At 42.6% G+C, this 72,089-nt stretch overlaps 1 long non-coding RNA gene across 1 annotated transcript; it reads right to left on the bottom strand.

Annotated features, from left to right (window-relative positions):
* Positions 1 to 17,787: 17,787 nt before the first annotated feature.
* Positions 17,788 to 51,888, bottom strand: LOC120996928. Its single transcript, XR_005777983.1, has 2 exons — positions 51,463 to 51,888; positions 17,788 to 17,873 (listed from the first exon to the last, which is right to left on the bottom strand). It is a non-coding gene; the product is annotated as an uncharacterized LOC120996928 (long non-coding RNA).
* Between the last annotated feature and the right edge of the window lie 20,201 nt (positions 51,889 to 72,089).

Genomic DNA, 72,089 nt, shown 5'->3' on the forward strand with positions numbered 1-72,089 from the left:
TTACCAGTGTCATGAAGTACAATATGTGACGAAAAAACTGTCTCAGAATGGCCTGGATAAGTCAAAGTGTTTTAAAGTTATCACCACATAAAGTGACACATGTCAGATTTGCAAAAATGGCCTGGGCAGGAAGGTGAAAACAGGCCCAGGGTTGAAAGGGTTAAACGAGTTATTATAAAAAATAATATAGCACTGAAAATCTCATGGGTAGCAATATATAACTGAGCTAAGCAAGTTTTATGGAAAAAATATATATATATTTCCTCATTTCCCTGGTTCTTTTCTGGCCCTTTGTTTACATGCAATAAAAACAATCTCTGCCCCTCCCCCTGCACTGCTAAGGAAGTGGATACAAGTGCTGCCCTGAGTGACATATCTGCCTGCTGGGAGACTCAGCAGCATGTTGTATGTATAGAACTACAAGTCCAAGCTGTATAATGACACTGCTAAGGTAGTGGATACAAGAGCTGCCTTAAGTGCTGGGAGAATCAACAGCAACTTGTAAGTGTAGAACTACAAGTCCCACTTGTATAATGACACTGCTAATACACACAGGATCTTCCCCCTACCTTTTTGTGCAATGCTCTCTCTAGTCTGTCAGATCCCGTGCCCAGAATTGTCACTGCTGCCGCGCCTGCGCCGTTCACTTCTGTCTTCAGCGCAGTGAGTGAATGATGCGATCCTGGTGCCGGATTCCTCACTGCGCCTGCGCCGACTACGTCACAGTGAGGAAGCCGGCATCAGGAGAGCGGCCTTCACTCACTGCGCCTGCGCCGAAGACAGAAGTGAATGGCGCAGGCGCAAGATTTCGCCAACGATGCAGGGAACAGTGGCATCAATCAAGAGGAGCTGGGCGGGCAGAACACTGGACCTGGGCGGGATAAAGCGTGAGTGGACGGAGCCTCTAGGTGCTGATTTTACGCCCACATAGCACCTAGAGGCTCATTAGCATATAATAAAAGTGCTTTTTTAACAAAAACGGCTGCAGGGACTAATGTTAGAAACATACTGTTATGTCGTGCTGACATTAGCGCATCGCTAATGTCAGTCAGCTACATAATAGTATTTCTGGTGGTAGAAACCCTTTAAAACAGAAAAGTGATACCTCATAAAATATTTATTACTTACCATTCCCTATATGTCCACTTTATGTTGGCATCATTTTGTAAATGTCATTTTATTTTTTTGGGACGTTTAGAAGAAATTCTTAAAATTCTTAAGAAAATTTCCAAAAAACACTTTTTAAGGACCAGTTCAGGTCTGAAGTCAGTTTGTGGGGCTTACATAGTAGAAACACCCCATAAATGGCCCCATTTTAGAAACTACACCCCTCAAGTTACTCAAAACTGATTTTACAAACTTTGTTAATCCTTTAGGTATTCCACAAGAATTAAAGAAAAATGGAGATGAAATTTCAAAATTTCACTTTTTTTGGCAGATTTTCCATTTTAATCCATTTTTTTTACACATCGAGGGTTAACAGTCAAACAAAACGGAATATTTATTACCTTGATTTTGCGGTTTACAGAAACACCCCACATATGGTGGTAAATTGCTGTACGGGCGCATGGCAGGGCGCAGAAAAAAAGGAGCGCTGTATGGTTTTTCGAAGGCAGATTTTGCTGGACTGGTTTTTAGACACCATGTTCTATTTTAAGCCCCCCAGATGCACCCTACAGTAGAAACAAACCAAAAGTGACCCCATTTTGGAAACTACGGGATAAGGTGACAGTTTTATTGGTACTATTTCAGGGTACATAGGATTTTTAATCGCTGTATATTGTGTTTTTTGTGAGGCAAGGTAACCAAAGAATGGATGTTTTGGCACCGTTTTTATTTTTTTGTTTTTTACAACGTTCATCTGACAGATTAGATCATGTGCTATTTTTATAGAGCAGGTTTTTATGGATGCGATGATATCAAATATGTCTACTTGTTTGTTTCACTTTTACATAATAAAGCATTTTTGAAAAAATATTATGTTTTTGTGTCTCTATTTTCTGAACGCCATATTTTTTTAATTTATCTGCCGACCGTCTTGTGCAGGTGCTCGTTTTTTTGCAGAAAGAGTAGACGTTTTTATTGGTACCATTTTTGGGTACATATGATTTTTTGATAATTCATTATTACACTTTTTGGGGCAAATTGGTAATTTTAGCACAGTTTTTATTTATTTATTTTTATGGCCGTCACCTGAGGGGTTAGGTCATGTGATATATTTATAGAGCAGGTTGTTACGAATGTGGCAATACCTAATATGTATACTTTTTCTTATTTATTTAAGTTTTACACAACAATAGCATTTTTGAAACAAAAAAATAATGTTTTAGTGTCTCCATAGTCTGAGAGCCATAGCTTTTTTAAATTTTTAGACGATTAGGTAGGGTCTCATTGTTTGCGGTATGAGGTGACGGTTTGATTGGTACTATTTTGGGGGGCATACGCCTTTATGATCGGTTGCTGTTGCACTTTTTGTGATGGTAGGTGACAAAAAATTTCTTTTTTGGCACTGTTTTTATTTTTTAAAATTTACGGTGTTCACCTGAGGGGTTAGGTCAAGTGATACTTTTATAGAGATGGTTGTTACGGATGCAGTGATACCAAACATGTTTAGGGTATTTTCTTTTCTTCATTTATATTAATTATAAGACTCCTTGCAGACATGAGCGGATTAGGTCCGGATGCGTTCAGTGAAAAATGTGTGATTTCGCAAGCAAGTTTATTCCGGTTTTTTTATGCGATCATGTTCAGTTGTTTAGTTTTTATTGTGCGGGTCTAATGCGATTTAATGCGTTTTTCACGCGCGTGATAAAAAACTGAAGGTATACAAACAACATCTCTTAGCAATCATCCGTGAAAAACGCATGGCAGTCGCACTTTTTCACGCAGCCACATTCACTTCTATGGGGTCAGTGTTGCGTGAAAAATGCAGAATATAGAACATGCTGCGATTTTCACGCAATGCACAATTGATGCGTGAAAAACAACACTCTTGTACACAGACCCATTGAACTAAATGGGTCCGGATTCAGTGCAGGCACAATGCGCTCGCTTTACGCATTGCACCAGCGATGAATATTCGCTCGTGTGAAAGGGGCCTAAATGTGCATATATGGGAAAATGTTAGATTTTTAACTTTTTTTTTTAAACACTTTTTTGACTCAGACCTACTTGGTTCTTGAAGATCCAGTGGGTCTGATGGCTCTACAATACACTGTATAGTGTACTGCAGTGTATTTTCATTCACAGTAAGCCTGACCAAGCTCCTGCCTGTCAGGCCTACATACCATGGCAAGCCTGGATGCCTGTGTAAGGCGTTCAGTTGCCATGGTAACCATCGGGACGCTTCCACAGCAGAGCAGCGGCCCGATGGGAGGGAGCTAGCACCAATATCGGCCGTTACAGTAGATTGTAATTATTATTATCTCTGTTCTGTGACATCGCTGTGTATTTAAACCTTGTACTGTGACATCATTGTGATTATTATCTCTGTATAGTGTTGTATCACTATGTGCATTATCCTATACTTCACCTTATCTCCATGATGTTCTCACTGTATATATTATCTCTGTTCTGTGACATCACTGTTTATTTAAACTTGTACTGTGACATCATTGTGATTATTATCTCTGTATAGTGGTATCACTATGTGCATTATCCTATACTTCACCTTCTCTGATATCCTTACTGTATTTATTATCTCTGTTCTGTGACATCGCTGTGTATTTAAACCTTGTACTGTGACATCATTGTGATTATTATCTCTGTACAGTGGTATCACTATTTGCATTACACCTATATTATATGCCTTATCTCTATGGCATTTTCTTTACTGTATATATTCTCTGTACTGTGACATCATTGGGCTTATTATCTCTGTACAGTGGTATCACTATTTGCATTACACCTATATTATATGCCTTATCTCTATGGCATTTCCTTACTGTATATATTCTCTGTACTGTGATATCGCTGTGCACTTTATCCCTGTACTGTGACATAGCTGTTGTAATATGACATCACTGTTTTTGCATTGTGACATATATTACCTATGTCCATGGCAAAAATGCTGGAAAAAAACCAGTGTAAAGGAGACGTTGTATTGTAAGAGTACGAGTGTACACAACAGGTATACTGGCTGAAGCGCATTCATACTACAATAATCTGTGGGTAGCCACATTTACGCTAAATTCATGGCAAATGTTGGCCAGTTCTATCCTTATTAACCATTTCATATGCTATCCCCAGTGTACCTCCAGCTTGTGCTCTGTTTTTGAGATTGGTATTTTTACAACCAGCCCACCAGCATGGCAGTGCTGGCCAGGACTTGAATATGTGCTTACTTGCTAACTCAGACAGCCTTGCTGGTTGGTGCCTGGTGACAATGTTTGATTTTCTTTAGCATACCAGTTAATTACCCGCAGTGCTCACATCATTGCTGTGCTGGTAGACTACATATCCAGAATACATTCCAATATATAACTTGTATGGAATTTTAGCAATATAGCTGTATCAGTTAAGGTAAATCAGGCCATAGCATATTTTACATTGCATTATGTGTAAGACTAAAGGAGGTGTATGAGTAATTAATGTATGGTTTTCAAATGGAAACATTTTTACACATCATATGCAATTGTTATATCTGGATGCTGGAAAAGCAGTAAAGTGCAGAGTGTAAATGGCCTACTGAGATATAACAGATCTCACAAGTGTTCCTTCAATTTACTAGACCTCTTATTCCCATAATCTTGTTTCTTAACGGGTCATTTAATCATGTAAATTAAGTTCTTCCAGTGAGGATATCCAAGTTCTCCATATGTTATTAAATCTATCCCTAGCATCAGGCCATATGGCATCCATTTTTTCATAGATCATAATCTTAATATAATGTTGTTTACTGCCTAAGTAGATAGGGTTGAAGACCTTCATTTATGTGCTGTGGATTCTCAGACACTGTGATAATTTCAAATAAAGTATGTACATCAAACATCTTGAGGTTTGTGCCTAAGGGCTCATGCACACGAGCATAAGCGATTCGTGCCCATGCTGCAGACCGCAAATAGCGGTCCGCAATATATGAGCACTGGCTGTGTGCACTCCGTGGTGAAGACCCATAGACTTGAATGGGTCCACGATCTGAAAGATATGGTCAAAGATATAACATGTTCTATCTTTTTGCGTTTCTGAGGCATGGATCAGAGGTCCAGCATCTAGTAGTGCTTTGATCCATGTATCCGTTCTGCATAAGATAGGTAAAGTTCTATCTAGCGGATTGCGGACCCATTCAAGTCAATGGCTCCACATCATGGAGTGCACATGGCCAGTGTCCGTATATTGCAGACCGGCTGTTTACAGTCCGCAATACGGGCACTGAACCCTTACACTCATGTTCATGAGCTCTAAGAGATATACCAGTACTGCCCCACTAAATACATTAGGACTCATGCACATATCTGCTTTTTCAAGGATTGCACACTGACCCAATCACTGCTATGGGGCCATCCTTACATCTGTGTTTTTCACGGATCCATGTGCCCAATCCTCAAATCTCATCACCAGTCCTATTCCTGTCCATATGCAAATAGCCCTTTCTATTGATGACAGTGTGGAAAAAATACAGAACGCACACAGAAGTGTTTCTGCAGATTGATAATCAAATACAGCGCTAAAGATTATTCAAGGTACCTGCACCCACATCATGTTGAGTTACACCTATTCCGTCATAGCCACAGAAGCTGAGGAGATCCTTCACGATAAGATCACTATTCCACATGGGGCCAAATATATACCAACTTGATAGTAATACAAAGAAAAAATGTGGGTGATTGAGTCAGCACAACCCTGTATGTGGTGCACATCACTATGGCGAAATACATATACAAACGCAAAATACAAATGTGATAGCACTCTGCAACCAGCATTCTGCCCTGCCTCTATGCTGGATGAGGCATTGGTGTACATTTTGGCCAAAGTGTAATAAGCCACTCACCACGTCAAGGTCGCCTCTATTGAGTGGTCCCTAACACTAGTTCCTACCTGTTTATGGGCCATGATAGCCACACAAAGTCCAGGGAATGCAGGTCAGCATGCACGCCAAGCACACTCTGCTTTTAACCCCGTCCGGTGCCATTACAGCTTTCATCGGATCCAGGGATGTAAGTACCAACATGCATGCTGAGCCCACCATATACTTCTCCTGGAGCCAAATGGCTACTGGTAGGTACTATATATGTATTTTGCGTTTGATAGTAATACAACCAATGTAAGTGACACCTCCTTTGCTTTTCATTGGTAGGCATGCTAATAATAGGTGCTTGCCTTCTGCTGTACTTGGTCACTCTCCACTTCTTGCATAAAACACTCTTTAGAGGGGTGAATGTCTTTCCAATAATTGGGAATTATGAAATTCATTAGTTTTAGTCCCATACCTACTGGGGTCTGTTCTGCTGCATAAGCTGTTCATATGGTATGCCCACCTCGGATTCTTTACTGCCTAGTAGAAAAGTATTACAGAACTCATCTCATTTATTAGGCCTCATGTACACGATCGTTGTTTTGGTCCGCATCCGAGCCGCTTGGATGAGGACCCATTCACTTCAATGGGGCCACAAAAGATGCGGACAGAACTCCGTGTGCTGTCCGCATCTATTGCTCCGTTCCGTGGTGCACAAAAAAAGAAATATAACCTGTCCTATTCTTGTCCGTTTTGCGGACAATAGGCAGTTATATCAATGGCTGTCCGTGCCGTTACGCATCCGTGTTTTGCGGATGCGCAATTTGCGGACCGGCCGTGTGCTTGAGGCCTTAGTCTGATATTTACAAAAAAATTTGCCTAGAACATGACTACTTAACTTCTCTAATGACTCTTGAAACCTTGCACTGAAAGGACCTCCTGGAAACAATTAGTTAAAGGGGTTATCCCATCATAATAATCACTGTTAAATCTGTTAATGATTTGACAGTGATCATTTTTGTAAATATACTTTATTAACAAATTCCCACCGATTAGGAGAAAATTCATCCCCACTTACCTTATTGTTGTGACTCGGTCTCCCCTGGTTACGACCACCGCTCTTCCGCAAAATCCCGATGGTCGCGCTTGCCCAGAAGACTTCTTCTTTTCTCCAGGCCGGGCCACTCGCTGTCCTGAACGCGCACGCTGTCGCGCATGCGCGACGGTGACTTCTTCCCGGCCAGAATAGTACAGAGCTGCAAACGCGCACGCCGGCTCTGTACTATACTGGCCAGAAATAAGTCACATTGCGCATGCGCGGCAGCGTGCGCGTTCAGTCCAGCGCGCGGCCCGGCCGGGAGAAGACTTCAATCAAGATGAAGCCCGCCCCCAGCCAGAATCCAGGAAGTGAACGCGCGGTGGCAGCAGGTAAGTATGAAACTGCTAAGTGGGATAACCCCTTTAAGCTTTTAAAATAAATTTCATGGCAGATGCTGCCCTTTGTAGTGCCACGCAGAGTCTGTAAATTACTGATGCTATTGCCCTAAATAACGTTTAATGCTATACTGCCAGGGTTTTAACGTATTGTTATACTCGCTTTTTATTTGGCACAGCAATGTCATAACACAGTTAGCCCGCTGATAACTCCACTTCTACCAGGAGGACGTTCCATGTGAGCAGCCACTGAGAACCTCTTGTTCCTGTAGAAGAGTTTGGCATTGAGGAGGAGCCCACCCTGCAGAGGCAATGGCTAACAGATTGATTCAGCTGGAACAGAAGGATGACGTGTGGTCCCTGTACACTAACACTACATACTGGTTAATACTAACCAATGAGTTTGAAAGCTCTTTAACCCCTTGAACAGCAATTTTTTTTTCCGTTTATCTTCCGTCTTTACAGAGCCATAACTTTTACATTTTTCAGTTCACATAGCCATATGAGGGCTTGTTTTTGAGGGGGAAGGTCTCCTTTCTAATGCCACCATTTCATATGGCATACAATGTAGTGGGAAGCAGGGAACAAAAATTCAAATGGGGTGGAATTAGAAAAAAAAAAACGCAATTCCTCCACATTGTCACATTTTGTCCCTTTGGTGTTGCCTATGTGGCAAAACTGACCTGTGCCCTTCATTCTCTGGGTCAATATGATAACACAGATACCACATTTAGATACTTATTTTTGCGTTAAATTAATACTGAAAAAAAAATGAAAACTTTGAAAAGCTGTCATGAGACACAAACATGAGCGTAGAATGTCAGTGCACATGCTCGAGTCTCACAGCGGCTACGAGGATGGAACACTACAGCCATGAATATATACTGTGCAAAAGCAGATCACAGGATGCGGAGACTACATTAGAACACTGAAGGGGAGTGTGCACAGCTGGCAGGAGGGGGTTTGGGAGTGGAGCCATTTGTTTAATGCCATTTAGAGGGGCCAACGCTGACAAAACAGTGCACAGATACAGGAGCAGCAACCCCCTTCGAAAAAATGCGCAGAAACACTGTGGCAAAAACTTACAGAAGATAACAGGAGCAGAGACATTAACCACCTAACTGTTTTCCCCGAGTCCAGCTCGGGCAGTGGGAAAAGTAGCTAACTGTTCTGCCCGAGCTGGGCTCGGGGAGAAAATAGAGGGGGGAGGGCTGCTTTAGATGCTGCTATCTCCTGAATGGTAGCAGCTAGAAACATGCAACTGGTCTTGTTTGAAAGCTGACATTCTAGGATTGACAGCATTAGCCCAAGCAACAGAGGAGAAATCACTGTTAGAAACCGAGTCGGGAATAATCGTGGGTAAAATCTGTTTTTACTTTCACTTTCAGCAGCATTCACAGCATCATGATTTCTATCAGTAATATCTTCCCCTGTACTGAATGTATCGCTGTCATTCTGGTATTGTCGTGAAAGCTTGGAATGCCAGATTTCAATCAATGCCCATCTCTCTAGCTGCTACCAAACCAGAGATATGAGCAGCCCCCCCCCCCCCTCCTTTTCAGTCTGGAGGAGAATGAGGGAGCAGCTGCAGAGCCGATAGGCTGCAGGAGGAGAGAAAAAAAATTGTAAAAAATATATAGAAATGTGGTATTATCATCAATGTACTGACCCACATAATAAAATTTCTTTATTTTTACCACACAGTGATCACCGTTAAAAAATTCCACAAAATTATGTGAAAATTGCAGGGTTTTTTTCTTTCCCCCTAAAAATAAAATAAAAAAGTTATTTAATACACTATATAACCCAAAATGGTTCCTAAAAAAAAGTACAACTAAATAAAACAAAATTTAGAAGAAAAAATTAAAACGTTATGACTGCTAGAACACAGAGGGGGGAAATATTATTGGTCCTTAAAGGGAACCTGTCACCTCCTAAACACATGTACACCCCCTCAGGGTAGTCCGCAGTGTGATACTAATCCTTTTCATCCTGCAGTCTGATGCTGCATAAGGTCAGAAAATGATCTTTTATCCTCCGTCCGCGCTAATTTGCATGTCAGCTTGAAGTCAAGGGGCAGCGGCCTACCTGCTTCAAGTCAAGGTAACCACGCCCCCTCTTGCCTTTCAGTGACAGCCCACAATTAGACTCTTTCCGAAGTCTCCTGACATGGGATCGCGCAGTAAAACAGATGCACGGTGATGTCAGTGCAGGTCCTGCTGAATGAACATAGAAGGTTCTTCTTAACCCTCAATGGACATTTTACTTAGCATTCAGTATTAAAGAATGCTATTATTTTCCATTATAACCATATAATAATGAAAATAATAAAATCTACAGAACACCGAACCCAAACCCGAACTTCAGTGAAGAAGTCTGGGTACCAACATTCAGTTTTTTATCACGCGCATGCAAAACGCATTAAAACGCTTTGCACTTGTGCAGAAAAAAACTGAAAAACGCAATGCTTTTGCAGACAAATTAAAGGGAGTCTGTCACCAGCATTACACTTTTTTAACCCTTCCCACAGCTCCCTAGCATGCTTACAGTTAATAAAAATGTTACCTCTGGCATCAATCCTGGACTTATAAAGATCATTTTTGAGGGTTCTATAAGATATGCAAATGAGGGCTCGCAAGTGCCCAGGGCGGCGTTACTCTCTTAGGTGCCCTGCTTGCTCAGCCTTCTCATTGTGTCCTTCCTACCCTCTGCCCGCCCATCCTTTCCCTCTGACCGCCTTTGTACTAACTTGTTATGCTGCCGATATCACAGTAACTATTGCGCATGCGCCGGCTAACGACGCGAAAATCGTCGTCGTTAGCCGGCGCATGAACAATAGTTACTGTGATGCCGTACAAGGAATGGGCATCGCAGTGCGCATGCGCCGGCCAAATGAATGAGTGTGTCGGCGCGGGATATCGGCAGCATAACAAGTTAGTACAAAGGCGGTCAGAGGGAAAGGATGGGCGGGCAGAGGGTATGAAGGGGCGGGGGGACGCAATGAGAAGGCTGAGCAAGCAGGGCACCTAAGAGAGTAACGCCGCCCTGGGCACTATGTAACTAGTCATTTTACGGCTTTCTTTATCCAATACTCTTGGAAGCTGACATTACTGTGGAATGAAACTGGATTCACGTGTGGAAATCGATAGCTTTCCGGTGCTTCACTTTGAAACAAACCTTCACACCAGGTTGTTAGTAATACATAGGAGAGGCTGCAGACATTCTCATATGGCTTTCTATTTATTAATCTATATAAGTGGTTATAAATATACAGTAGCATAATAAACATTTTCAAAATATGCATGTTTATTAAGATATTGAACAAATAGCAGTCCCTATTTCCTTTATCATAATTCAGCCAGAAGACTCTGGACAGGTCATCAGTATCTGATCAGTGGAGGTCCAACAACTGGGACCCCCACCGATCAGCTGTTTGAGAAGCTGATTGAAGTGAATGGGGCTGAGTAAGATACAAAGCACAGATGCTACACAATCTGCGGCGTTGTGCGCAGTAAGCTGTGAGGAGGCCGGTGCCTTCTCAAACAGCTGATCGGCAGGGGTCCCGGATGTTCGACCCCAACCGATCAGATACTGATGACCTATCCTGAGAATATGTCATCAGTATCAAAATCACAAAAAAAACCTTTAAAGAGTATTTGTCACTACAAAAAAATTTGCAGGCCGCATTTTATAGAGCAGGAGTGGGGGGGAAAAACGCTATAAATTATATATTTTGAATCTCTGCTTCTTCTGACTTCAGTTATATATGAGGGAGGCGTTATTAGTGATTGATAGCATTCTCTGTGTAAGTGTGTATACATACATAGCTGTCAGTCACTGATAGCTGTAGGCGTTATCAGTGATTGATAGCATTCTCTGTCTAAGTGTGCATACATAAATAGCGGTCAGACACTGATAGCTGTACACGGGGGAGGTGTTATCAGTGATTGATAGCATTCTCTGTCTAAGTGTGCATACATAAATAGAGGTCAGACACTGATAGCTGTACACGGGGGAGGTGTTATCAGTGATTGATAGCATTCTCTGTGTAAGTGTGTATACATAGATAGCTGTCAGTCACTGATAGCTGTACATGGGGGGAGGTGTTATCAGTGATTGATAGCATTCTCTGTGTAAGTGTGTATACATACATAGCTGTCAGTCACTGATAGCTGTACATGGGGGGAGGTGTTATCAGTGATTGATAGCATTCTCTGTGTAAGGCAGGGGTGGGGAACCTCCGGCCCGTGGCCATATGCCGCCCCCCTGCCAGAACATATTGTGAAAATGCTAATGACTGCTTCGCCATCTGTGGCTGGAGAGGCACATTTATTTTTTTTAAATGTCTTATCTGAGGCTAGGAAGGGTCTGATCTGAGGCTTGGGAGGGTCTGATGAGCGTCTGATCTGAGGCTGATGTAGGCTGGGGGTGTCTGATAGGAGGCTGATGGAGATGGAGGGCAGATCTGAGGCTGAGAAAGGTACAAAGGCAGGGACAGTTGCGAAGAAAGAGGCAGGGAGAGTGAAAGCTGGGTAAACCCCTCTGGAATGAGCTTGGCTGCCATTAATGCCAAATAAAGAATTAAATATGTAACATTTTGAAATTAAAAATTAGACTATGTGTGGTCAAAATGGCACCTGTACTATATGTAATATATACAGTTGTGTTCAAAATAATAGTCAGACATCACTAACCTGATCAATTACTGTTTTTGGTAGAAATGATATTTCTACATGGCAAATAATTTACTAGCAGGTGTAGTAGATTAATAGAAACCAAACATCATGACATGCATGCTGCTGATTCTCTGTAATTCAATCACTTATTGAAAGGGGAATGTTCAAAATAATAGCAGTGTGGAGTTCAATGAGTGAAATCATGCATTCTTTAAAAAAAACAGTTGGCAATTATTGCCCTTTTTTAAGGAAGGAAGGCAGCAAATGTTGTACATGCTGCTTACAGTGCATTTCTCTCTGAAATTGAGGAAAATGGGTCGTTCCAGACATTGTTCAGAAGAACAGCGTACCTTGATTAAAAAGTTGATTGAAGAGGGAAAAACATAAAGAAGTGCAGAAAATCATAGGCTGCTCAGCAAAAATGATCGCAAATGCTTTAAAATGGCAACCAAAACGTGAAAGACGTGGAAGAAAGCGAAAAACTACCATTCGAATGGATAGAAGAATAGCCAAAATGGCAAGGACTCAGCCAACAATTAGCTCCAGGAAGATCAAAGAAGGTCTAAAGTTACCTGTGAGTACTGTTACAATTAGAAGACACCTATGTGAAGCCAAGCTATCTGCAGTGAAGTCCCACTGTTGAAGTCCCACTGTTGAAAAAAAGACATGTGCTGAAGAGGTTACAATTTGCCAAAGAGCACACTGACTGGCCTAAAGAGACATTTTGTAGACTGATGAAAGTAAGATTGTTCTTTTTGGGTCTAGTGGCCAGAGACTGTTTGTCAGACGACCCCCAAACACTGAATTCAAGCCACAGTACACTGTGAAGACAGGGAAGCATGGTGGCACAAGCATCATGATATGCGGATGTTTCTCATACTATGGTGTTGGGCCTATTTATCGCATACCAGGGATCATGGATCAGTTTGAATACATCAGAATACTTGAAGAGGTCATGCTTCCTTAAGCCTCATTCACACGTCAGTGTTTCACGGATGTGTGCTGTACGTCTTCTCCGGACAGCACACATCCCCATTCATTTGAATGTGTGCATTCACACATCAGTGTTTTAGCACGGTCCGTATTCTCGGATCCCTCACACCCATTATAGTCAATGTCCGTGAAAACCACGGATGGTTCACGGATCAATAAGAAGAGATGCTTTGAAAATAATTTTTTAGCTGTTCAGTGTCAGTGAAACATGGATGCAACACGGACAGCAAAAAAAACAGACACACGGATCCTTCACTGACCACCTGGTCACGGATTTGAGCACGGACACGAACGTGTGAATGAGGTTTTATGCTGAAGAGGAAATGCCATTGAAATGGGTGTTCCAACAAGACAACGACCCCAAACACACCAGTAAACGTGCAACATCTTGGTTCCAGACCAACAAGATTGACATTATGGAGTGGGCATCCCAATCCCCGGATCTTAATCCAATAGAAAACTTGTGGGGTGACATAAAAAAAATGCAGTTTAAGGCAAAACCAAGAAATAGAGAAGAACTGTGGAATGCAGTCCAATCATCCTGGGCTTGAATACCTGTTCACAGGTGCCAGAAGTTGGTTGACTCCATGCAGCACAGATGTACAGCAGTTCTCAGAAACATTGGTTATACAACTAAATATTAGTTAAGGCCTCTTTCACACTTGCGTTGTCCGGATCCGGCTTGTACTCCATTTGCCGGAATTACACAAGAGAACTGAAAGCATTCGAAGACTGATCCGTCTTCAAAATGCGTTCAGTGTTACTATGGCAGCCAGGACGCTATTAAAGTCCTGGCTGCCATAGTAGTAGTGGGGAGCGGGGGAGCAGTATACTTACCGTCCGTGCGGCTCCCGGGGCGCTCCAGAATGACGTCAGAGCGCCCCATGCGCATGGATGACGTGTCCATGCGATCACGTCATCCATGAGCGTGGGGCGCCCTGACGTCACTCTGGAGCGCCCGGGGAGCCGCACGGACGGTAAGTATACTGCTCCCCCGCTCCCCACTACACTTTACCATGGCTGCCAGGACTTTAGCGTCTTGGCAGCCATGGTAACTATTCAGAAAAAGCTAAACGTCGGATCCGATAATGCGCCGAAACGACTTTTAGTTTAAGGCCGGATCCGGATTAATGCCTTTCAATGCTGCTGCGGTATTTTCTCCGGCCAAAAAACGTTCCGGTCCGGAACTGAAGACATCCTGAACGGATTTCTCTCCATTCAGGATGCATTAGGATAAAACTGATCAGGATTCTTCCGGCATAGAGCCCCGACGACGGAAGAAAAGAACGCAAGTGTGAAAGAGCCCTTAGTGATTTAAAGGAAAACAAAATCTTCAAACATTTTTCAATTTATATAGTGAATGTTTGAGTTTGTAAAGAAGAATACAAACACTGCTATTTTTTTTGAACAGTCTAATATTCATTTTTCTTCAATTCTTTTTTTTAGAGTAACAACACAAATTTGATACATTTTTCTCTTTATGTCTTGATTTGGAATAGAATGTGTAGTGTTCCCAATGCATTTGTGTGTATGGAAATAAAAGCTATTAGAAGGATTTTGAGCTTTAATCACTTTTTTAAACCCACTGCTATTATTTTGAACACAACTGTAATGCAGGCACCATTTTGTGCTGCAAAAATACAGCACTCTAGCTTTTATTTTTTTTTATTGAAGAATAATTTCTGAAACTTACCCCTCAGTCAATTATATGTTTGACCAAATACAGCAGTCAAATGTTTAAGTTGCGAATTTTGTATGATACATAAAACAGTATAGTAATAGAGATGAGGGGCACTCCGTATAAGGGAACAGGAGGCGGTGGTGAAGGATTAAAATTTAATTAAAAATAGCACACTAATACATCAAATGGTCATAAATACAAACGTATTATCATATCCCAATAAAATAAAATAAATCAATGAGAGCAGGGCCCTAGAATAACCAGATAATGATAAAAGTTCAGTATAGATAGACCCTGTCAGGGGAGGGGAAAACTCAGAGATATTGCTGAAAACTTGCCATTTGGCTACCTTGCCCAACTTGCCCCTGACCTTTACAGTAATTTAAAATATCAACGTTTATTACCGCGATATTAAAACGTGGTAATACTGAAAGGGTGTTCAGATTAAATGCATTTCCTACAGTGGGTGCAGCTAGGAATAGCAGGTGTGCACTACCTGTATAATCCCTATTCTGCTGCAAATAATGCTTGTTTGGCTCACAAATCAGTTCACTTCACTGACTAGGTAAATATGTAGCTAGCATCAGTGTGGCACTTAAAACCTAACCACTGCCGCCCGCCCACCCCCCAACAACATGTTTCGCTAGCTACACTGGCTTCATCAGGGGGAACGTTACAAGGAGTCATTTCTTTTTTTTTTGTTTGTTTCAAAGCCCCCTTGAAGTGAATGGTTCTGCACACGGACTTGGAAAAAAATATTTGTGTGTGCATAAGCCCTAAGTGTATATACATAGATAGTTGTCATTCACTGATCGTTGTACCCAGAGGAGATGTTAGTGATTGATAGCATTCTTCGTGCGAGTGTGTATACATAGATAGATGTCAGTCACTGATAGCTGTACACAGGAGAGGTGTTATCAGTGATTGATGGCATTCCCTGTATGTGTATACACTGTTACAAAGATAGCTGTCAGTCACTGATAGTTGTACTCAGAGGAGGTATCATCACTGATTGATAGCATTCTCTGTGTAAGGCCTCCTGCACATGACTGTAGGTGTCCCGTTACCGCATATGCGGATCCGCAATACACAGGCACCATTCAGTGTACATTCCGCATCACGGATGCGGACCCATTGACTTGAATGGGTCCACAAATCCGGAGATATGGAACACTACAGAGTGCTTCCATGGGGTTCCATTCCGCAAAAAGAGAGAACTTGCTCTATCATTTTGCGGAACGGCAGATGCCGACCCATTCAAGTTGAATGGGTCTGGATCCGTCCCGGCGGCCGCACAGAGGTGCAAATTGCGGTCCCCAATGCACAGAACAGAACTAATATGTTCGTGTGCAGGAGGCCTAAGTGAGTGTATAGAGATAGCTGTCAGTCACTGATAGTTGTACACAGAGCAGGCGTTATTAGTGATAGATAGAATTCTCTGTGTAAAACTTATATTCGATGAAGCAAATATAGTGCCGAATGTCGTTAATGTGAATTCAATTGGAGGAGCCTCGTGAGATGTAGGAAGTATGAGCAATTAAAGGACAAGAAAGGAATTGCTCATTTCTTACCAATTGTGATTATTTTTTTTCCGGCTGAAACATTATCGTTCCTTGGTCACAGATCCATTTAAAGATCTCATAGAGATGGTCCACCATTCCACGAGTAAGCATCTTTACATGTAATATACAGTGGTACCTCTGTAGCGAATTAACGAGCGAAAGTACGAACAACAGCGCTCTATGCAATAAGCATATTTTTGGTTGCTTACAAGCTGCAACATTTTTGATCTATAATCGTTATCTGCAAGACATCTAAGTGTATACATAGATAGCCGTCAGTCACTGATAGCGGTTAGTGTGGACAGACAAATATAGAAAGATCAAATATTTAATGTACTGTATAAATTACAAGCTTTATTGAATCTTTCCCCTCAAAACTATATCGATCTGCTTAGCTGCTCCTGGCTGAAGAGTGCATTGCATTTTGTGGTGGCAGGTCCTCTGCTTTGTCCACCTTGCAACCCTTTTTTTCTTTCCCTGATAGAAAATTCTAAAAGATTAAAACAAAAAAATTGCTTTATCTTGATTAAGAATATCCTACTATTTTGTGTGTACAGTATCCAGAACCATGTATCTCCATTTGTCTCCTTGTTAAAATGTGTTTGGGTGTGCTGAGCAGTGAAGCTGTTGTGAAAAGGACGTGACTGGTTCCTGGCCAGAATTGACGGGCTGGAAAACTGTCCACTGCCATAAATATTCATTGAAAGGTTTGCATATAAATTTATCAAATGCTTTTTGCCAATATGGGGCTTCAAAATAAATAAATACAAATCTTTGTCACGTTATTTTTGTGACTTACTTTGGGCTCGCCTATTTCCTGAAAAGGGGCATTGGCTCCTGCAGCTATATAAATTTACTAGAGTTGACATCAGAAAGTGGCATAAGTTAGAGCTCAAATAAAAGTCAGCCAGACATGCGCTTAATTTATTAAGAGGCCTATGTCTCCTTTGATATAGAGTAAACTTCAAAAACATGAAGTATTAAAACAAAAACATATATATCGGTGCAGACAATTAATGAGTAACAAGGTGATAAAAAACTGAAGAAGTGATGTCTAGAGGCGTTCAGTTCACTTCCAGTCGGTTGCTATCCAAGGCAGACAGCGTAAACAGCCTTCTCCCAGCTTTCTGTATTCCACAGCTGAGAGTGTAGGATGTTTACATCATCTGTCACTCAGAAGGAAAGTACATCAGCTGCTGGACATGACATCTGCCTGCAAAATGTACACCACCAGCATAAACAGACACAATATAAACGATAAATGACAAGATTTAACATCCCAACGGCCAAGTGATACGCCAAAAGTGTTTACGGAACAGTTTCCCTTCCAAATTTGCTATAGAACATCGGCACCCCCCACCATACACTTCCTCTCAAACTAAACCTCTGTTCTTGAGTAACTAAGAACACGCAGAGCACAAAAGTTTATAAGAACTTGTTGGACCAGGGGCTCCCAAAGAAAAAAAAAACTGCATTATCCTGGTCATCTAACCCACAGCAGACACTTCAATATATTTCAGAAACTCCTCTTGACATCTTCCAGCTTTTTCTTTTGACAAAACACACTCTTCACACTAAAAATAGAACAAAACAAAAAAAATCAAACAAACATTATTTGACATAAAACTACATTCAATATGATGGATGTGGGTTTCAATCTTAAAAGGGAACGTGTCATGCCCTATTGTTTAAATCACTTTTTATGTTAAGCAGATTTTTCTAGAAGTTTTGACAATTTGTTTTCATTTTTCTAGTCACTGTATTAAAAAATAAAATTATATATATATATATATATATATATATATATATATATATATATATATAATATAATAAAATCCTGTAGTTTTCACACTGGCTACGAAGCCGAATAATATGTTGGGACTTCCTGTTCAGGTAACTTTTCAGGCAGAATTATGATGACAGATAGCATCTCTGTATAGATAAGCTGTGGTATCATCTATTGTGAATGGTGGACCCAGTGTCAGCCATTCCTTCCTGAACTCTGCAGAGGTCACATAAGATCTCCAATAGAGGTCTATAGGGTCCCCTGCTGTCCATTGGGTGTATGGCTCATGTGGCTGCCCGCACAGAACAGGAAGTCATGACATTTGATTTAAAGAATAGGTCATTTTCTGATGTCACAACTTTTGTCTTTGTATTTTTTTGTTTTTCTCCCCGCATTCTAAGAGGATTACGGTGAGACCAAATTTGAATAGTTTAATTTTTTATATTTTTTTTATGGTGAAAAACAAAATAAAGTTTGCATTGCTATTTTCTGGCACCTATAATTCTTATTATATTTTTACACAGGAACTTTTAGTCCCCTTAACATGCGATCTGCTGATTGCTTGTCTGAGAATACTATTGCAGTCTGAGTCACGAGAGGTCTGGAAACTTCCACAAGGCCCCAGACTGTCATAGCAGCCAATTGAAGACCTGCAGTGTCACCACTGGTGCTCCAATTGGAAGGCAGACAGAGTCCCATCCCTCTAACCCTACTGATAACACGATCACTACTGACAGCAGCATTGGGGGGGGGGGGGGGGGGGGTAAATGACTAGCATCAGTGTAATTGTGGCTGGGTGCCAGCTGTAATATACAGCCGTCACCCACTATGTATGCAGCAAGCTCAGCATGTGTGCCTGCTCCATACATGCTGATCATGCACGCGATTTTAAGCTTAAAATTTATTGATCCCCTGGCGCTCCCTGTCGGATTGTGACTGGATCCCTGCTGCCGTCCACTTCCTGTTAATGCAGCAGGAAATGGCTGGGAATGGGGCTCAGCCTATCACCACTGCAGCGATGCCCCATCTCAGTCTGTGATTGACTAAAGGGTATTTCCAGCAATTTCCTGGTTTGTCAAGTTGTCACAAGGAAGTAGAGAGGAGCAGAAACCAGGCATTGTCAGAATGCTAGCTCCGGGGATCAGCAAGGGGAGTATAAGCTATTGTTTTTTTACCATTTCATGGCCATCTCATATATTTCCGTTAATAGGTTAAGCCTTTAAAGAAATTAGTTTAAGGAATAAATAGTAGAAAGGCATCATAACGGCATAAGCAAGTAGCAAGAAAGACACCATCATGTAAGAATTGGGACTTTTTACATCTATTGCCTTATTTTAAATTAGAAACATTTTAACAGGACCTATCAAGACTGAACGTGTTCACTCAGGGTTATGCGCCCGTTGCACAATGCCCTACTTGTGCTTCCCTTTTCTGCTATTGATTTTTTTAGGTCATTAGGCTGTAATATTGAATTTGGCAAAAATATTGCACCCTCTAAACTAAAACATTTACAGAATATGTCCCTGCATTTTACCTTACAATAAGTACAAGAGTTGCCACCATTAAATGTTACTGTAATATAATACAGCAGGAAAAACTGATTACTTTAGTCTTTTACTTTCCGTCGCAAAAATAAATAGAATTAATAATAATAATAATCTCCAGTTATGAGCTATACCTTTATCATCATTACAGTGGCACCCCCTGGTGTTTAATCTGTACATCTTTGTGCATGTCCACCTATGGAGCTGGATGGACATGGTCACATATGCTCAGTTCTATCCTTTAACTGTGACCAGCTGTATCTGTTAGAAGCTGTGACAGGTACAGGGAAAGAGCTGCAGCAGAAGGGACATGTCCCATGAGAAAGGACGCATACCTTGAGCTACCAGCTGAGGAGGATCTAGCAGAGCAACTGGAACAATGAATGGGGAGATCTCTGGACCCATGTGAGGACTGGTTTTGTTAGAGATAGTACGGTACTATACGAGCTCTGATGATACTTTTTCACATCAATCATGGGATAACCCATTTAAATCTCTTATGACAGTAAACAAGTAACTGATAACTACACTTTTAAAAGTGGTGGCCTAGCCAGTAAAAATATTTTTGAAAGGGTCAGAATGACTTTAAAAAAACTTTTTAAAAAGTAATACCTTACCTGTGCCTGCTCCACTGCTTCTCAGGTCTACTTCTTGGCCCTGCTTAACACAGGAGTCGAGAGGGACCAGGATGTAGAAGTCAGCAGTGACCGGAGAAGCAGCGGCAGATTGGCGATGAGTGAATGACAACCCTTTAAAATTATGATATTTACATATTATGGGGATGCTCTTAATTCTTATATGAACATTGTCTTACAGCTCCGAGTCTGATCTGGCTCTTCTAACTCTTGGCCTCATAGAGTTTGTATGTTCTTGCATGGGTTTACTTCTGGGTTTCTCAGAAATTTCCCATACTGTATATGTATACCTGAGACAAAACTGGAGACAAGGATGCAATATTCTGCCCCTGTATAAAGAACAGATCGAGGTCTGATAAAGTAAACCCTCAAATGGGGCATATATGCTGGCTAAGGTAATCTAAAAGTGAAGACGTAATAAATGTTACAAACAGGAAGAAAAAGAAAATTCCTGGTAATCAGATTTATAAAAAAAAAAACAAAACAAAAAAAAAAACACCACACACACACACACACAGTAATCTACAAACATCATTTTATTGATGTGGAGCACAATGCATGTGGTATCATCACACCCAGAAAATTCCCCAGATGCTTACACAGATCAGAAATATTACTTCATGGGAGAGGAATGATGCATGGAATATGCCACAGAAGTAGCTTAATATAGGACTGAAATGTAACACTATACAGAACAAGAACTGTACAGAGATGCAGGTACAGCGGCCAGAAGGGTTCTGTACTTTCCCAGCAGTGAAAGAGCGGAGCCTCCAAGGACCAGCTAGAGTTGAAGTCTGCTATTTTTTTTTATTTCTATTGTGTAGGGACAGGGATAAGAAATGTTTTTCTAATACACTTTTAGATTTTGTACATTTCTAGGAGAAAAAGAAAATGCTCTGAAGTGTCCCTTAGCAGTTTCTAAAATGACTGTTGCTAAGGAATATCCATCTTCACAGTGCAGATCTATGAAGACGCTGGGCTCACTGCTGCCTCATATACATCCATAACAATGACCAGGTGTAATACATATATGCTGTATTTTTCACTTCATAAGATGCACGTTTTCAGTGCATCTCATAAAGCAAATACTTGTGGAAGCGCTCACTAGTATGCAGTCAGCGCAAGGCGTTGGCACTTGCTGTACTCGCCACTCTTCTCTGGCCCTGCACAGCATCAGCACATAGTGCGTCACGTATAACCCGATCATACGCTGTCAGCAATCACCAAATTACATTTTTAGGGATGTATATGAGGGAGCAGTGAGCCCACTGCAAAGGAAAACAGAATAGAGAAAAAGAAACATCTGATTTTAGTTTGCGGCTAAGGGTCTCTCGTGGGTGCAGGAAGTTTTGTCGAAAGAACTTTAAGACAACTAAAAATAAGTTCTTCACTATTTATCACAGGATTATCTCTATAAGCAGTGATGGGTAACCTCTGGCACCCCAGCTGTGGTGAAACTACAACTCCCAGCATGCTCCATTTATTTTGATGGACTTCTGAGAACAGCCAAGCAAGTGTACATCTTGGGGGTTGTAGTTTTACCACAGCTGGAGTGCCAGAGGTTAGCCGTCACAGGTATAGGGTGATACATTCCATAAATTTAGACTGTACAGTACTTCAAACTTTTATTTTTTACAAAATCACTGTTCCTTTAGGGTTTTTTTGCGATTTGACAGCAGGAATAACCTAGTCTGCTGCCCTATTCTCTTCTGTACTGGCCACAATGACAAACTGATCATATACTTTAAAATGTTCTATGTACTTTCTACAGCAGAACCAATAAAAAGGTAAAAAATTTACCATTTTCCCCATACAGACTACAATATGGATGTTGAAGAACAGACAGATCCGGAGAAGTACCGAGGTCTGAATAACGTGCATTGATCACTACAATTCAGCAACTGTTTGGGCAAATCTAAGTTCCAAATATGTTGTTATTTAGGCAGCTCACTAACTGGGTGATACTATATGCTGGCAGTACCACCATTGGATATATGCACATCCTTTCCAGGTTACTAAGCACTCGCTGAATTCACTTTAGTGTCTTACATTCTTCTTCTTCGTGGTCCGACAACCCCTTTACGTTTACACTCTCTTTTATAGCAAGCCATCATTTGAATAAAAGTCACAACAGGTTGGAAACAGAAGACTGAAGCTACAACATCCATTCCTCGGTGGTCTGCTGGAGAGCCGCCGAAGAATGAACAGCCTTCTTATCCAACTGATAAACGTCATAGCCACATACTGGAAGAGGTCCAAAAACAGCTTTGCACAGAGGATGTAGCGTTTGTGAATGCAAATAATCTAGAATGAGAGCTTTTACAGCCATTAGCCCATTTCCTTCATTACAAGGGAGTCTCCCAAATGACTCCATGACCGAGCAGCTAGCGCATAGATTGTTCTGGGTCATGTTTACAGAAGCAACGTGGGAGAGAAGACAAACCAGCTTGATCAACAGAAACAATGCCGTCCTCAACAAGAACCTACCCGGCTCCACCACATGGCAGCATTTCATTACTTGCTCAGCAGGTTTACTTTTTGGATGGATTTCTGCTTCTTGTTGATTCTTCTGCCTCGGTAAAAAGCTATGCTACATATAAATCACCCATTTGTATTAGACTACAGTAGCACATTTTATGATCCAACGACAAAACTGCCCATGCAGGCTGTGTGCAACCGATGGCGTAATGATAACCTTTATTCATATAGCGCCGCCATAATCTGTAGCGCTTTACGATTCACAGGGTGCGTGTACAAATCATAATTATCACAGGCCAACTGAAACACTAGGAATGTGGGCCCTGCTCGCAAGAGCTTACATTCTATGAAGAAGTAGGGGCGACACAAAAAGTAAAACGGATTGCACCACTTTAGAAAACAGTCCTCTTTGTACTAAATACAGTAGTGCAGACGGAGCTGCATGAGCTAATGGCACAGTGTGGGGACTACTGTTGGGTGATGGAGTTCATTTCTGAAGGATGAAGGGCAAGGGGTAAACAGGGAAGAGACAGTTAAGGGAACATATGCCTGCCCAAGAAGATGTGGTTTTAAGGCACACTTAAAAGGAGGTTGGGAATTAACCTGGTTGTCCATGGCAGAAATGAGAGAATATATGTAAGGAGGTGCAGCACCGAGGAGAACTTAGTGGGTGAGGAGGAGGAACATGAACTGGAGATATTCTTGAGGTGCAGACAACAGCGTCCAAGACTGAATATGCGAAGCAACAAAGATCCGAGTCAAACATAACCTGAAGACAGCGGGCATGCTGCCCAGGAGGACCTTAAAAAAAGGGGGGGGGGGGGGGAATTGGATGCAGACCGAAACTACGTTGGTGCATGAGGCCTAATGCAGATAGGGCTGTCAATCACCCTGTGTTGGCAGGGTACTTAAAACTCCTTTTATCCTAGGAGTTCATGAAGAGTTAGGTCTCATTCACACGAACGTGTGCTGCCCATTGCCGTATTGCGGACCGCATTTGATGAACGGAAGCACGGAGCGGAACACTACGGAGTGCATCAAGGCGTTCCGTGCCTCTGCACCGCAAAAAGTTAGAACTTGCTCTATCTTTTTGCGGAACGGACAGATCGTGGACCCATTCAAGTGAAGGGTCTGAGATCCCCATGCGGCACCCGTGCATTGCGGACCGCAAATTGCAGTCCACAGCATGGGCTTCACACGGTCGAGAATAAAAAAAAATAAAAATAAAAAAAGGCATTGGCTCTTCTACGAATAGAGTCCGATTTACATCACTGGAGCATGCAGATAAACCTTAGCACTTGTAACCCTCAGCACAGCATGCGGTTACACTTCATTGACATAGGACATTGTGTAACTTATTTACAAGCTAATCTCACTTTTATAAGTGCATCAGTCACTTCTGTTACATGGTATACTGAACACATAAAACCAGAAATCACCATATCATATGGGGGGGGGATTGGGAAAACAAAAAATAATTACCAGTAAGTGTACTGTTAAGCAATTTTACACAGAAAAAAGATAAAATAAAAATATATAGAGGGTGGAACCTATTCACTGGTTATTGAAGCAATATAGAATGAGAAAACCTATTAAAAAGTTAGGCCGCACTGCATTCATTTTGGAGAGCAAAATCTTGGAAGCCAAGAAGGAATTTTGAGAGCACTACTGCCCTTGATGAAGACATGGAATGTCAAAATGAATGTTCTCTTATAGCCAAGATGTTAATCCATTGGAGACGCACACTACTTTTTGCCTCTCCAGCTATCTTATATCTACAGTACCACTCTGCCAAGTTATGAACGCAGCTACTAAAAGAAAAAAAAAAAGCCCCGACATTCTTACTGTATAGTCGACATTCCAGCACGATGTAATCGTACACCAAGAAATGTGACAAGCTTATGCTTTGTAGCAACCATAAAGGCACACAGACAAAAACAGGAGAAAACGGAGATCTACCGGAAGGAAAATACATAAATTCAGCTATACAACCATGCCAAAACACACCGCACAACATGCTGCCATGCAGCTTTTCTATGCATGTCCATAAAGAGCACATGCAACTACAATTAATGGCAGAGGGGGGCTGCCATGCTCAAATCCCCCCCATCCAATGTGTCAGAACCAAGAGCTGATGTGTAAGGGAGGCTCCTTCTCTGGCAGACCCAGCGCTTCCATATCTTACATTATTGGCCATTCATTTGAATGGCTGGCATATAATTCTATATTCCCTCTTACTTAGGGCTCATGCAAACGACCGTATTTTCTTTCCATGCCCGATCCATTTTTTTTTGCGGCCCATATGCGGAACCATTCATTTCAATGGTTCCGCAAAAACAAAAACACACACACACGGAGGTTATTCCGTTTCCATATGTCCGTATTTCCGTTCCGCAAAAAATGTGTCCTATTATTGTCTGCATTACAGACAAGGATAGGACTGTTCTATTAGGGGCCAGCTGTTCCATTCCGCAAAATACAGAATGCACACGGACTCATCCGTATTTTTTCCGCAAACTACATACAGTCGTGTGCATACCCCTTAGGGCTCATTCAGACGGCCGTATGCTGTCCGCAAAAACATGGACGCTTTTTGGCGGATTAGATGTGGACCCATTCACTTCCATGGGGCCCTTATCTTCTGTTCTACGGCTCTGCAAAACAAATAAAAAAAAAACATGTCCTATACTTGTCAGTGAAAATCAGGATGTGGCCCGATTGAAGTCTATGGGTCCGCAAAAATGTATACACACAGTTGCAAGAAAAAGTATGTGAACCCTTTGGAATGATATTGATTTCTGCACAAATTGGTCATAAAATGTGATCTGATCTTCATCTAAGTCACAAAAATAGACAATCACAGTCTGCTTAAACTAATAACACACAAAGAATTAAATGTTACCATGTTTTTATTGAACACATGTAAACATTCACAGTGCAGGTGGAAAAAGTATGTGAACCCCTAGACTAATGACATCTCCAAGAGCTAATTGGAGTGAGGTGTCAGCCAACTGAAGTCCAATCAATGAGATGAGGTGTTGGTTACAGCTGCCCTGCCCTATAAAAAACACACACCAGTTCTGGGTTTGCTTTTCACAAGAAGCATTGCCTGATGTGAATGATGCCTTGCACAAAAGAGCTCTCAGAAGACCTACGATTAAGAATTGTTCACTTACATAAAGCTGGAAAGGATTATAAAAGTATCTCCAAAAGCCTTGCTGTTCATCAGTCCACGGTAAGACAAATGGTCTATAAATGGAGAAAGTTCAGCACTGCTGATACTCTCCCTAGAGTGGCAGTCCTGTAAAGATGACTGCAAGAGCACAGCGCAGACTGCTCAATGAGGTAAAGAAGAATCCTAGAGTGTCAGCTAAAGACTTACAAAAGTCTCTGGCATATTCTAACATCCCTGTTCGCGAATCTAAGATACGTAAAACACTAAACACGAATGGATTTCATGGGAGGATACCACAGAGGAAGCCACTGCTATCCAAAACAAACATTGCTGCACGTTTACAGTTTGCACAAGAGCACCTGGATGTTCCACAGCTGTACTGGCAAAATATTCTGTGGACAGATGAAACCAAAAGTTGAGTTGAGTTGTTTGGAAGAAACACACAACACTATGTGTGGAGAAAAAGAGGCACAGCACACCAACATCAAAACCTCATCCCAACTGTGAAGTTTATCAAGACATTTTGCAGGAGAACTTATGGCCATCTGTCCACCAGCTGAAGCTCAATAGAAGTAAATCAACAACAGAATGGGTTAAACAGATGAAAATATGCCTTCTGGAGTGGCCCAGTCAGAGTCCTGACCTCAACCCGATTGAGATGCTGTGGCATGACCTCAAGAAAGCGATACACACCAGACATCCCAAGAATATTGCTGAACTGAAACAGTTCTGTAAAGAGGAATGGTCAAGAATTACTCCTGACCGTTGTGCACGTCTGATCTGCAACTACAGGAAACGTTTGGTTGAAGTTATTGCTGCCAAAGGAGGTTCAACCAGTTATTAAATCCAAGGGTTCACATACTTTTTCCACCTGCACTGTGAATGTTTACATGGTGTGTTCAATAAAAACATGGTAACATTTAATTCTTTGTGTGTTATTAGTTTAAGCAGACTGTGATTGTCTATTGTTGTGACTTAGGCTACTTTCACACAAGCGTTCGGAGCGGATCCGTCTGATGTTTCATCAGACGGATCCGCTCCGATAATGCAGACGTTTGCATCCGTTCAGTCAGAAAGTAGCCTGAGCGGATCCGTTCAGACTTTACATTGAAAGTCAATGGGGAACGGATCCGCTTGAAGATTGAGCCATATGGTGTCATCTTCAAGCGGATCCGTCCCCATTGACTTCCATTATGTCTGGACGGATCCGCTCGCCTCCGCACGGCCAGGCGGACACCCGAACGCTGCAAGCAGCGTTCAGGTGTCCGCTCACTGAGCGGAGCGGAGGCTGAGCGCTGGCAGGCGGATGCATTCTCAGTGGATCCGCCTCCACTGAGAATGCATTAGGGCCAGACGGATGCGTTCGGGGCCGCTCGTGAGCCCCTTCAAACGGAGCGCACGAGCGGACAACCGAACGCTCGTGTGAAAGTAGCCTTAGATGAAGATCAGATCACATTTCATGACCAATTTGTGCAGAAATCCATCACACACACAAACTGGCTAAATATCAGCCAGCCTTGTAGGTGAAGCCATCTGGTAAATGGCGATTTGATTTTGCAGTATACTTCGGTACAACATTTTTGCAGCTAGGTTCCATCACAATACCAATGACAAAAAAAGACCAGGTTCATGAACTTTATAAAGATTGTGCAACACAGCAGCAATATACAATCGGAAGATAAAAATGGGCTCCCATGCTTTGATATCATTGAGAAATTCTTGAAGCCAATGGCAGTTGGCAGCTGCAAACATCCGACTGAAAGCCCATCGACTTCTTCACAGCTTCCAGTCGAGGATGTTTACAGTCGCTCACTGTCAACAGCAAATGACCTGATGAGTTTTTATCAAGCAGATTTTTGCTCATTTTATTGGATTACCAGAGAAATGCCAATTGGCACATGGATATTAAGGTGCCCATACACCTTCAACAGCTGTCGACTGAATGGTTGTTTGGCCAACAGCTGTTCTTCCTGACTCACCCATACACAGCTTTGTTCGGTGGAGTGTGCATGCGTTTTCATTGGGGAGAAAGAAGAAAGCCGCAAACAGACAAATCGGGTGTTAAAATTCAAAGCACCCAATAATTCTCCCCCCCCAACATCATCTGTCGGGGGAGAGTCAGGAGCTCTACATACAGGTTATACGGTTAATCAGTTCCACCAAAAATGGAAGGTTCGACAGACATTAATATGGTGGCTTTTACTACTTACAATCCTCCGATATAGACCGTTTACAGAATACCAAGAGAAAAGATCTTTACTCATGGCAAAATTGGAATCCATAAAAATAGTGGACAAGGTCATACTGCCAAATACATTAAAGAGCAATGAGAAATCAAATAGTCTATGGATCAAGTCATGAGAAGAACAAAGCAAACTTTATCAAAGCTGAGCAACCCTACATTCCAGACATTCCTCACACTTGGCATCAGTATAAAACTTCATCGACTATTTAACAGAGCAAATACTAGACATTTCATAGCATCTAATGAATGTGTCAAGGAAAAAAAATAAAAGAAAAAGAAAAGACTTGCAGACGCAAAGAGGAGCTCACGTTGTGGTTCCTTTCAATAGAAACCCCAGCAGCAGCATTCAATGTGTTCAGCACATGCCAGAAACGACAGGTATGCTTTTACACGTCAAATCCTTCTCATTATATACAGCTACGCAAGCAAAATTCAAATGCTTACATAAGAAAGCCAAGGAATATTGATACCAATCTTAGGGTACTTTCACACTAGCGTTATTCTTTTCCGGCATTGAGTTCAGTCCTAGGGGCTCTATACCGGAAAAGAACTGATTAGGTATATCCCCATGCATTCTGAATGGAGAGTAATCTGTTCAGGATGCATAATGGAGGTCTTCAGTTCAGTCTTTTAGACTTTTCAGGACGGAGATAATACCGCAGCATGCTACGGTTTTATCTCCGGACTAAATTTCAGAACACTTGCCGGAATGCTGGATCCGGCATTGAGGTCTGCGCATGCTCAGACCGCAAAAAATGTGGGGGAAAAAATGCTGGATCAGTTTTTCCGGATGACACCGGAGAGACTGATCCGGCATTTCAATGCATTTGTCATACGGATCAGGATTACAAATGCCATCAGTTTGCATGCGTTTTGACGGATCTGACAGGCAGTTCCGGCGACAGAACTGCTAAAACTGATATATAGTAATCCAAAATATATACTGTAAATCTGTTTCCAGGTTATAGATCTTTATTAGAGAGCACCATCATGGTATCTTAAAGGGGAACTAAACCTTAATTGGAAAAAAAATTATAAAAATAAAATGGCTTTCATAGGCGCTGCTTGGCTTTTCCAGTGTGTTAAGTACAGATCCCATATACTCTTTATGGACACGTACTCTACACGCTCAAAAAGCTGAGCAGAGCCAATGAAATTAAAAAGACACTAAGAGCTTTCAACAAAACTTTAGTTACAGTTAAAGAGGTTCTGTAGGGGCTTTATACTGATGAACTATCCTCAAGATAGGTCATCAATATCTGATCAGCAGTGGTCCGACACCCCCGACATCAGCTATTTGAAAAGGAGGTAGCGCTCCATGCAAGTGCTGCTTCCTCTTCATTACACTATGCATTGTCCCCATTGCAGCAGCAGCGCAGTGCAATTACTAGTACTCACTCCGCTCAAGTGATGGGTCAACAATATAAAACATCTGCACAACCCCTTTAAGATTTCCATATACATATGCTTAAAATACATACACGCTTAGGGTATGTTCACAGAGTTTTCCGTGTGATGAAATAATAAAAATAAAAAAAACTGATGCCGAATCCGCTTCAGGATTCCTCATGTTATTTTGGACGCAGTTTTTATGTATACAATGTGGTTTGTTGATGAGGTTTTTGATCTTGCCCATCTTCAATGGGAAGTCTGGATGTGGATTCAAAGCAGATTCAGCAGGGTTTTTTTAAATTGTGAGTAAAAAAAAAAAAAAAAAAAAAAAAAAACACAACAACAACACTGTAAAAAAGCTTTTTTTTTTGTTTACTGAAATCAGATGATTTGCAAGCATTTTTAATGCGGAATCCGTAGCAAAAACTAATTAAAAAAAAATAATAGCATAAACATAGCCTTAGTTTTAAGTTCCCAGAGAGGAAAAGGAGCAATGGAAGCATAGGTACAGTATGTATAAGAGTATAAGGAGAGCTCAAGCTTTGACACATCTGCTATGCAACTTCTAGAGCTTGTCAACCGTTACACAAAGAATCTAAGAAATGTTCCTGTCCAGGTAAAACATTAACAAGTAATACAGTTACGGCTGGACTAAGCAAACTCACATTTCATAACCGAGTAATTCATTGATTCAGGTTACAGAGTAACAGAAGTATATGCAGATGTGCTACACATCTAGACCGTTCTAAAACATTTAACAGCAAAGCTAGAGCTTAATTCAGTATGGAAATGTAGTCACTGCTATATATAGGATGGCATATTGCTATAACTTATCACCCTGAAGAAACAGAGGACAAGGCCAGGATTTCCAGATGTAGGGCTCCGTGCCACACAACCTTGGAAAAAGAAGAGCCTTGTCCCTCGGGCACTTGCATGAACTAGTAATTTTAAGTTACTAACTTGCCATTACTATTAAAGGGCATGCTCACTTTTGAACACCATTTTAGATTACGTCCCTCAATGACGTCCAGCAGGATGAAAAATGCAGCTCTGCTTTAATTTTAATGTATGTAGAGAAACAATCGAACTAAAAAGTAAAGTAAAATGGTGTTCAAATGTGGACATAACTTTTCTGTCTCCCTACACACTAAGAAGGCTACCCATCATTTCAAATCCATGTAGCTAGATGAAGACTGGACACTTGTACCATATGGTTTCCACGTATTGTATGTTACAGATAAAGGTTTCACCTTTTTTACGTAAAAGATGTAATCTCTATAGTAATGTGAGCAAGTACAGTATATACAGTAAATATATTCTAGCACTGTTCTGGAGATACAGCTCTTAGCCTATTTTAAATTGTTCATGAGAGGAGAGGAAGGGGTTAACAAGAAGTAACTGCAACACATCCTGAGGGAAGCAGATGCTTGATTGACGGACCTCTGCACACTCACAGAAAGGGAAGAATGGCCTCCAGATAAGCACAGGTATTAAAAAATAAAAAATAAGAAAAATGTACATTTGTACCATAAAACCCTTTTAAATCTGGAATAAAATAAAAGAAAATCTTAAAAAGGGATATCCTCTTTTTTGGCCTTTTTCTGACAGATGATGTATCCTTTGGATAGGTCATCAGAACCTGATCGTTAGGGGTCGGACACCCAGGAACCTGCTGATCAGCTGTTCGAGAAGGCAGTAGAACTTGCAATGGCGCCACTACCTTACTGTTGCTTCCCATAGGTCAATGATGCTACGACCATAGGCGACATGGCCTGTGGGCAGCTCAACCCCATTCACTATCATGGAGCTAAACTATGCCAAGGCCACGTGACACTGGCCTCAGCACAGATGCCTTCTCAAACAGCTGATCGGCGGGAGTCCTGGGCGTCAGACTCCTGATGATCAGCAGCTGAAGACCTATCCAAAAGATAGGTCAGAAAAGAGTGGAAAACTTAGCTAGAAGACTATGTTCACAAGGCAAAATCTGCAGCAAAAAAAAATAAAAAATTTAAAAATATATTTTGTAGCAGATTAGTAACTGGGTGCCAAAATTTTTATAAATGTTTTAGAAGAGCGCGAGTGAGGATTTTGGAAGTGTTTTTAAAAGTATTTTGCCATTGTTTTTCTATTTCTAGGCCTAGTTGGGATAATTCAAAAGTGCTTTTTGGCGGCAGAAACACTGCTAAAACGCTTGGAAAAATGGCTATTGGTTTTCTCTGCTCTCCCTTGGCTTCAAGTCAAAAACCACTAAGAAGTAACATGCCATTTCAGAAGTGTATCTCCATTTTGTAGTGTTTTTTTTCCACCACTATGTGCACATGATGGCTATTTCCCCCATTTAAGTCAATGGAAAGTTATTGGAAAATGTACGCCTTCTGCAACGGAATCAGTAACAGAATTCAATCATGTGAACATAGCCAAACACTTCTCCTTCAACCCTCCCCCCTATACATATGCATGTGTTTTGAATGGAGAGAGGGGAGAAAACTACTACCAGAGACCTCTGCGACTTATCTGTGATAATGAAAGATTGGGCATTCTAAAATTGAACATGGCCAATTATATTGGTGGAAGGAGCATAGGGCAAGGGAGAGTTGGGAGGTCACTGCACATAAGTTAATAGGTCTCATCAAAATTAGACTTTGCTCGTATGTATATGGCCACCTTTAGGCCCCTTTCTGCCAGACTAGAGGAAACTAGTCCCTGTTCTGGATAGTGAACACTGACACGCGTTTCTAACCACCTCCGGACCGCCTAACGCAGGATCGCGTTCCGGAGGTGGCAGCGCTGCGCACAGTCACGCATATACGCGTCATCTCGCGAGACGCGAGATTTCCTGTGAACGCGCGCACACAGGCGCGCGCGCTCACAGGAACGGAAGGTAAGAGAGTTGATCTCCAGCCTGCCAGCGGCGATCGTTCGCTGGCAGGCTGGAGATGTGTTTTTTTTAACCCCTAACAGGTATATTAGATGCTGTTTTGATAACAGCGTCTAATATACCTGCTACCTGGTCCTCTGGTGGTCCCCTTTGTTTGGATCGACCACCAGAGGACACAGGTAGCTCAGTAAAGTAGCACCAAGCACCACTACACTACACTACACCCCCCCCCCATCACTTATTAACCCCTTATTAGCCCCTGATCACCCCATATAGACTCCCTGATCACCCCCCTGTCATTGATTACCCCCCTGTCATTGATCAACCCCCTGTAAAGCTCCATTCAGACGTCCGCATGATTTTTACGGATCCACTGATAGATGGATCGGATCCGCAAAACGCATCCGGACGTCTGAATGAAGCCTTACAGGGGCATGATCAATGACTGTGGTGATCACCCCATATAGACTCCCTGATCACCCCCCTGTAAAGCTCCATTCAGATGTCCGCATGATTTTTACGGATGCACTGATACATGGATCGGATCCGCAAAACGCATCCGGTCGTCTGAATGAAGCCTTACAGGGGCATGATCAATGACTGTGGTGATCACCCCCCTGTCATTGATTACCCCCCTGTAAAGCTCCATTCAGATGTCCGCATGATTTTTACGGATGCACTGATAGATGGATCCGATCCGCAAAACGCATCCGGACGTCTGAATGAAGCCTTACAGGGGCATGATCAATGACTGTGGTGATCACCCCATATAGACTCCCTGATCACCCCCCTGTCATTGATCACCCCCCTGTCATTGATCACCCCCCTGTCATTTATCACCCCTCTGTAAGGCTCCATTCAGATATTTTTTTGGCCCAAGTTAGCAGAATTATTTTTTTTTTTTCTTACAAAGTCTCATATTCCACTAACTTGTGTCAAAAAATAAAATCTCACATGAACTCACCATACCCCTCACGGAATCCAAATGCGTAAAATTTTTTAGACATTTATATTCCAGACTTCTTCTCACGCTTTAGGGCCCCTAGAATGCCAGGGCAGTATAAATACCCCACATGTGACCCCATTTCGGAAAGAAGACACCCCCAGGTATTCCGTGAGGGGCATATTGAGTCCATGAAAGATTGAAATTTTTGTCCCAAGTTAGCGGAACGGGAGACTTTGTGAGAAAAAAATTAAAAATATCAATTTCCGCTAACTTGTGGCAAAAAAAAAAAATTTCTATGAACTCGCCATGCCCCTCATTGAATACCTTGGGGTGTCTTCTTTCCAAAATGGGGTCACATGTGGGGTATTTATACTGCCCTGGCATTCTAGGGGCCCCAAAGCGTGAGAAGAAGTCTGGTATCCAAATGTCTAAAAATGCCCTCCTAAAAGGAATTTGGGCACCTTTGCGCATCTAGGCTGCAAAAAAGTGTCACACATCTGGTATCGCCGTACTCAGGAGAAGTTGGGGAATGTGTTTTGGGGTGTCATTTTACATATACCCATGCTGGGTGAGAGAAATATCTTGGTCAAATGCCAACTTTGTATAAAAAAATGGGAAAAGTTGTCTTTTGCCAAGATATTTCTCTCACCCAGCATGGGTATATGTAAAATGACACCCCAAAACACATTCCCCAACTTCTCCTGAATACGGCGATACCACATGTGTGACACTTTTTTGCAGCCTAGGTGGGCAAAGGGGCCCATATTCCAAAGAGCACCTTTAGGATTTCACAGGTCATTTACCTACTTACCACACATTAGGGCCCCTGGAAAATGCCAGGGCAGTATAACTACCCCACAAGTGACCCCATTTTGGAAAGAAGACACCCCAAGGTATTCTGTGAGGGGCATGGCGAGTTCCTAGAATTTTTTATTTTTTGTCACAAGTTAGTGGAAAATGCTTATTTTTTTTTTTTTTTTTTTTCATACAAAGTCTCATATTCCACTAACTTGTGACAAAAAATAAAAACTTCCATGAACTCACTTTGCCCATCAGCGAATACCTTGGGGTCTCTTCTTTCCAAAATGGGGTCACTTGTGGGGTAGTTATACTGCCCTGGCATTCTAGGGGCCCAAATGTGTGGTAAGGAGTTTGAAATCAAATTCTGTAAAAAATGACCTGTGAAATCCGAAAGGTGCTCTTTTGAATATGGGCCCCTTTGCCCACCTCGGCTGCAAAAAAGTGTCACACATCTGGTATCTCCGTAATCGGGAGAAGTTGGGGAATGTGTTTTGGGGTGTCATTTTACATATACCCATGCTGGGTGAGAGAAATATCTTGGCAAAAGACAACTTTCCCATTTTTTTATACAAAGTTGGCATTTGACCAAGATATTTATCTCACCCAGCATGGGTATATGTAAAAAGACACCCCAAAACACATTCCTCAACTTCTCCTGAATACAGAGATACCAGATGTGTGACACTTTTTTGCAGCCTAGGTGGGCAAAGGGGCCCACATTCCAAAGAGCACCTTTCGGATTTCACAGGTCATTTACCTACTTACCACACATTTGGGCCCCTAGAATGCCAGGGCAGTATAACTACCCCACAAGTGACCCCATTTTGGAAAGAAGAGACCCCAAGGTATTCGCTGATGGGCATAGTGAGTTCATGGAAGTTTTTATTTTTTGTCACAAGTTTGTGGAATATGAGACTTTGTATGAAAAAAAAAAAAAAAAAAAAAAAATCATCATTTTCCACTAACTTGTGACAAAAAATAAAAAATTCTAGGAACTCGCCATGCCCCTCACGGAATACCTTGGGGTGTCTTCTTTCCAAAATGGGGTCACTTGTGGGGTAGTTATACTGCCCTGGTATTCTAGGGGCCCAAATGTGTGGTAAGGAGTTTGAAATCAAATTCAGGAAAAAATGAGGAGTGAAATCCGAAAGGTGCTCTTTGGAATATGGGCCCCTTTGCCCACCTAGGCTGCAAAAAAGTGTCACACATCTGGTATCCCCGTACTCAGGAGAAGTTGAGGAATGTGTTTTGGGGTGTCTTTTTACATATACCCATGCTGGGTGAGATAAATATCTTGGTCAAATGACAACTTTGTATAAAAAAAATGGGAAAAGTTGTCTTTTGCCAAGATATTTCTCTCACCCAGCATGGGTATATATAAAATGACACCCCAAAACACATTCCCCACCTTCTCCTGAGTACGGAGATACCAGATGTGTGACACTTTTTTGCAGCCTAGGTGGGCAAAGGGGCCCATATTCCAAAGAGCACCTTTCGGATTTCACAGGTCATTTTTTACAGAATTTGATTTCAAACTCCTTACCACACATTTGGGCCCCTAGAATGCCAGGGCAGTATAACTACCCCACAAGTGACCCCATTTTGGAAAGAAGAGACCCCAAGGTATTCGCTGATGGGCATAGTGAGTTCATAGAAGTTTTTATTTTTTGTCACAAGTTAGTGGAATATGAGACTTTGTAAGGAAAAAAAAATAAAAAAAATAAATCATCATTTTCCGCTAACTTGTGACAAAAAATAAAAAGTTCTATGAACTCACTATGCCCATCAGCGAATACCTTAGGGTGTGTACTTTCAGAAATGGGGTCATTTGTGGGGTGTTTGTACTGTCTGGGCATTGTAGAACCTCAGGAAACATGACAGGTGCTCAGAAAGTCAGAGCTGCTTCAAAAAGCGGAAATTCACATTTTTGTACCATAGTTTGTAAACGCTATAACTTTTACCCAAACCATTTTTTTTTTACCCAAACATTTTTTTTTTATCAAAGACATGTAGAACTATAAATTTAGAGCAAAATTTCTATATGGATGTCGTTTTTTTTGCAAAATTTTACAACTGAAAGTGAAAAATGTCATTTTTTTGCAAAAAAATCATTAATAACAAAAAAAGTAAAAATGTCAGCAGCAATGAAATACCACCAAATGAAAGCTCTATTAGTGAGAAGAAAAGGAGGTAAAATTCATTTGGGTGGTAAGTTGCATGACCGAGCAATAAACGGTGAAAGTAGTGTAGGTCAGAAGTGTAAAAAGTGGCCTGGTCTTTCAGGGTGTTTAAGCACTGGGGGCTGAGGTGGTGGAAGGAGCATAGGGCAAGGGAGAGTTGGGAGGTCACTGCACATAAGTTAATAGGTCTCATCAAAATTAGACTTTGCTCGTATGTATATGGCCACCTTTAGGCCCCTTTCTGCCAGACTAGAGGAAACTAGTCCCTGTTCTGGATAGTGAACACTGACACGCGTTTCTAAAGGGCCGCACACAGATTAAGTATAGTGTATGGCTCTTTTTTGTCACACACCCATTCACTTGAGCGATTGAGTTATTTGGGAAATTTTGAACATAATGATACATGCTTTGATTATCTTGACATGGCCCGATTGTAGAAAATAGCTCAATTGAATGGGTCGGCATTCAGTCTGGGTGTCGTCCATTCCAAAAGCACCCGGATGGAAATACCATCTGTCTTAAAGCAATTGTACAAATATGTATTTAGATTGAAATGACATCTAAAAATCAGAGACTATTTAGTTGAACACGCCAAACACTTTCCTTGACCACACTGAGAAACAAACTCAAAACTTGTGTTTTCAGTGGAACAGTGCTCCAACCTGAAATACCACCGACACGGGACTGCGCAGCTTACCCACGCTGGTAGGCCGATCTCAACTACTCGTTCAAACCTGTTTTATCACTTTCTGAGAACTCAAGGTACAAGGCACACTTGGCACAGCAATACTTTTAAGAAGACAAGAAGAAAAAGTTAACTATCAGATGGAAGAAAAAGAAAACACAGGCTCCTCAATGTGAGGCAATGGTTACGTACATTATGTCCGGCTGAACGCTCAGTTGCTATGGTACAAGTCATAACCTTCAAAGTGCTCAAGGTTGATCAGTTTCTAAAAACAAAAGAGGAAGGACACAATTCCAGAGTACATATACTTGAGTATTTCCATTACTTCCCCAGCCTTTCAGCCACACCCTATAGAACAATTAATGACAGGAAGAGATTTAGATTCAACATTTTGCAACTAGACCGCTTCAGGCAGAAGTAAAACTTCCATGATGTTTCGCTCTGTACGAGGCAATTACTCTACTCATTTTAAAGTCTAAGCATGGATGAAAGGGGGAGAAAAAAAAACCATCAGTCAATAAGATTTAATGCTGGCGTATGATTAACAAAATCTCCTTCCAAAGGTCAAATCAGACAGATTTTTTTTTGGGGGGCATTTAGATAAGTGGCAGAGCCCACTACTAGATTGTCTACAGGGTAGTAACATAGTACATAAAGCCGAAAAAAGACATTTGTCCATCCAGTTCGGCCTGTTATCCTGCAAGTTGATCCAGAGGAAGGCAAAAAAAACTCCTGTGAGGTAGAAGCCAATTTTCCCCACTTTAGGGGAATAAAAAAAATTCCTTCCCGACTCCAATCAGGCAATCAGAATAACTCCCTGGATCAACGACCCCTCTCTAGTAGCTATAGCCTGTAATATTATTACGCTCCAGAAATACATCCAGGCCCCTCTTGAATTCCTTTCTTGTACTCACCATCACCACCTCCTCAGGCAGAGAGTTCCATAGTCTCACGGCTCTTACCGTAAAGAATCCTCTTCTATGTTTGTGTACAAACCTTCTTTCCTCCAGACGCAGAGGATGTCCCCTCGTCACAGTCACAGTCCTGGGGATAAATAGATGATGGGAGAGATCTCTGTACTGACTCCTGATATATTTATACATATTAATTAGATCTCCCCTCAGTCGTCTTTTTTCTAAAGTGAATAACCCTAATTTTGATAATCTTTCAGGGTACTGTAGTTGCCCCATTCCAGTTATTACTTTAGTTGCCCTCCTCTGAACCCTCTCCAGCTCTGCTATGTCTGCCTTGTTTACAGGAGCCCAGAACTGTACACAGTACTCCATGTGTGGTCTGACCAGTGATTTGTAAAGTGGTAGGACTATGTTCTTATCACGGGCATCTATGCCCCTTCTGATGCAACCCATTATCTTATTGGCCTTGGCAGCAGCTGCCTGACACTGGTTTTTGCAGCTTAGTTTGCTGTTTATTAAAATTCCTAGATCCTTTTCCATGTCAGTGTTACCGAGTGTTTTACCTTTTAGTATGTACACATCAAGTTGTTCTGAAGCAGTCAATAGTATAAGGGCTTATGCACACAACCGTTTTTTGCGTTCAGTATACTGGCCGTTTTTTTAGTTTAGTATGCTTTACTTTGTCTCAGTGTGCATTCCTTTTCCGTTCAAAGATAGAACATGTCCTATTATTGCCCGCAAATCACATTCTGTGGCTCCATTCATGTCAAAAGGTCCGCAAAAAAAAAACAAAAAAAAAACACACATACGGAATGTACTCCATATGTCTTCCGTATCCATTCCATCTATTGGAAATTTTATGCCCAGCCCAATTTTATCTATGTAATTACTGTATACGCCATCCGGGAAAACGGAACCACTACTGAAACTAAAAATCTGATCCACTAAAAACGGCCTGCAAAACACTGAAAAATCCAAACGGTCGTGTGCATGAGCCCTAAGAACTCAACAGAAGAGCATATAAAACATGTAATGAAAGTACAATATGTCATGTGTACATATTTCCAAGTTAAAGGGGCCTCATCTTTAGGGCTCATACACACAACCGTATGTTCGGACCGCATCCGATTTTTTTGCAGATCAGAAGTGGACCCATTCATGTCAATGTAGCCACAAAAAAAAATGCAGACAGTACACAATGTGCTGTTGCATCCAGAAGGCTGTTCTATGGCACCACTAAAAGACAGAACATGTCTGACTCTTGTCCATTTTGCAGACAGACAGGACATTTGTACAGAAGTTAAAGAATAAATGGTGGCACGCACTCAGTCGGGATCTGCGATTTGTGGACCGTAAAAAACTTACAGCCGTGTGCATAAGCCCTCAGGCAGATTTGTGACCGACTGGCCCTTGTGCACCAATGCAGGTTTAAGGTACCACAGTTTATTAACAGCCAAACATACTAAGAACAGCGGGTTTGGCCAACGAGGGGCGGGAGAGGATCAGGCAAAGTGAATATCTTCGCCTGACCCTTTTGTTCTCCAGGTAGATAAGCTGCTGTCAGAAGGGTCCGGCAGAGGCATTTTCCCCTCTCCCCATGAAATACAAACACATGTTCGGTTGGAGTTGTGAAAAATAATGGATAATTATCATTCAGCCAACAGCTAATGAATGTGTATGGCCGCACTAAGGCAGCATACATATGGATGTATTATTCGTACAGAGCCTGATCTATGGGGCCTATTATACTCCTTTATGACCATCGTCATAAACAAGGATGCTAGTGGTATGATCCGTCAGACAGTTTATGAAAGTATTATCTCCTAGGAGCATTGCAGATGTACAGCACAACATGGAGAATCATGAAGACTATAAAGCAGGGATACACAACCTGCGGCACTCCAGCTATTGCAAAACTACAACTCCCAGCATGCCTGGACAGCCTACATCTATTAGGGCATGCTGGGAGTTGTAGTTTTGCAACAGCTAGAGGGCCGCAGGTTGGGCATCCTTGCTGTAAAGGGACCTCAGCTGATAGCACAAAGTCCTGCTGAGTTGTAGGACGGTTCTCGTCTTAGATGGAATTGTAACGGTGGCGCACAGGACCTGGAAAATGTGACAATTTACACCACAATTCATATTAAACCGTTTCCAAGTTTAAGGGCTGGTATTGTTTGCCACAAAAACGAGTGAAGAACATAGATAAAGTTGTCATACTAGGTGCCAAAGCCATTCTGAAGCCGAAAATGGAGAATACAGACCATGGCGCTTTCATTTCAACCCTTTTGATGCAAATATTTAATAAAATATGTCAAATACAAGATTCCCCAGAATATGGTCACAAGCATGACCAAAAAAACAGATCATAGCTCTTTTGCATGCAATTGTCGTCGTACTTGCTATACTTTTTTACCTTTAGTAGATTTCTGCAAAGCGACTCACTTTATAAATGGCACGCCATCTGAGCGCAAAGAGAACTTTTCGCCTAGACAAATAATCCTGTTACATTTCTCAGTGTGAACACAAAGATTAAGTTGTTAGGTAGATTATGCAGTTCAGAGAAGAACACATTACACGTCTCAGATTATTTCAGGTCGAATCAGCATGGGAACCGTACGCCAAAAGAGTGAACTTTGATCACAATGGGAGCTGGCTCCTGGCCAAAAAAATATTGACCTGACAAAATGCAGAAGCATGTGTGACATACAGCAATGTCATTTCACGCCGAATCCTGGATGTAATGCAGACATAAACCGAGAGGTTCAGAAGAGAAATTTCCACTCTACTTTCTAAGCACGAGAGTTATTCAAGGACACGCAGAGGACATGACCAATGTTGTCACAACAGGACCACATACACAACACTGAAAATGAGAAATATGCAGGCAGAGAACTTTGCCTTCGTTGGCATGCACGGGCAGAGCGGCATGTAGAAACTACATATAGTGGTAATAGAGGGTGGATGGAAATTGTGCAAACATGTGCGTCATACTGTAGACCTATAGTGAAGGAACTTCTTAGGGTACTTTCACACTTACGGCAGAGGATTCCGGCAGGCAGTTCCGTCACCGTATGCAAACTGATGGCATTTGTCAGACGGATCAGGATCCTGATCCATATGACAAATGCATTGAAATGCCGGATCAGTCTCTCCGGTGTCATCCGGAAAAACGGATCCGGCATTTATTTTTTTGCGGTCTGAGCAGGCGCAGACCGCAATGCAGGATTCGTTTTTCCTGAACACTCGGGGCTGGATTTGGCATTCAGGTAATTCTTTTTTTGGCCGGAGTTAAGACCGTAGCATGCTGCGGTATTATCTCCGTCCTGAAAAGTCGAAAAGACTGAACTGAAGACATCCTGATGCATCCTGAACGGATTGCTCTCCATTCAGAATGCATGGGGATAAAACTGATCAGTTCTTTTCCGGTATGGAGCCCCTAGGACGGAACTAAATGCCGGAAAAGAATAACGCTAGTGTGAAAGTACTCGGCTTCCAACATCCCCAAAGTATTATACTGCATGTATTTCAGCCTGTTAGGCTATACTCACACGATGGAAAAATCCGTAACAAATCCATCATGAAATCCGCCAAATACACATACAGGTTTTGTATCACCCTTTTAAAAATGCCAAAGTTGAAATCTGCAGGAATAAAACGTACCACCTTCCCCCAGCAGAACACAGCGAATGCTGGTAGCAAGCTCTAAAATCTGCATTGTGAAAATAAGGGTTTGGAAACCCCCATTCATGTGCAGTGTGGATTACAGCAGATCTCTATGCCAGATATGCATGGAGAAGCCACAACAAATTCCATGTGAACAGTTATGGCACCGACTTGCAACACGGCCCATAAAATGTGGTCATAGGCCGGTATCAATGGTAGGAACAGGAGCTCAACGTAGTGCGCCCACGACAAATCCTCTCAAAAAAAGAAACTAATCCTGAACTAAAGCAGGCTTATGGACAAGCGCTACTAATAACCTCAATATCTATGCTAGCTGAATATTTGGAGGTTGAAGTTTTGAACGTGGGGTTTAACTCACAGAGGTCCTATCAAAGCATACTGCAAGCAGCCGCTGCCCGGCCCGACAGCTGATAATGCAGAGAGGTCGCTTCTACCGCGTACAATTACATGACCAGCTTCTTCACAATGGACGCGCTTTATATTTTCTGCTTCGTAATTCTCCTAACCGGTATTCAGCTGATCTCGGAAACATGCTTTAGGGGGTGGGGTCAAAGAAGCGGCATAATTCTGGTGTAAAGATCTGGCCGAAAGTAAGCCAACCAATAGTTTGTACAGAGGCAAAGAAAAGCGTCCATGGCGACACCGCATTTATTAGCAATCCTGAGCTCCTGTAATAAATCTGGTGCAGGTCTAGTAATCTGAGCCAGGGTCTTTTACCACTAGCATTTCCTTCATTGCCTTTCCCCCCTATAGGGAAGGTGTTGTCACAATGCCTGGAAAAACGCCAAAAGCTACAGCATGCTGCGAGACAGACAAAAACACCACCTAATGAACAACAAAACAAAAACACACTTTATTTTTTATTTATTTATTTTGGTGCAGATTTGATGCAGATCTCACCCTTCCATTGAAAAGGGCGAAATCCACACAAGAAAACTGCAACAACTGACATGCTGAAGATTTCAGAATCCATACAGCAGGACAATTTCCACACTTAAAGAGGACCTTTCACTACAATAAAAAATCTAAACCAAGTATACAGACATGGAGAGCGGCGCCCAGGGATCTCCCTGCACTTACTATTATCCCTGGGCGCCGCTCCGTTCACCCGGTATAGCCTCCGGTATCTTCACATGTTAGGCTCCACCCAGGGGAACCTGCCGGCATCTCCTTCTCCCATGCTGTAGCGCTGACCAATCACTGCGCTCAGCTCATAGTCAGAGAGAGAAAAAAAAAACTCAGGCTATGAGCTGATCGCTGCGATTGGCCAGTGCTACAGCATGGGAGAAAAAGACGCCGGCAGGTTCCCCTGGGTGGAGCCTAACTATGAAGATACCGGAGCCCATACCGGGAGAACGGAGCAGCGCCCAGGTATAATAGTAAGTGTAGGGAGATCCCTGGGCGCCGCTCTCCATGTCTGTATGCTTAGTTTTGATTTTTTAATATAGTGAAAGGTCCTCTAAGAAAAAACTGTGGACATGAGATTTATGTAATCTTTGCAGCACAGTATTAGGCCTCTTGCACATGCCCGTATGGCTTTTTTTGTGTTTTGCGGTCCGTTTTAAACAGTAGTGTTTCCGTTCCCGTATTTTGCGGATCGAAAACGGAAGCATGGCATATACAGTAATTATGTTGAAAAATTGGACTGGGCATAAAATGTTCAAAAACTGAACCGATACAGATGCATTCTGTATCCATTCCGTTTTTTGTTTTTTTAAACAACCCCATTGACTTAAATTGAGCCACGGAACGTGATTTGAGGCAATAGGACATGTTCTATCTTTGAACAGAACAGGAATGCATATAGAGTACATTCAGTTTTTTTTTTGCGGACCCATTGAAATGAATGGTTCCCTATACAGAACGCAAAAAATGGAACGTAAACGAAGAGGCCTTATGCTGCGGTTTTTCTGTGCGAAATCTGTACAGTGTACAGGTACCCTTAGCATGGTTTCAAACAGGTTTTTTTTTGTCAAAAAAAAGAATTGGTTGATTATTTTTTTTTTTATAACAAAGCACTGTATTTTATGTGACATTCTAGGACCGTTAAGTAGAGTTCGTTGGGCCCTTATTTTTTCAAATCACATTGTGCTCTGGAAAAAAAAAAGTGTGGGAAAATAAAGCAAGCAAAATGTTTTGTGACTAAAATGGCACACAAAATAGGCTTGTAAAAACGACATGAATTATGTTGTTTGAAAGAAAAAAAACCTGCAGAAAAACCTAAACGTGTCAGCACTCTAACCCATCCTCCTGAGATCTCTGTGAAGTCTGTAAAATATAAACTCCTTTCATCTTTAGCCTCTGTTCACACTAGCATCATGGCTTCTGTTCAGAACACAGCCATGAAAGCTATTACTGGATCCTAATGAATCCCGCAGACTTGTAATGGGGCCCATCATGCTATTATATTAGAGAATGGAGTACCGCACACTGTTTTACTCTTCCCGCGGTGCCAGCAAAGTCCTGACGGTCATCCAACAATAGTATAAATATGCGGCACACCGAAAAGTTTTTTTGCAATTTAAAAGGTAATTTTATTTAGTGATTTTCACAATAAGGAGGTCCATGATCCAGTTTATAGGAAATTAAATGCTGCGTAACCACTATCCATATACGAGCCGGACGCTTCTGTCCATAGGGACCTTCTTCAGCGGCTTGGAGTTTCTGTGGTCAGAGATAAAGGGATATGCTTTTATCTCTGACCACAGAAACTCCAAGCCGCTGAAGAAGGTCCCTATGGACCAAATGTCCGGCTTCCATCAGGCTAGCGTCACACTATTTTTTGTACTTTTCTGGCTTGTTAAAATAATGATGAGTCTATGCAGGTTGTGTCATTAAATGGGTTCTCTGGGAATTAAGAAAAAGAAAATGCTTAAAGGGGTTGTCCGGGATTGGGGACCTTTGTCTATTAGTAATCTAATAACAAACATTACAAACATGCGTGCCCCTTACAGTGTGACGGTGTCCGGTATGTTTATGGATGCATGTGGGAGCGTGCCCCCTACAGTGTGACTGTCAGGTATGTTTATGGATGCATGTGGGAGCGTGCCCCTTACAGTGTGACGGTGTCCCGTATGTTTATGGATGCATGTGGGAGCGTGCCCCTTACAGTGTGACGGTGTCCGGTATGTTTATGGATGCATGTGGGAGCGTGCCCCCTACAGTGTGACTGTCAGGTATGTTTATGGATGCATGTGGGAGCGTGCCCCTTACAGTGTGACGTTGTCCGATTGTCTAAGCTCTGCAAACACAGAGCACATTACAGATGCCAGAGATAGAGCAAGGAGAAGTTTATGAGCATACATATGGGGAGGAATATGAGGCAGGAGGATGAATATGTATGAGGGGGCGGATCTAGGGAGAAGTGGAGGCTGTGCAGGGTGCATTAATATGTATGAGGGGGGCGGGTGCAGGGACACGATGTTAGACAGGAGAAATCAGCAGATGCCGCCCTGCACTGGGACCCACAGTGCAGTGCGGCAGGAAGTGAAGGAACAGATATGTAAACAATGTGTTCAGGACTGTAGGAGTCATGCTCCAGTGTAAAAGATACCTCAAACCACCTTGGGAACATAGACTTGGCTACTAAAGGTGAGTAAGAGGTTTTAAAAAAAAATAAGTGATCCCGGACAACCCCTTTAAATATTACTTTATTATATATTTCCAGATACCTTTCATTAGTAATAATGGTTTGTTTTTTTCTAGGGAGCAATCATCAGAAGAAATAAAATGGCCGCCGTCCTATTAGTACACACAATACCTGTCCTAATCACACAGGAGGTCAAGTTACTTCACAACACTGAGGTAAAGAGCTGCCTCATCCTCCTCTCTGCTTGACAGGGATTATGATCCTGAATACAGATAAGAACTTTAGCTGAATGTCTGGGGAATTTAGTTCATGAGGAGACAAAGTACAGAGGAGGTGGGGATGTGGATAATGAGCAGCAGCACTTGAATGCAGTCTCCATTACTACAGTCTGTCTTGTCCTTCCTGTGTACTTCATGTCTCCTCATGAACACCGTTCTTACAGAAATTCAGCTGAAGATCTTATCAGCTGTATTCAGGATCTTAATCCCTGACAAGCAGAGCAGAGAGGAGGATGAGGCAGCTCTTAAGCTCAGTGCTGTGAAGTAACTTGTCCTGCTGTGTGAGGACAGCGGCCATTTGATTTCTCCTAATGAATGCTCTGTAGACATAATAAGCCATTATAACTAATGAAAGGTATTTGGGATTGTATTTATAATAAAGTAACATTTCAGTATTTCAATCTTCTTAATTTCCTGGAGAACCCCTTTAAGAAGCAATGAAACAAAAAGGGAAACCACCAGTGTGAACAGAGCCTAAGGTAAGGTCCCCTTACCTGTTACGGGATGCTAGGGTTAACAGACTTTTACAAATTACATAGTGAATCATTACTATTAAAAATAAAATAGCTGAGGCCCCCCACAAGGAGTTTATAATGGGTGTAAAAGCATAAGGTATACCTGTACCCAGTAATATTACAAAATACTTTGCTGACTAAAGCAGTGTTTTGGCTGATGCTCTGATGGAAAAGATACTAAGTTTAGGATAACACATCCTGTCAAACATCTGGATTGTCTTTACAGAAAAGGTCAAAAGAAAGATTAAAAATAAATTAAAAAAAATAAAAAAATAAAAATCGGGGGGAAATTTAACAGAGCTGCAATTTCTAATTCTAGTTAATCACAGTGAGGCAAGAGAACATTTACTAAACTCCATATGATGCTTAACCCTAGTTAAGCCCTGGTTTGGAGCCACTTCAGTGATTATATCTGAAGTGCAGAACTAGCAATTTCTTAATATGTCATTACCAGTATCTTTACAGACAAGAGCAATCCAACAACGAGGGCTGCAGAGAATATGAACCGCTCAGCAGTTTTTCTATAGAGGCTGCTCTGATGCCTGTGCCATCGCTGCAGACAGAACCTGAGGAACTCATTCACAAAAAACGCATCATCTGAACGGAAAAAACTCGTCAAATAAGTGGCAGACTGAAGACCATTTTATTCCCCGGGGTAGGTGTCCGAAAACACAGCAGGAATTAACATACTTCAAAAATACATTGCTTGTGCTGAACACCATTTTTTCTTCCTTTCCAATTGGAGTGTATTCACACTGATAAATCTGCTCCAGCATTTGTAATCCATGGCCCTTGTCTGCCTACCGACCTGAATCTGGTGCACTCCCGTCAGCTTTGGCACCGTTTTCTCTTCAGTTTCACAGTGGTCTAAAGTCTTTTTCATGGCATTTTCAATGGTTTTTTCATGTAGTTTTAAGCGCTTTATGTTTTGTTTTTTGCTTTTATGTTTTTCTTCTTTTCTGGCATTTTTTTCCCATAGGTTATGCAAAGAGGTATCTCCCAAGAAAGAGAACCAAGGCATCGCACTGAGCCAACCAGAATCATATTCTGTACTGACGAGGGGCAAGCACCTCGAAAAAGCAGTCTACGGATGGATATCTGGCTTGGCCAATCCCAAGGCTTGCTGGAAAGTGAGATCTTGACTCATAGGGAGTCACTTCCAATAGGTGGCACTGCCAAGATAGTTCATTTTCTTGGGAGAAACCTCTTTGCATATTTGTTTGCCATGGATCATAGCCAGCAAGTCTCCATACAGGACTGGTCTCTTTAAGGCCTCATGCACACGGCCGTTGTTTTGGTCCGCATTCGAGCTACAGTTTTGGCGGCTCGGATGCGGACTCATTTACTTTAATAGGGCCACAAAAGATGCGGACAGCACTCCGTGTGCTGTCCGCATCCATTGCTCCGTAAAAAATTTTTTTTTTAGAGAGATATAGATATATATATATACACATACACACACACACTTTTTTTCTCCTTGTTTTGCGGACAAGAATAGGCAGTTATATCTTCTCCGTGTTTTGCGGACTGCAAAACACACAACGGTCGTGTGCATGAGGCCTAAGGAGAATGAGCACCCTACCTAAGCCCTTCCCATAGGTGTGTGTGTCTGAAAGAGCTACTAAAGGGAATGGGTCATCGTTTAAATCAAGATTTTATGTTGTTCTGCATGCATCAGTCTGGCAGCGTTCAGCCTCTGCTCCGCTCAGTGAGCGGACACCTGAACGCTGCTTGCAGCGTTCGGGTGTCCGCCTGGCCGTGCGGAGGCGAGCGGATCCGTCCAGACTTATAATGGAAGTCAATGGGGACGGATCCGCTTGAAGATGACACCATATGGCTCAATCTTCAAGCGGATCCGTCCAGACTTATAATGGAAGTCAATGGGGACGGATCCGCTTGAAGATGACACTATATGGCTCAATCTTCAAGCGGATCCGTCCCCCATTGACTTTCAATGTAAAGTCTGGACGGATCCGTTCAGGCTACTTTCACACTTAGAAATTTTTCTAAGTTATAATGCAGACGGATCCGTTCTGAACGGATGCGAACGTCTGCATTATAGGAGCGGATCCGTCTGATGAAACATCAGACGCATCCGCTCCGAACGCTAGTGTGAAAGTAGCCTAAATTGAAATGGAAAAACCGGACCCATTACTAAAAACAATGCAATGGGTGACGGATCCGTTTTTTTTTTTTTCCTTATTAAGAATCCAAAACCACCAACTTAAGTTGTTTTTTAGTGACTGACCCGGTTTGTTCCCTTTTGATGACCAGAAACAAAACGGAATGCATACTGATTCATCCTGAACGGAGTATACCCCATTCACAATCCAGTGGCCCTAAATGGAACCATTTTTGGGCTGGTTTTGAGATCCTCTGCCGAATCTCAGAAACAGAATGCCAAAATGCTGGTGTGAAAGCAGCCTTAGCTTCCACACTGCATCTGAAAACCTGGCACAAGGCATGGACAGACGACAGGCGCTCGGCGGCCTCTAAATGGTGAAGTAGTTTTTCATGCAAGTTTTTGAGCCAAAGCCATTGGGTTGGTTGGAAGGGAATTAGAATTACAAAGAAAGGACTTTCTGCTTGACCTTAGTGACATAAAGCTGGCAGTATGATTCTGCAGAAGTAAGATCAAGCAGAGGCACACAGCATTATAAATCATGATAATGCCGCAGGCTCCTGCAAGTCCAGAAAGGAGGATCACACGGAGCCGATTCCCGCAATAGACTCGTGTGAGATAGCCCTTAGCTGTCTGCCCTTTGTCTCCTCCCAGTGGATTCTTCAGGAAAGTTTAACCCCTTCTACCATCAGCAGCACAGACTCAGGGCTGGAGGCTCTGCCTCGGGCACTGAGCAGCTGCAGGGTTTCCTCTTCTCCAGGCAGTGGAGAGATAAATGCTGTCACAGGATCTTCCCTCCTCTCCCCACAGCTCTGCAACTGTCAAAGGGCCAGAACAGAACTAGGGATATAGAGATATATATATATATATATCTTAGCCTATGTATATATTGTTGACCATCAGATTTACAGAGCTTTATTTTAACTTTTTTACATAACTCCACCATGGATCTGCAAAACACAGATATCTTCCCTGTGAAATCTGCATTTTTCTCACTTCCATCACTAGAAATTACTATTTTCATCAGCAATATGGACAAGAATGGGATATCATTTTCAGGATGGACACATGAATGCAGACGGCACATGGATGACATCCGCATGCTATTTTTTTTTTCTGGACCCAGAAAAATTTAAGGTTCCGTGTGTTATCCACAAAAAATGCAGATTGAATGCAGATGTAGGATTACTATGAATGGGGTGGTAGTGCAACTCGCAGGTAGCCGTGACCCCCGAAACGCAAAAATATCCAACACTGATGAATACTTACCAACATTGTAGTTGATAAATTCTGGACATTTAAGTACCACCCATTAGTGCAGAGTCCTGGGTGGGTTTTCCCACTTGTATAGGAACGAGACGTCCCACATGTCTAAAACGCTCCACCCAATAAACGTCTGCCGACACTACAACCTCTTTCACACGAGCGAGTTTTCCGCACGGGTGCAATGCGTGACATGAACGCATAGCACCCGCTCAGAATCCTGACCCATTCATTTCAATGGGCCTGTGTACATTAGCGGGTTTTTTCACGCATCACTTCTGCATTGCGTGAAAAAAGCGGCATGTTGTATATTCTGCGTTTTTCACGGAGCACTGACCCCATAGAAGTGAATGGGGCTTCAGTGAAAAAAGCATTACATCCGAAAGAAAGTGCGGATGCAATGTGTTTTTCACTGATGGTTGCTAGGAGATGTTTGTAAAACTTCTGTTTTTTATCCCACGTGTGAAAAACGCATCAAAACGGATTGCTGAAAAAACTGAACGCAATCACAGACAAAACTGACTGAACTTGCTTGGAAAATGGTGCGAGTTTCACTGAATGCACCCTGAGCCAATCCGTATCATTCGTGTATTTTGTGTGAAATAAAAAAAAATGTTGAGTCGTCGTCTTCGGGATTCCTCACGTGTTTTTGGGAAGCAGTTTTTTTATTCTGACCCATTTTTTGATCCTGCCTATGGTATTTCCACGTGGATTCAATGTGGTAAATGCACCAGAAATTAAAATGTTCTTTCTTCTGTGGACGGTTTTAAAAACTGCAAGCTGGGGGTGGGATAAAAAAAAAAACAAAAAAAAAAAAACACAACACATGAAGTAACAAGTGGTTTCCCCTAATTCAGTGGAAATGTATTGGAAGCATTTTCAGCATGGTTTCTTGGGGCGTAATCCGCTAAATAAAGCAGTGTAGAAAAACTCAGTGTGAAACGAGTAAAATGCTAGCAAATTAACTCCATTGACTTCAATGAGAAAACCTCATTAGGGTATGGGCAATTAAGTAGGTTTTTTTTTTTGCAGCAGATTCAACAAAAATCGCATGCAAGTCTTCCCCATTGATTTCAATGGAGAATCCACATTCAGACTGCACTTTTTTTTCTTCCCACACTTGCAGTTTTTAAAACCGCACTACAGAAAAAAAAAAGAATCATCCTGTCCATTCTTGACTTTGAATCTGCCTCTAAAATTCTCATTGAAAATGGGCATGGAAAACCACGTAAAAAAACACCCACATAAAAAAATAAAAACATCAGAATAAAAGCCACAAGGAATCCTGAAGCAGATGTTACATACGTTTTTCTTTCAGCACAGAATTCTTTTTTTAAATGTGTCTGTTCACATACATTTTTCACATAGATAATACTGACACGGAAATGTGAATGAGGCCTTAGCGTGCATTCACCTCACCGTATGTGTTTTGTGGTCGGCAAAAAAATATGGATGACGTCCGTGTTGCATTTTTAGGTTATTTTTGCAGACCCATTGTAATAATGTCTGGAAAACGGACATGTTTTATATTTTTCCGGGGCCGCAGAATGGACATACGGACGCGGACATCACACGGTCCACATTTTTTTGCTGACCCATTGAACTGAACAGGTCTGCATCCAATCTACAATAAATGCGGATCAAATGCGTTGCAAAAATACAGTTGTGTGAATGAGGCCTGAATCAGACTACCCAGGGTTTGTTTGTAGTCTGTAACCAGGGAAACCCCTGCATACACAAACCGATATTTGGCATGGATTACTCGCAGTATATGTCATGTCTGGCATTGCAGGGGCCACCTAACCCCCCCACAGGTGACAACCCCCATACACAGATGATGTCCTTCTAGGGTACAGGAGGTGACTGAGAAGGAAAGGGTGCTGGAGCGATCACCGCCTGGATAGATGGAGGGGGCAGCAGAGATCCCGCGCCGTGCCCTTGAGCCTCAGTCCATGACAGCTCGCACTTTCCCTTCCGTGATTTCCGGTTCCCATAAGTTTCCTACTTCGCACTCTGAAGTTCCCAGGCTGCAGCCGACAGGAAGGTCACTTACCGAGCCGAGCGCCGGTGAAGGGCACGGGGACGGCTGTGGGAGACTCTCGCCATATTCTTTGTTGGAGTCCATGAACTCCCTCCTCCTTTAACCCTCCCCGTGCCGGGCACAGCTGTTCCAGAAGCCGTGCCGCCCCCTCCCTGTGCCCAGCCTGCTCCCGCACGTGAGGAAGTTGTGCCGGGTACGAGAAAGGTGAAGGCGCCATCAGTACCCGCCGCATATGGCGTCCTCACCTGAGCGCCGTCACTTCCTAGGAACTCTGTGCCCGGGTCCTCAGCTCTGAGCAGCCCCATGTGATATGACCCCATGCCTCCCCCCTGCACTGCTGTCAATGAACTCCGGAATAACACCCCCTCCAACATGGGACGGTCTTCAGGAGACGAGGAGCCAGTCAGCGGCCAAGGCGGTACCATGTGCGGCGAAGGGGGGAGGGCATTTCCCAAGCTTTGTTTTACCGAGAAGCACAAGTCCTTGGTAAAGTTGTGGGGGTGCGGCCGTGTGTCAGTGAGAGGACGGGGTGCCTCGTGTGCTCGGGTAGAGCTCCACACGATGTTAGGCCCCCGACCTTCCACGACTGCTGGAATACTTCATGCATTACTTCTTGTAACTTCTGCTGACTTCTATCTCATCCCCCAAAATGTACCAGGCTCAGTGCCCTTTTGCCCAGCTTGCCATAATGTCCTATAAATTGCTAGTCACAGGAATTATTTAAACCAGCCTACCATGGTGCTCTTTTAACCCTTCATGCCATGATGCCCCATAACTTGCCAGAGTCTTTAAAGCAGCCTACTATGGTGCCCTTTTAACACAATGTGCCATGACGTCCTATAAATTGTTGACCACAGTGCTCTTTAAACCCATCATGCCATGATGCCCCATAACATGCCAATCACTGCCCTCTTTTAACCCAGCCCACCATGGTGCCCTATAACATGCCAAAGTGATCTTTTAACCCAGCCTACCATTGTGCTCTTTTTACAGAGTATTAGTGATGATTGAGCATGCTTGGCTGAACACCAGTTCGGCTCGAGCATCTCGATGCTCGGCACATGGCGGTACTCGGCTGAATACCACATGTGCTCGAGTCTCCTCCCGCACGTTTCTTGGCTGCCATGCAGCCAATAAACGTGCAGGTAAGTACTGCCCTCACTGTAATGCCGTAGCCATGTTGGCTACTGGCATTACAGTGATTGGCTGGCCGGAACGCGCCATCGGGTGCTATATAGCACCCGATGACGCATGTTCGGCTCAGTGTTAGTCAGGGAGAGCTGTGCTGAGGAAGGGAAAGACAGTGTAGGGAGTGATTTAAGAATATTATTACCACCAAAACTTTTCAGAGACCCAAAAGTCCTTCTAAGGACTATTGTGTGTGGCAGCAATATCTATTTTTAGCGCATCCTGCGATGAATAGCGTACAATAGACGTGTCCGCTGCAGACAGTGACATTAGCTGCGCCACATCTCCAGTGTAAAGTGTGCGCATCCAAAAAATATCTGACATAAAGTGTACTTTTTCCATAGACGGTGTCCGCTGCAGACAGTGACATTAGCTGCGCTACATCTCCAGTGTAAAGTGTGCGCATCCAAAAAATATCTGACATAAAGTGTACTTTTTCTGTAGACGGTGTCCGCTGCGGACAGTGACATTAGCTGCGCCACATCTCCAGTGTAAAGTGTGCGCATCCAAAAAATATCTGACATAAAGTGTACTTTTTCTGTAGACGGTGTCCACTGCGGACAGTGACATTAGCTGCGCCACATCTCCAGTGTACAGTGTGCGCATCCAAAAAATATCTGACATAAAGTGTACTTTTTCTGTAGACGGTGTCCACTGCGGACAGTGACATTAGCTGCGCCACATCTCCTGTGTAAAGTGTGTGCATCCAAAAAATATTTGACATAAAGTGTTCTTTTTCCGTACACGGTGTTCGCTTCTGACAGTGACATAACCAGTGCCACATCTGCAGTGTAAAGTGTGCGCTGAAAAAATGTATCTGTGACATACAGTGTCCATTTTTTGCGTAGACGCTACGGACAGTGACATTACTGGTGGTACCTCTCCTGTATAACGTTTCCTCATTCCAAATACCTGTGACATTCCCTGTAATTTTTCATTAGCCGCTGGTGACAGCATTACCTGCGGGATATCTCCTGTGTAACATTTCCACATCCCAAATACCTTTTTAAATTTGTTTGCGCATACACTTCCAAATCCTACGCTACTGTACGTGTGACAGACTTTCAATCATATATAACATTTAATATGAAGATGACGAGCAGTAGTGGACGTGGCTGTGATGGTGCACGCAGAGGCCGTGGCCCTGGGTAACTTGGTGGCGGCTTTGGAGCTCGACAAGCTTACACACATCCCAGCCCACGTCCTAAACTTAGTGGTTCAGCGGTTTCTCAAAACCTACCCCAACTTGCCTGAGCTAGTGGTGAAGGTGCGCCGCTTGTGTGCCCATTTCCAAAAGTCAGCTACAGCTGCCGCCAGTCTGGCTACACTGCAGCAGCGCTTGCAATTGCCAGCTCACCAACTGTTGTGCGACGTGAGCACGCTCTGGAACTCCACGTTCCACATGTTGGCCAGGCTTTGTCAGCAGCAGAGGGCAGTAGTGGAATACAAGATTCAACATGGTCGTTGGCTTTCCAGTCAGTTTCTGCTATTCACAAGCGAGGAGTGGGCATGGATGTCTGACCTCTGTGAGGTTTTATGCAACTTTGAGGAATCAACACAGATGGTGAGCGGCGATAACGCTATTATCAGTGTAACCATCCCACTTCTGTGTCTACTCAAATGCTCGCTGCTCACAATTAAGGACGACGCTTTGCATGTGGAAGAGGTGGAAATGGGGGAAGACCTTACACAGGGTGATAGCCAGACCACCCTCAGTTTGTCTTCTCAGCGCGAATTGGACGATGAAGAGGAGAAGCAGGAGACGGTTGCCTCTGCTACAGAGGGCAGTACCCATGGAAGTTTAATTCCACCTGTTTTGCGTGGGTGGCCAAAAGAGGATGAGGAGATTGAGAGTGATCCTCCTGATGACGACAGCAAAGTCTTGCATGTTGGTACTCTGGCACACATGTCTGACTTCCTGTTAGGCTGCCTTTCCCGTGACCCGTGTGTTATACGCATTTTAGACAACACGGATTACTGGTTGTTCACCCTTCTCGACCCCCGATACAAATAGAACTTCTCATCTCTCATTCCTTTGGTGCAATACCAGAAGATCCTTGTTGAAAAATTGCTCCAAACATTTCCATCTGACAAGGGTGGCCGCAGAGTCTGTTCTTCCTCGGCCAACCGAGGAGGGGAGACAATGGGAACACACAGCAGTTCCAACAGAGGCAGGGCAACACTCTCCAAAGCCGGGGACAGTTTCATGACACCCCGGCAGCACCCTCTCCCTGATGCGCGGCCTAGTGTCACAAGGAGGGAAACATTTTGGATAATGGTAAAGGAGTACATAGCAGACCGTGTCAGCGTCCTTAATGATCCCTCAGTGCCTTGCAACTACTGGGTGTCCAAGCTGGACACGTGGCACGAACTGGCGCGCTACGCCTTGGAGGTGCTGGCCTGCCCTGCCGCCAGCGTTTTGTCTGAGCCGGTATTTAGTGCTGCTGGTGGCATTTTAACAGATAAGTGTATCCGCCTGTCAACTGAAAATGTTGACAGGTTGACTCATAAAAATGAACAAGGCCTGGATTGACCATGACTTCTCGACTCCACCAGAGGAAAGCTGATGAACATAAAGGCGCTTTAAATGTGTTGTTTATAATGTACTGCATACACTGTATTCCCATGCACCCCTTCCACCACAAACAAGGGTATATAGTTGAATCTTCCTTTTCTCATCCTCCTTCTCCTCTTCCATCATATCAACATGCTTATTCGTCACATATAATTCCCTCGCATATTTGTCCTTCGCATTTAATGTTTTACAGGGTCAGCTCAGTTGCAGACCCTGGTATATAATTTTTTAGAGGGTCAGCTCACCAGCAGGCCCTCGCATATAATTTTTTACAGGGTCAGCTCACCAACAGGCCCTCATCTACAATCTTTTACAGGGTCAGCTCACCTGAAGGCCCTCGCATATAATTTTTTGGAGGGTCAGCTCACCTGCAGGCCCTAACCTATAACCTTTTAGAGGATCAGCGCACCAGCAGGCCCTCGCATACAATTTTTTACAGGGTCAGCTCACCAGCAGGCCCACACCTCAAATCTTTTACAGGGTCAGCTCGACAGCAGGCCCACACCTCAAATCTTTTACAGGGTCAGCTCACCAGCAGGCCCTCGCATATAATTTTTTACAGGGTCAGCTCACTAGCAGGTCCTCGCATATAATTTTTTACAGGGTCAGCTCACTAGCAGGCCTTCACCTACAATCTTTTACAGGGTCGGTTCACCTGCAGGCCGTCACCTAATTATACCTAATAGGTAATTTGCGCGCATGCTGCCTTGCTTGGATGTGCTTCCCCCTCCGGAATCGATTCGCCATTACCCATGGTCACCATGGTTTGCGCTGAAAATAACATTGAAAGTTGATAGGGCAGACATCCGAATGGATCGTCGCCGTCACGGGGACGTGCGATCGTCCCCAGGTTATCTAGAGTCACCAAATCGGCAGCAGGCCCTCGCCCATGATGTTTTAGATGGTCAGATCAGCAGGCCCTTGCTCCAAATGTGTTTGAGGGTCACTAGCAGGCCATCAATCATAATTTTTCAAGGCCGTGTATGATGCCCTCCTTTATGTGTAACAATTTGTAATTTTTGGCAGCCCTTTCACTTAGTGCATAGGCTTTATGAGTGTAGGAGTCCCACTACATGAACAATTGTACCACAATGTGAATGAGGCCCTCCTTTTTGTGATATACAGGTTGTATCGGAGTGCCTCTTTCTTGTAATTTTTGGCAGCACTTGCACTTTATATACAAGTAAATATACAGGAAAGAATGTTTCCTAAAAATGTTTCCTCTAAAATAGATTTTATCTTTGGTTTTGTGCCTATTATTGTCAGTCTATAAAAGTGGCGTACTACTCGGACGACATCGTTCCCAGCAGCGTCCAGGGAGTCCAAGATGCATCCAGACATCCTCCCCATGCTGTTATCGAACCATTTAGGTGGTGTTTCCACCAATTTCTGACCTTTTCTTATGAACCAGGCACCCTCCCCTCTTCAGAGCAGGGGGTGCCTCGTTTAATCCTCGGGTTCTCCTATTGACTTCAATTATACTCGGGTGCTCGGTAGAGAACCCGAGCATCCCGATGTGTTCGGCCAGAGCATCCGAGCACTTTGGTGCTCAATCAACACTACAGAGTATGCCTTGATGTCCTTAAGATTGTTAGCCACAGTGCTCTTTTCAACATAGCCTATTATGGTGCCCTCACCACATTGACACCCACAGAGCTTTTTTTTATAGAGTCCGACACCCCCATCAGCTGTATGAAGGGAAGGTGCGCGCGTGCTGTTTTCCTTCTCTCATCCTGTTCACTGCTGCTATGTCTATGGAGAGCAGGAAGAGAGAAAATAGGCTGCACTGCACACGCCTTACTTTCATATGGCTGATCGACAGGGGGGGCGATCTGATATTGATGACCTATCCTAAGTATAGGTCATCAATATTAAAAGGCCGGAGAACGCCTTTAAGTATTATTTTATTATAAATATATTCCAAAATACCTTTCATTAGTTATAGTTTGTCTAGAGATCAATTATCAGGGGAAATAAAATGGCTGCCGTCCTATCAGTACACACAAAACCTGTCCTAATCACACAACAGGACAAGTTACTTCACAACACTGAGCTAAAGAGCTGCTTCATCCTCCTCTCTGCACTGCTTGTCTGGGATTAAGGTCCTGAATACAGATGATAAGATCTTTAGCTGAATCTCTGTGGCAATGGAGTTCATGAGGAGACATGAAGTACAGAGAGAACAGAAAGGACAGACTGTAGTAATGTGGGTCTGTGATAATGGAGACTGCATACAAGTGCTGCTGCTCATTAGCCATATCCCCACCTCCTTTGTGTACTTCATGTCTCCTCATGAGCTCCATTCCTACAGAGATTCAGCTGAAGATCTTCTCATCTGTATTCAGCTGAAGATCTTCTCATCTGTATTCAGGATCATAATTATTGTTGAGCGAAGCGAGCTTCGGATGCTTCATCCAAACTCGCTTTGTTCAAAACTTTGGAATAATACTGTACGGAGATCCCTCTCCTTACAGTATTAGAATGTATGGGCTCCAATTAACCAAAGTAAGTTATTCGTGATGTCGCGCAAGACTTTGTTGAATAACTTCGGCAGTTGATTTTTAAAGCGGAAAACCACTTTAAAACTTGAAACCGAACTAGGCTTTGGTTCCGAGGCAGCTCTTTACCTCAGTGTTGTGAAGTAACTTGTCCCCCTGTGTGATTAGGACAGGCTTTGTGTGTACTAATAGGACGGCGGCCATTTTGTTTCCCCGACGATTGTTCCCCAGAAAAAAGAAAAAAAACATTATAAATGATGAAAGGTATTTGGGAATATATTTATAATAAAGTAATTTTATTTTCTTAATTCCCGGAGAACCCTTTTAATGATCTATCCTAAAGCTAATTTAAAGGGGTTGTCCGGGTTCAGAACTGAACCTGGACATATCCTCTTTTTCACCTAGGCAGCCCATAGGGCTTGCACGAAAAATGGAAGGCATCCTGATGCAATTCTTTTTAACTGCTGGTTGGGAGGAGATGTTGAGTGTTATTCTTGAAGGGAATCTGTCATCAACTTTATGCTGACCTCACTGAGGGCAGCATAAAATAGTGTCAGAAATGCCTGGGAACCAGCATCATAATCATTACAGCCCAGGCCTTGAAAAGAGTCAAATCTACCTGAGAAGAGTCCTGGTTATTCATAATCTCCTGCACTCTCGCCCATCTGCTGATGATTGGCAGTTCTCTCCTAGAGAGAAAGGGAGAAAACTAGGTAGAAGACTGTCAGTCACCTGCAGGTGGGCAGGAGAGCAGGAATCCATGAATAACCAGGACTCTTCTCAGGTGGCCGGGACTCATTTCCATGTTCAGTCTGCAATGATTGTGATGTTGGTTCTCGGCAACTGCTTACTTTTAAATGACAGACCGCTGAAATCAACTCACCTGCTGTTAGTAGGGGCAGCACAAAGTAGATGACAGGTTCCCTTTAAGTTTTTCTTCCACGCACGTGAAAAACGCATACAATCGGGACGGTGAACGCAATTGCAAACAAAACTGATTAAACCTGCGTGCAAAAACTATAATTTTTTTCCCTGAACAGATCCTGAGGTCTTCAATATCTGCAACTCAGACAATCTATTTACAATCCATTGAATTTTTTCCAGATAAACAGTTTTTATTAATTGCAGTAATTATTCATTTGAATAGAGAAAGACTTTGGTCCTTCCAGCATTTAGCAGGTTTCAACCTGGTTGGAATTAATGTGTGCAAAAAACAGTTTTGTGATCAAATAGCAATACATCTATAGACAATATACTGTACACTGTAAGGGTCACACAACAGCCCACATTTACTAATGTCATTGTGCCTAGAACGCAGAGTAAGTCACAGGTCAGGTTTATGGTCTGATTTATGAAGCACATTTGCTTCCTCCCTCCTTCCCTATAACTCTTTGACCACCGTCTGCCATCCTTCATCACAAAGTTTTTTCCTGTATGTTCCTAGCCATGGCAGCATGCACGTGCAAATTGGGATGTCCTGACTGACCCCCTTTTTTTTGCAGTTGTACTGGAGTTGTGGCTGACTCCAGTTGGTCTTGCACCCCTGACCAGCCTGTCTGCCCCATAGGCTGATTTTAATTAGAGTAAGTATAAAGCTGTAGCCTGTTCTCATTGTATTTATTGGAAGCCATTTGGCACCAGGAGAGGTATAGTGGGCACAGCATGCATTTTGGTACCTGCATCCCTGGATTTAATGGAGGCCGTTATGGCACCAAAAATGATAAAAAGCAGAGTGGACTCAGCATGTATGTGGAACCTGCACTCCCTGAATTTTATAGTGGCCATTATGGCACATAACAGGTAGGATTTAGTGTTAGGTTCCCGTCTTATAGAGATCACCTTGACGTGTGGCAGACGGGCCCAAACAATTTTGTACAAAATATATTTGCCAAGAATCTCAAATTTTCAAAATAAGCGTAGCATCTGCACCAGAATGTTTTCTATAATTATGGCATTATTGTACTTTATTTGTGTTTGCAGAGTGCTGCTGCATTGTCCTTTTTCCCTGTATGTTCCTAGCCATGGCAGCGTGCACCTGCACATTGGGATGTACTGACTGACCCCCTTTTTTTTGCAGTCATCACAAAGTTCACCATCTGGCTGATAAAGCACTATTCATATCGGGAAGCTGGTGCTGGTAGAAGTTTTTTATCCGCAAGGATTTTCTGAGCAGATTCATATATAGTTTTATGGGACAAGAAGACGTCAGGAAAACTCATATCTTATTAATTTATATTCCTGCTCAATCTGGGTTTTGAAGTCCAGGAGGCGGTCCTATCAGTGATTGACAGCTATCTCTGTACACACAGTCATAGAGGGAAGGCTGTCAATCACTGATAGGACTGCCTCCATGCCTTCAAAGCCCAGAATCAGCATAATCATCTTTTCCCACAAATGTAAAGTTATGCACATGGGAATGAATAATGCAAGTCACCCGTACATACTAAATGGTAAAACACTCGGTAACACTGACATGGAAAAGGATCTAGGAATTTTAATAAACCGCAAACTAAGCTGCAAAAAACAGTGTCAGGCAGCTGCTGCCAAGGCCAATAAGATAATGGGTTGCATCAGAAGGGGCATAGATGCCCGTGATGAGAACATAATCCTACCACTTTACAAATCGCTAGTCAGACCACACATGGAGTACTGTGTACAGTTCTGGGCTCCTCTAAACAAGGCAGACATAGCAGAGCTGGAGAGGGTCCAGAGGAGGGCAACTAAAGTAATAACTGGAATGGGGCAACTACAGTACCCTGAAAGATGATCAAAATTAGGGTTATTCACTTTAGAAAAAAGACGACTGAGGGGAGATCTAATTATTATGTATAAATATATCAGGGGTCAGTACAGAGATCTATCCCATCATCTATTTATCCCCGTGACTGTGACGAGGGGGCATCCTCTGCGTCTGGAGGAAAGAAGGTTTGTACACAAACATAGAAGAGGATTCTTTACGGTAAGAGCAGTGAGACTATGGAACTCTCTGCCTGAGGAGGTGGTGATGGTGAGTACAATAAAGGAATTCAAGAGGGGTCTGGATGTATTTCTGGAGTGTAATAATATTACAGGCTATAGCTACTAGAGAGGGGTTGTTGATCCAGGGAGTTATTCTGATTGGAGTCGGGAAGGGACTTTTTATTCCCCTAAAGTGGGGAAAATTGGCTTCTACCTCACAGTTTATTTTTTTGCCTTCCTCTGGATCAAATTGCAGGATGACAGGCCGCACTGGATGGACAAATGTCTTTTTTCGGCCTTATGTACTATGTTACTATGTATATACCCAGCTGCTCAGCTTCTTCTGCTCTGTACCATGCTGCCTAAAGCTTACATTGCACTTTCATGGTAACAGGCTCCCTTTAAGGGTATAAGACCATCTCCAAACAGCTTGATGTGCCGTTTCGTTTTATAGACGATATTTTGTTTTTTTGGCAGGGCTCGAGAGAAGAATGTGAGGACTTCATCAGTCAGCTCAATCAGAACCAATATAACATAACCTTGACATCCAACATCTCAGACTCTGAAGTTGATTTTCTGGATCTCAAAATTAAGGTAAATAATGGCAGGTTAGTGACATCCCTTTTCCGGAAACATACAGCAACTAATAGCATACTTCATTTCTCAAGTTTCCACCCAAAACATCTGAAGACGGGCATACCTAGAGGCCAGTTCCTGCGGCTACGACGCAACTGTACGGAGATGTGTGACTTCAGGGCGGCCTCAGAAGATTTATCAACAAGACTGCATGAGAGGGGCTACCCCAAAAAAGTCATTTCACGGGCGTTTGAAAATGCGAAGGAATCTACACGTGATGATCTATTTATACCTAGGCCCAAACCAAGGGATAATAAAGTACGGTTGATTACTAAATATAACAATCAATGGCCGGATCTCTATAAAATCTTGAACACCCATTGGTTTTTACTTCAATCAGATGGCAAATTGGCGACACACGTGGATGACAAACCCAAGATCATAGCACGAAGGGCAACCAACTTAAAAGATACCCTAGTATGCAGTCATTTTCAACGCCCGGGTACATCTACTGGAAGGGGTGTGGCCCTTAAAGGTACATATTCCTGTGGGGACTGCAACATATGTCAATTTATGTTGAATTCCAACACTTTCTCCCATGGTGAGAATTCTAGAGTGTATTTAAAACACTACATTAATTGCCGTTCCAGGAATGTAGTGTATGCCCTCCTTTGTCCCTGTGAGAAGATCTATGTGGGCCAGACCATGCAGGAGCTGAGAAAGAGAGTCCAGCAGCATACATCAAACATTCGGTTGGCAGCAAGAGATAGAAGTAAGGACAAACCACTTACATCAGTGGCAGCTCACTTTTTGGACCACCACAATGGTAGGTACAATGACGTACGGGTGGTTGGATTGGATTTGGTTCGGAGTAACATCAGGGGCACACATATCTCCAGGTGTTTGCTCCATTCTGAATCAAGATGGATATTTAATCTTGGTTCACAATCCCCAGGGGGTCTTAATGAGGAACTCACTTTCACTGGTTTTTATATGTAGGCCCATTTCTAATTTTATGGGCCTATGTATTACATTGTTTGTTTTTCCTCATTTCTTTTGTTTTCTTTTGTTTCACAACAGCATATGCTCATTGCATTCTTATATATCTTTTTAGGATCACAAGATTGGTGTCCACTGGGATACAGGACCTACCGCATTTCGGATTTTCCCCTCCTGGATCCTTTTCGTCTTCACTATTATTACATATGACTAACTTATTATTGTTATAATTGGTGTTTTCGCACTCTCATTGACCTCGGGTGATTGGACTCGGAATGTTTTGCAACATGTGACTCTAATGACCCTGGGTCATGAATATTCACACCATTCCCTTCCCCTCCTCTAGGCCCTCTTTCTGGCCACCTCATACTCCCTCTTGTCTGAGGGATTAACCATATTGTCATCTTATTGTACATTTATATGTATGTTTTGGTTCACTTTTGTTTATTTCATGGTTTGTCTGAGAATGGTTTTTTATGGACAAACATAGGATCCAATAACAATTGGTTATTAAGAATGTATCCTTGGACGTTCTCTTTTTATATATGCGCCTGCGCTTACTGGCCGTTTGTCCCGGTGCATGGTCCTCACCCTGTGATGTGCAGAATGTGCATGAGATCACCCCCTTTTTATAAGATTGTTCATCATGTAAAGTGGTTCATGGAGGATTTCTTTAGGTGTTATTGCAAGAATTTTATGGTCTCATGGTATATCTTATTTGTATACATTACTTGTGCATGAGTAAGCACTGATTTGCACACCTTTTTTTAGACTATATTATGGGATATTATATCATGTTATGTGTGTTTTTTGATCACGGATGTGAGGACATATATATATTTTTTAATACTATTGTACAGCAGATATGAATTTTGTATGTTAAAGGTTACATTGCACCCGTAATAATTGTAATTGTATACACATGTATTTATTTATTTATTTATTTATATAAACTGCCAATTTGTGGGGTACAATAATTGTGCAAACTATTATGGCTATTATGCATTTTGAAATCTGAATCCCTCTATGATCATGTATGAGAAAACGTATCTGGATGATCATACTGTACAAAATTGATGCTCAAGTTATTATATCCGCACTATATCATAATTGTATGACTATGTATATATATATATGTATATTGTTTTGGGGATATGTAATAATTATGCATTGGCTAATGGTCATTCATGTGCACTCCATGAACAGATATTCAATGCCTGGTGCGCCTGCTCTCATGCGCGCTTTGCGCTTCGCCGGGACTTAGCTGCGGTGTGACTCCCGGATATGACGTCAGTCGTCCCACTGCGCTTCCGCTGTTTGGAACGCACCGTGGCGCCGATGTCTGTTCCGGGAGCCATCTTGCGCATGCGCACCTGCTAAGACAACACGCCGGCTCCCCGGCGGTCGCAGGTGTGCTCGGACCATGCACCGGGACCCATACAGGTGACACTCATCTGTGGCTCCCCTCTGACCTCTTGACTTAATGAGCTTCCAACAGGTATGACCACAACTGATTCCCATTTATGTAATTTGATACTTGATCTTACTCACTATATAGGATGTGTCCCTAGTATTCAAATGCACATGGACCTCTGAGGAAACTAGTCCAGGCACTAGCGATACGCGTCAGGTTTTCTGTGCACTCCTCTTGGATGGGTTTTGTATGCTCTGTGTGTTATCATTATGTTTGTGCCACTACTATAGGATTGAGGGAGTCTTTTCAGGGATTATATTGCTTATCCGTTTATGCATAGGCTCCCTGTGTGGTATTACATTATGCATATATATATTCTTATTGTACCATCCTTGGGGTTTGCCCCATGTACATGTTTTTAATCTTTATATATTCTAATAAATTGTATTTTTGAGGTGCGGCCACTGTTTGGTATTTCTTCGTCTTGTTTTTTCTATGTTTGCAACATATACCAGGCCAGCACTCTTGCATTATTATTGGTGTGCCCCCCGTGCCTTAGTATTGTAGCTTGATGTGCCTGTTACTACAGTTGTACATATTATTAAAAGTTTAAGGTCTACAGGACTGTAGCCAACCTCCCTGGATGTGCCAGCAAGAGAAAAATTGATGACAAATTGAAGAGATGGATAATACAGAACAACTTCCAAAGAGATTAGAGGTGAATTCCAATGTCAAGGTAAATCAGTGTCATATCGCACCATCTGTCGCTGTCTTAGCCAAAGTGGACTTAATGGAAGACGATTGAGGAGGAAACCTCTGTTGAGAAAGAAAATCAAAAAAGCGAGACTGGAATTTGCCTAAATGTATATTGATAGTCCCAAAGCTTCTGGGAGAATGTACTTTGGACCGATGAGACTAAACTGGAGTTTTTTGGCAAGTCATATCAGCTCTATGTTCACAGATGCAAAAATGAAGCATACAGAGAAAAGAAATTTGGGGGAGATTTATCAAACTGGTGTAAAGTGGAACTGGCTTAGTTGCCCATACCAACCAATCAGATTCCACCTTTCATTTTTCACTACTCCTTTGGAAAATGAACGGAAGTGCTTGGTGATGTAGGGTTTGCATGAAAACCCACATCATGGAGCTTCAGATGCACGGATTTTGTTCTGATGTTAATGCTAGAGGAGGTTTGGAACTCTGCAGTTATTGAGACAGCAGAGCATTGCCAACATTTCATCATCATGTGAGAGATTTATCAAATATCTGTGCTGCCAGACGATTATCCTAATTTTTGACGATAATTCGTCATATGTTAGGTGTATCATCGACCAGGCCATGCGCCAAAATGAAATCGACCTCAACTCAGAGTTACCGTAGAGTTATGTCTTCACGTGTGCCTGAAAACAGGTTCAAATGAAGATAAATGTGTCTGGCCTGTTGGCCCCCACCCATTCACCACTCCTCCTTTTCAGAAAGCGGCCAGGGCAGCACCACAGAAAATGTTGTCACAAGTTGCATTAAAAAATTCGCAAACATGGTGTTTTATGCTCTGTAACTCTGTATGTGGTCTGCCACTTTGTGGCTGAGTTGCTGTGGTTCCTAAACATCTCCACTTTACAGTAATACTAGTCATGATCATGGAATATCTAGGAGGGAAGAAATAGAAAAAGGTTAATTGGTTTAGTTGCCCATAGCAACCAATCAAATTCCATCTTTAATTTTCCAAAGGAGCTCTGAAAAATTAAAGGTGGAATCTGATTAGCTTAATTGCCCATGAAAACCAGTTTTTCATTACACAGGTTTTGATAAATCTCCCCCAGTATATATATATATACACACACACATTCGCTAAAAGAGGCAATAACTTAAAATGGGCACATGGCTTAAAACTGAACATTGTCTCATGATGGGTTGACACCATAAAGAAACCCAATATATTTACATAAGTTATCTGGAGCACACGCTACAAAATCATGCCACACAGCTCCAACACTGTCATATGAATGTATGCTGAGTAACTCAAGCCTTCAGAGAAGCACTATGTAAAAATTAACTTATGTAAATCTGAACTTCCAGTGATCTGTTAAATTTCACACTGTGTAAAGATCTTACATTATTATTAGCTAGTAAACACAGAAAATGAGAAGAAAAAAAAAGATTTTTTTTTTTAACAGAAGTAAAGAGAGATTAGGTTAATGGGGCTGATGCATATATATAAGCCCCACTCCACCATATCACTGTATGGCAGGGTAAGTATTTAGGAGGCTTGGGAAACTGGATGGCAATCCCAGTGACAGCATATACATACAAATAGGTTGGCATTAGTACAAGATAGAATTTCATTAACATCAGCAAAGACAAAATGTGAAATGTTTAATTTTATATCAATATATAGTCTTAAAGACTATGTACACCTTTGGGGATATTTTTTGTTATTTTTATTTTACATTGTCCTCATTTTGAGCTAAAAATCTTTTTTTCAGTTCTGTATTAAAAATTTGGAACCCCTCTCTCTGTGTAGCCTTGAGATTCTCTAGTAGCAGGCTCTGAAGTTTTACTTTATGTCAGGCAGCTCAGCTGACGGCTCCTTATCTCTGATTTCTGACCAACTAAACACTTATCTTGCTGATAATAATGTAGCTTACATAAGTGTTTATGACCTTTTAGTAATTTAGAGATAAGGTTTATTAAATGACTAGCAAAAAGTGAAAGCTAAACAAGCCGTTAACCCTTTATGACAGAACGGCTGAATATTTTTAGCAAAGACCAATTAAAGAAATGATTTTTAGCTAAACATGAGTAAAATGGAATCATAAAAAAAAATTGCTCCTAAAGATGCACATAGCCTTTAACCGCCTAACGCAGGATCGCGTTCGCTCACTCAGGCAGAGTCACGCATATACGCGTCATCTCGCGAGACGCGAGATTTCCTGTGAACGTGCGCACACAGGCGCGCGCGTTCACAGGAACTGCAGGTAAGCGAGTGGATCTACAGCCTGCCAGCGGCGATCGTTCGCTGGCAGGCTGTAGATGCGATTTTTTTAACCCCTAACAGGTATATTAGACACTGTTTTGATAACAGCGTCTAATATACCTGCTACCTGGTCCTCTGGTGGTCCCTTTTGCTTGGATCGACCACCAGAGGACACAGGCAGCTCTGTAATAAGTAGCACCACACTACACCCCCCCTGTCACTTATTAACCCCTGATCACCCCATATAGACTCCCTGATCACCCCCCTGTCATTGATCACCCCCCTGTAAGGCTCCATTCAGACGTCCGTATGTGTTTTACGGATCCATGGATCGGATCCGCAAAACACATACGGACGTCTGAATGGAGCCTTACAGGGGGGTGATCACCCCATATAGACTCCCTGATCACCCCCCTGTCATTGATCACCCCCCTGTCATTGATCACCCCCCTGTAAGGCTCCATTCAGACGTCCGTATGTGTTTTACGGATCCATGGATCGGATCCGCAAAACACATACAGACGTCTGAATGGAGCCTTACAGGGCGGTGATCACCCCATATAGACTACCTGATCACCCCCCTGTGATTGATCACCCCCCCCCCCCTGTAAGGCTCCATTCAGACGTCCGTATGTGTTTTGCAGATCCGATCCGTGGATCCGCAAAACACATGCGGACCTCTGAATGGAGCCTTACAGGGGGGTGATCACCCCCCCGTCATTGATCACCCCCCTGTAAGGCTCCATTCAGACATCCGTATGTGTTTTGCAAAACACGGACACCGCGGATCCGCAAAACACATACGGACGTCTGAATGGAGCCTTACAGGGGGGTGATCAATGACGGTGGTGATCACCCCATATAGACTCCCTGATCACCCCCCTGTAAGGCTCCATTCAGACGTCCGTATGTGTTTTTCAGATCCGCAAAACACATACGGACGTCTGAATGGAGCCTTACAGGGGGGTGATCAATGACAGGGGGGTGATCACCCCCCTGTCATTGATCACCCCCCTGTCAGGCTCCATTCAGACGTCCATATGTGTTTTACGGATCCACAGATCGGATCCGCAAAACACATACAGACGTCTGAATGGAGCCTTACGGGGGGGGGTGATCACCCAATATAGACTGATTGATCACCCCCCTGTAAGGCTCCATTCAGACGTCCGTATGTGTTTTGCGGATCCGATCCGTGGATCAGCAAAACACATACGGACCTCTGAATGGAGCCTTACAGGGGGGTGATCAATAACAGGGGGGTTATCAGGGAGTCACCCCCCTGTAAGGCTCCATTCAGACGTCCGTATGTGTTTTGCGGATCCGTGGATCCGCAAAACACGGACACCGCGGATGCGCAAAACACATACGGACGTCTGAATGGAGCCTTTCAAGGGGGGTGATCAATAACAGGGGGGTGATCACCCTATATAGACTCCCTGATCACCCCCCTGTCATTGATCACCCCCCTGTCATTGATCACCCCCCTGTAAGGCTCCATTCAGACGTCAGTATGTGTTTTACGGATCCACGGATCGGATCCGCAAAAGGGGGGTGATCACCCCATATAGACTCCCTGATCACCCCCCGTGATTGATCACCATTCAGACGTCCGTATGTGTTTTGCGGATCCGATCCGTGGATCCGCAAAACACATATGGACCTCTGAATGGAGCCTTACAGGGGGGTGATCAATGACGGGGGCGATCAGGGAGTATATATGGGGTGATCACCCCCCCGTCATTGATCACCCCCCTGTAAGGCTCCATTCAGACGTCCGTATGTGTTTTGCAGATCCGTGGATCCGCAAAACACGGACACCGCGGATCCGCAAAACACATACAGATGTCTGAATGGAGCCTTACAGGGGGGTGATCAATGACAGGGTGGTGATCACCCCATATAGACTCCCTGATCACCCCCCTGTCATTGATCACCCCCCTGTAAGGCTCCATTCAGACATTTTTTTGGCACAAGTTAGTGGAAATTGATTTTTATTTAATTTTTTAGTTTTTTCTTACAAAGTCTCATATTCCACTAACTTGTGACAAAAAATAAAATCTCACATGAACTCACCATACCCCTCATGGAATCCAAATGCGTAAAAAAATTTTGGACATTTATATTCCAGACTTCTTCTCACGCTTTAAGGCCCCTAAAATGCCAGGGCAGTATAAATACCCCACATGCGACCCTATTTTGGAAAGAAGACACCCCAAGGTATTCGCTGAGGGGCATATTGAGTCCATGAAAGATTGAACTTTTTGTCCCAAGTTAGGCTACTTTCACACTAGCGTTTGGGTGTCCGCTTGTGAGCTCCGTTTGAAGGCTCTCACAAGCGGCCCCAAACGGATCCGTCCAGTAGTAATGCATTCTGAGTGGAGGCGGATCCGCTCAGAATGCATCAGTCTGGCAGTGTTTGTCCTCCGCTCCGCTCAGCAGACGGACACCTGAACGCTGCTTGCAGCGTTCGGGTGTCCGCCTGGCCGTGCGGAGGCAAACGGATCCGTCCAGACTTACAATGTAAGTCAATGGGGACGGATCCGTTTGAAGTTGACACAGTATGGCTCAATTTTCTAACGGATCCGTCCCCCATTGACTTTCAATGTAAAGTCAAAACGGATCCGTTTGCATTATCATGAACAAAAAAAAAATATTTTTTATTTTTTTTTTTGTTCATGGTAATGCAAACGGATCCGTTCTGAACGGATCTAAGCGTTTGCATTATAGGAGCGGATCCGTCTGTGCAGATACCAGACGGACCCGCTCTGAACGCAAGTGTGAAAGTAGCCTTAGCGGAAAGGGAGACTTTGTGAGGAAAAATTTAAAAAAATCAATTTCCGCTAACTTGTGCCAAAAAAAAAAATCTTCTATGAACTCGCCATGCCCCTCATTGAATACCTTGGGGTGTCTTCTTTCCAAAATGGGGTCACATGTGGGGTATTTATACTGCCCAGGCATTTTAGGGGCCCTAAAGCGTGAGAAGATGTCTGGGATCCAAATGTCTAAAAATGCCCTCCTAAAAGGAATTTGGGCCCCTTTGCGCATCTAGGCTGCAAAAAAGTGTCACACATGTGGTATCGCCGTACTCAGGAGAAGTTGGGCAATGTGTTTTGGGGTGTCATTTTGCATATACCCATGCTGGGTGAGATAAATATTTCAGTCAAATGCCAACTTTGTATAAAGAAATGGGAAAAGTTGTCTTTTAGAGAGATATTTCTCTTACCCAGCATGGGTATATGTAAAAAGACACCCCAAAACACATTGCCCAACTTCTCCTGAATATGGCGATACCACATGTGTGACACTTTTTTGCAGCCTAGGTGCGCAAAGTGGCCCACATTCCAAAGAGCACCTTTCGGATTTCACAGGGCATTTTTTACACATTTTGATTTCAAACTACTTCTCACGCATTAGGGCCCCTAAAATGCCAGGGCAGTATAAATACCCCACAAGTGACCCCATTTTGGAAAGAAGACACCCCAAGGTATTCCGTGAGGGGCATGGCGAGTTCCTAGAATTTTTTATTTTTTGTCACAAGTTAGCGGAAAATGATGTTTTTTTATTTTTATTTTTTTCTTACAAAGTCTCACATTCCACTAACTTGTGACAAAAAATAAAAACTTACATGGACTCACTATGCCCATCACGAAATACCTTGGAGTGTCTTCTTTCCAAAATGGGGTCACTTGTGGAGTAGTTATACTGCCCTGGCATTTTAGGGGCCCTAATGCGTGAGAAGTAGTTTGAAATCAAAATGTGTAAAAAATGCCCTGTAAAATCCTAAAGGTGCTCTTTAGAATGTGGGCCCCTTTGCCCACCTAGGCTGCAAAAAAGTGTCACACATGTGGTATCGCCGTACTCAGGAGAAGTTGGGCAATGTGTTTTGGGGTGTCTTTTTACATATACCCATGCTGGGTGAGAGAAATATCTCTCTAAAAGACAACTTTTCCCATTTTTTTATACAAAGTTGTCATTTGACAGAGATATTTATCTCACCCAGCATAGGCATGTGTAAAAAAATCACCTCAAAACACATTGCCCAACTTCTCCTGAGTACGGCGATACCACATGTGTGACATTTTTTTGCAGCCTAGGTGGGCAAAGGGGCCCACATTCTAAAGAGCACCTTTAGGATTTCACAGGGTATTTTTTACACATTTTGATTTCAATCTACTTCTCACGCATTAGGGCCCCTAAAATGCCAGGGCAGTATAACTACCCCACAAGTGACCCCATTTTGGAAAGAAGACACCCCAAGGTATTTCGTGATGAACATAGTGAGTTCATGGAAGTTTTTATTTTTTGTCACAATAGTGGAATATGAGACTTTGTAAGGAAAAATATAAATAATCATTTTCCGCTAACTTGTGACAAGAAATAAAAAGTTCTATGAACTCACTATGCCCATCAGCGAATACCTTAGGGTGTCTACTTTCCGAAATGGGGTCATTTGTGGGGTGTTTTTACTGTCTGGGCATTGTAGAACCTCAGGAAACATGACAGGTGCTCAGAAAGTCAGAGCTGCTTCAAAAAGCGGAAATTCACATTTTTGTACCATAGTTTGTAAACGCTATAACTTTTACCCAAAACATTTTTTTTTACCCAAACATTTTTTTTTAATCAAAGACATGTAAAACAATAAATTTAGAGAAAAATTTATATAGAAATTTTTTTTTTTTTAAATAAAATTTACAACTGAATGTGAAAAATGTCATTCTTTTGCAAAAATTTTGGTAAATTTCGATTAATAACAAAAAAAGTAAAAATGTCTGCAGCAATTAAATACCACCAAATGAAAGCTCTATTAGTGAGAAGAAAAGGAGGTAAAATTCATTTGGGTGGTAAGTTGCATGACCGAGCAATAAACCGTGAAAGTAGTGTAGTGCAGAATTGTAAAAAGTGGTCTGGTCATTTAGGCTGGGTTCAGACCTGAGCGTTTGAACGCGCTGAAAAACGCCCTACGCTCAAAAAAGTTCTTGAGCTTCTTTGGGGCGTTTTGTCGTGCGTTTGCGGCCATAGGACACTGCTGTCAATCACACAAACGCGCGTAATACGCGCATTGACTATGGACAGCTAGGGGGGCTGAGGTGGTTAAGTATGATTAATTATTCTATTAATGATACTGTATTAAGCGGTGCATAAAGTGAAAACGTCCTGGTGCCCCCAGAGGTCTTGTGTTCTATGCCCCTGATAAAATAAAAGCATTTTGCATGTGTATATATATGTTACAGGCAATGTATGAAATGCAGGCATTGTAAAACATGCCAAGGGCAAAGTATGAAACGTCTGTGTTATTTAAGTCTTTTATATACTTTTCCTAGGCATTGTATATAATGCCTAGACAATGTATAAAATGCAGAGTATTCTTTAAACAAAGTATGAAATGTTAACAAGTTATAAATGTTAAGAAGCCTTTATTGATGTGAAAACATAAAAAAGTAATGCAAAATA

The sequence above is a fragment of the Bufo bufo genome, chromosome 4 (assembly GCF_905171765.1).
Source record: "Bufo bufo chromosome 4, aBufBuf1.1, whole genome shotgun sequence".
NCBI lineage: Eukaryota > Metazoa > Chordata > Amphibia > Anura > Bufonidae > Bufo > Bufo bufo.